Source organism: Lutra lutra, chromosome 2, assembly GCF_902655055.1.
Source record: "Lutra lutra chromosome 2, mLutLut1.2, whole genome shotgun sequence".
NCBI lineage: Eukaryota > Metazoa > Chordata > Mammalia > Carnivora > Mustelidae > Lutra > Lutra lutra.
Genome location: NC_062279.1, coordinates 35,169,533 through 35,230,480, shown reverse-complemented (window position 1 = coordinate 35,230,480; position 60,948 = coordinate 35,169,533). Strand labels below are relative to the sequence as shown.

The window sequence follows — 60,948 nt, the reverse complement described above, 5'->3', positions numbered from 1 at the left end:
GCCACTGGGCCACTGGTAAAGGGTGTGCATCTTTTTTTCTTTTTCCTGATTGTTCTTTTGTCCCTCTTGTTCTGTCTTTGAGTTTTACCTCCTGGGTCTCTTCTTTCATCAAACCAGTAGTGTCTTCAGCTCAAAGACGTTGACAACTGCTTAAGCTCTTTAGCTCTTTTCCAATTAAATGGAATTTGGCAAGTAGTTATGGCCTACCTCATGCCTAGCGCTGTCCTAGGATGTGAGTGTGTGGAAAAGACCCTTCTTGCCATTAAGGAATTTATGGTCCAGTGAAGGGTGATGAGGGGTCCTCGCAGACAGAAGGACTATCTGAGAGACAAAGTGAGGGGTTTAAGAGATTCAGAGCAATGGAAAACTGCAATCAAATGGGGTAAAAAAAAGGAGACCTGGGAATTTGTGAGGGGGAGATAGGCTTTTTAGGAGGAAGGAACAACACCCGCATGCCAGAGCTGGACGTCTAGGAAACAGTGAGTTGTCATGTTTGGCTCCTGTGAAGGTTCCGGCAGGGGCAGGTGGAAAGGTGTTGGGGCCATTTTGTGGAGGACTGGATTGCTAGGTTAAAGGTTTGGCCTCAGTTAGACAGTGGGGAGCCAATGAAGGACTGTGGGTTTCCAAAGGTGAGAAACATTCTCCTGTATTTCATTAAAATATCTTTCTGGAAGAGAGAAAGCCGGGTCTCCCACAAGGTTCACTCTTGGGCAAGAATCTTGTAATTATATGTTAATTTGTGTCATCGTTAGTTCAATGGCTGTCTCCATCAGCAGCTGCCCATATCACAGTTCCAGGAGTTAGAGAACCTCAAAACTTGGTGCCAGAGCATCCCTGAAACTCCAGGGAGAGGTTCCATCAGCCCCAGACCAGTCTCCAGTCTCCCTCTTGCTTGTTGGAATGGATGTTGGTGCCCTGGACTGTGGAGTGACCGATGGTCAGTGCTCTCCCTTGCTTCCCTTTTCTTCCCAGCTCCTCTCCCTTCTGGTTCTTCCCAGGGCTTGGGCTGAGTTACTGAGTTTTTGTTGTTCCATGGAAGCATGGCTACAAGGGAAAGCACCTCCACCAGACAAGTGCATTTAGAGCATGTGCCTGATGTCCAGGTGTGGGTTTCCCCAGCCTGAGATGCTCTTCCTTCTTTACCTGGCTGACCCTACTCAGTCTTCAGGTCTCAGCTTCATGGTCACGATCCCATAGAGGCTCTCTCTAATCTTAGTTCTAAACAAGGATTCCTTGCTACACCCTCTCTGGGTGTGCTGTAAAAAATGCTCCGCATTTCCTTCATTGCTACTACCACAATTATAATCCTACATTGATCTGTCTTTTTTTTTTTTCCCTTTTCTTATTATGAGTCTGTAAGCTTCATGGAGGCAGGGGCTGTGTGTCTTTTTACACATTACTGCATGCTCAGAGTGGAGCCCAGTGCCTGGCACATAGTAGATGCTCAATAGATGATACTGAATGAAGGCACTGATGGTGCTGGTCCATCTGGGGGCTGGAGCACCTGGCCCCTGACCGGGCCATTGGTAAAAGCTGGGTTGGGGCATGTACACATGTCCAGTGGCCTGAGGGGTGGGTAAACTATGGCCTTTCCCCCCTCTCTTCTTCAGAAGGAAAGGGAGAGAAAAAAACGTGGAATGAGGAGAGTAGGTATGGCTTGATATTCTTGGAAACACTTTCTCTCATGGCCTGGCTCCATGGAATCTGCTCCACGGAATCTGCTCCACAAGAGATCGTGGGTGATGCCATTGGCTACAGGGACCCCGCTTCTCCTCTGATGGAGTCCTCGGACCTTGGAGCCGAGCCTGAAAAAGGAATCTATGGGTGTCCCCAAAAGAAACAGCACATTCCTGACCCCAACTCCCTGGCACTGGCCTGTTCCTGAAGGATTCTGAGCTTGGAAAGCCCAGAGAAGTTTTGGGCACCCTTCTTTCACCCTAAGGGTGGTTGAGCTGTAATCTGCTGGGGGAAATAGGAACGCAGAAGAGGAAAGGAAGAACAGAGCACTTCAAGCAGGGCTGGTTTGAGGCAAGCTATTGGGGTGGGTGGGAGAACACTCTTCTTTCCTTCTGTCCCCTCCTTCAAGGTGCTCTCCCCACTGAGTGAGCTTGAGGGTTGTGAAAGCCGGAGGAGGTGGAGCGGAGGGCAAGGTCCTCAAGACAGGAGGGAGGGAGGGAGCAGGGACACTCTTTATCCTTATGGCGGTTCTCAGGCAGGGCTGGGAGTTACAGGCGATGGCTGTGGTTGTCTCCATGACTGGGGGTTGCTCCAAATGAGTAGTGTCTTGAGACCAAGGATGCTATGTCTTCTGTCCCACACCAGAGGGTCCTGCTTGGTAAAGAATTGTCTTGCTCCAATGTCAGTGGCACCCCCTCTGAGAAACAGAGCGAGATGAGTGAGGAAAAGCAAGGACTTTAAGGCTTTGTCTTGCTGGGGCCTTAGACACCCCGTGGTTTCTGTCCCCCGGGCTCCTGAGGTCCATGGAGAAAAGGCAGGACATGCCTACCCTGTCCACTGGAACGTGTGACATGGCGTTCAAGGAGAACCTGGGTGACTGTCCTGTCTGGTGCCCTCTCAGCCCTCCCTCTGTGCCCCTCAAACGTGCTAAGCTGTCCAGCGGGCTCCATTCACTCATGCCAGGCCTTGCTCAGCTGTGATGGTTAAGTTTTTCCATACACCGGGGCTGCTCCTGCATCTGAAAGTGAGGGAGGATGGGTGAGAGGTGCGTGGCCGGAGTGGCCGTGAGGATGTCCGAGAGCTGGTGGGAGAGGTTGTTTGGGGGGCGTCACTGAGAGGGGGAAGTGCGGGGGGGAAGTCAACGGCAACGCGTTCTAGCCTGTTGGGAGGACGGCTGTTGGCACCAGGAGAAATCCATCCAGCGGAGCCAACCCTCATTAATCATCCGGGCGGCTGAACTGCCAGCTCCTTTCAAGATCTTTCAAGAAGGGTTTTCACCCAAAATAGAGTTGAAAATGTGCTGGGCCCTACTCAGAATCTCATCAGTCTGGGCATTATGGGAAGTGTCAGGCAGGCTGTGACAGACAAGGCCCACTCTGTTCAAGGGGTCCTGACTCCCACGGCCTGTCATATCAAGCGCCTGATCAAATTTGACAGCTTCATTTGTACCTACAGAATAGATAAAAGGGGCTGTTCATTGAAACAAATGGAGGGGAAGGGGTGGGGGGGGAAGGGAGGTGAGAGGGAGTGTGTGTGTGTGTGTGTGTTGGGGGGAGGAACGGCATTGGGGGTGGGACAGAGAGGATAGTGATGTGAGGAGCAAAGGGTGCAAAGGAGGTTGCCTCTGAGAACATTTCTCCAACCCTCCCCGAGAAGGGGATGGGGGTCAGGGAAGACAGGTGGGTATCAGGAAGGGGATGGATGTGAAGGCCCCACCTGTCACTGCGACCACCTCTGTGCTCTGGTCCCTGATGCTGTCACTGGGGCCAGGAAGGTGGGCCCTGGGAATAGGGGCACCCAGGGCGGGTGGTTGTAGTTGGATGAGCAGGACCAGCATATGGGATGAATATTTCCATTTCCAGCCTTGAACTGGATTGTTCTGAGTCTCCTTTCCCTCCACCGCAGCCCCTTCACTGTGCTTACCCGTGTTCTGTCCGTGCTGAGGCTGTTGTCCCTCCTTTGCGGGGGTTGGGGTTGCTGGGCTCCACCCCTGTGCTGCTGGCGGTCCCAGAAGCTCCGACTTCCTTAAGCCAAACTTGCCTTCGTGCTCCCTGCTGATGGAAGCCCATGGAAGCCCGCAGGTGTGAGTTGGGAGGACATCCTCCCGCACAGGCCAGCTTTGGGCTTTGCTCAGTCCGCCCCACTGGCCTCAAAGACCTCTCCCCTTCTTTCTCTGGGTGCCTGGTGAATGGATGAATCCTTCCAGCTCCCAGGGTGCTCGGGTCGCCTAGCCCTTCTGTGAGTCGTCTTCACGGGTTGATGTCAGACCTTGTTTCACATTATCCGTACGTGTTTGTACAGCTTTCCCTACTAGACGGTAAACACTTTGATGGGAGGGGCCCTGTCTTACCCTTCTTCCGACCTTTGGTAGCGCTTAGCACAGGTAACAGGTTCTCAGGAAATATTTCCCCAAGCACGAGCGCACTGCAAAGTTCAGGTGTGACTGTCAGGAGGTGAGCCTGGGATCAGGGGATTTAAGGTTCTTTTCCAACCTGTAGTCTTTAGAGGAGGGGGCCTGAAGTTGGCAAGGCTCGGCCTACCCTGCCCCCACCCACATGGAGCCTCTGGGAGATTTAGAGAGAGTCCCCCTTCGATGCTGATGCAGCCAGGCCAGGTGTCAAGACCTTGCTTGCTCCCTAGGCCAGATGCTCTCGTGCAGAGCACCAGCCTCACAAGGGTACATGGAGGCCCTTGTGGCTGGAGTACAGGTTTTGGGAGTCGGAAAGACTTGGTAGGGCTCTTGCTTCTAGGGCTTATTGGCTTTGTGAACTTGGGCAAAGTGTGTTCAAAAATAGACTCACCGAGGAGAATTGCTGTCACAAGTAAATGTAGAAGGTGCTTAGCACAGTGTCTGGCGCACAGTGAGCACTCCATCAGTGACGGAGAAGGAGAGGGCCGTGTCGGGTCCCTGTGGCAGAGACTGTTTTCCTTTCAACAGAGAGCACGTACAGCTCATCAAACAGCACTGGTTTGCCAGGGACCATTGATCATTATCACGTTCAGTCAATCCTTACCTTTCTTAAGTTTCCCAGATGAAAGCATTCCTGGAGTCCAACACATGGGAGGTCCCTGCCCTTCTCTTAACGAGGGCTTGTTCATACGCTGCCTCAGTGCTCTACTAGGTGGTTCTTTGCAAGCCACCTGGTGGAGATCTCAGGACTATGAAGTAGGCAGAAGGTCACAAACCTCTTTGAACTTCAAGGTCTCATAGCTCTGAGATGCCCGTCCTACCTGGGGCAAGGCCACATTGTCCAGCAGGAGCACTCCATCCCTGGAGGCACCTTTTTCCTGTGGGTTCAAGTGCACACTTTCTCCAGGTCAACAGGGCTCAGTGGGTTTGAAAGGAGTTTCTGTTTGTTGAGGCCCAAGGAAGCAGGGTGGAGGTGAGCTGGAGGGAGGAAGGGAGAGGAGAGTTGGGCCTTACTCATGTGTGGCCACGGGCAGTCGTGCATGCTTCCATCTCAAGCACAGACTTAGTTTCCCCCTATGTAAAATAGGCATGGGGAGGGCAGGATGGGAGCTGGTTGGTGCTCCCAGGCAGCATCCGTGTGGCACCCCCCCTCCAGCTCTCCTCTCCTTCCAGGCACAAGGGGGTGGTCAATGTCCTCCTGTCCTTGCATTTAGGAGGGACTGGGTGATTGGTTCTAGCCAGAGGAATATGAACAGATAAACAGAAGGAACATATGCCAACTGGACCTGAAACATGTAATTGTACAAGATTCTTCAGCTCTTCCCCTGATGTGGCTGAGGACGTTCCTTCATTAGTCATTGGGCCCCATTAATTATGTGCGACCCTGTGATGATTTCTATGTCACCTTGGTTAGACGGTCCCTGGTTATCTAACAAAATACGAATCTCAGTGCTTCTGTGAAGGAATTTTGCAGATACAATGGCAGATCCTAATCAGTCGACTTTAAGTACATCAAAAGGGAGGTTGTCTGTGGGGGTGGGGGGTGGGCCTGACCTAATCAGGCAAGCCCCTTAGCAGAGGGGCTAGGCTTTCCCTGAATTTAGAGACTCCAAAGAGCTCGTGTCAGTAGTTTCAGCCTTGAGTTTCCCCTGCCTGCCTGACAGACTTCCAGCTTGCTGAGTTAGCCACCCCAGTTGCATAAGCCAGTGCTTCATGGTAAATGTCTTCCTATACTACTGGTTCTGCTCCTCTCCTCAAACCCTGATTGATACAGAGATCTTTGGCAATGATGGAGGTGAAGGAGAAAGGAGAACTACGCCTTTGTTGTGCTATACGCCCCTGAGATTTTGGCCTTTGTTACTTCAGCATAATTTGGCCTATACCGACCATCACAACAATATTAATAGAGCTAGCTCTTGGTCCGTCTTATATTTTAGCTGACACATCTGTCTCCTCCCGGAATGAAGGATCCTTGAGGCAAGGCCCATGTCTCTTTCATCTTTCTAGACCCCAGAGAAGACCACAGTTCCTAGAATGCAGTGGGGACTCTGTAATGTTTCCCCAGTGAGTCACACCCCAACACTGAGCAGCATCTCGGCCTGGAAGGGCACCCAGCACAGTCCCAACCCATGCAGGCACACTGGCCCAAATGTTCTGATGGGACAGATCCCCATCGTCTATCCACCTGTAGCATCTAGCCTCCCTTTGAAACAGTCTGAAGCTATTGGCTTAGTGCAAAGTGTTATAATCAGAACTGTGTTTGAATCCTGGTTCCACAGCTCTTGAACTGTGAGACTGTTGGCTATTTGTTTAACCTCTCCAAATCTTGTTTTTCTCAACAAAGGGAACTGGGGGTTCCCTTTGTGAGTATTAAATGCCCAGCATATATGGGGTGCCTGAGTGGCTTAGTGGGCTAAGCCTCTGCCTTCAGCTCAGGTCATGATCTCGGCGTCCTGGGATCAAGCCCTGCATTGGGCTCTCTGCTCAGCAGGGACCCTGCTTCCCCCTGCCCTCCTGCCTGCCTCTCTGCCTACTTGTGATCCCTGTCTGTCAAATGAATAAATAAAATCTTAAAAAAAAATGCCCAGCATATATCATTATATTTAACCGTGCTATGGTGCACTCAAAATGGTGATTCTTGAGAAACCCTAGGTGGGCCTGGCCTATTGCTTCTGCATATTTGTTTAGCGGTCCTTATAATTAAAATGGTCAAAGATAAAAAGGAAGAGCGTAATCACACCCTTTCCTTATGGACTGGGTAAAAACCTGTAACTCTCACTACGCACAGGCACACATTTATAGGTACACAGACCCAGGAGTGCAAACAGGACACAGGGAATGGGCACTGACGTTTTCCAAATTACTGTTCTCATTCCAAAACCTGGCTCTGATTTAAACTCGGGAAGGATCATTTTATCTTATGTTCCAAAGAGCTGTGGCCATACCAAGTGCCCACTCAGAGTGAAAGCTTCCTCACCCCTCCGAGGTTGGACTTTTATCTACTTATCAGTTACTCTCTTGCCAGTTCCACCTTCCAAAAGCTCTGTTGTAGGTTATGAAACATGCGATTCTTTTCATAGACCTTGGTTTAACCTCAGAGGATTCTTCACATTATTTTGAATAATAATTTCTGATCCACTTAAGCACCCAGGCAACCTTTGAATTACCTGCATCACCAGAACCTCAGCATCTCCTCAAAGGAAAACAAACAAACAAACATATTTTCAGAATTCATTTTGTTGGAGTCCCTTCTCTGGGTGAAAAGTTCACATGACAATATTTTTCTTCTGTACAGGCCACCTGCCCCTCCTCCCCCCATCTGTGAGGTAAAGTCCCAAAGTTTCTTTTCCTGGATCTTCCACACTCCCTGTCCTGATAGGAACTTTAGAATTGTATTTGACTGGGGATCAGGGACCGAGAAACTCATGGAATATTCTAGTTAGAAATGGCTTCAAGATTATGGGGCCTGACAGCTTCACTTCAGAAATAGAAAAACAGACACAGATTAAATGACTTGCTCAAAGTCACATAGCAATTAAGTTTCAGAGCTAGAAGAAAACAGAAGACACTCCCATGTCTATGGTCTTTCTACCAGATATGCAAGGACTAGACTTTCTGAAGTTTCCTGGACAGCCCTAAATAAAGTTCACCAAATTCTTCTTCTACCGTTTGGCTCTATTTTGAAGTTTATAAAATACTGTCAGAAATAAAATTTCTTTCAGCCAATAGGTTCGACTTCTTTCCTCCTCCCCCTCCTTCTTCTCCCCCTCCCTCTTCTTTCTTCTTCCTTCCCCTTCTCCTCCTCCTCCTCCTTCTATTTTTAAAGATTTTATTTATTTATTTAAGAGAGGGGAGAGAGAAAGAGAGAGAGAGAGGGAGAGGGAGAAGCAGGCTCTGTACTCAGCGCAGGGCTTGATCCAGGACCCTGAGATCACGACCCAAGCTGAAATCAAGAGTTGGATGCTTAACAGAGGGGGCCACGCAGGCACCCCTCACTTCTTTTTTTCTTAAGAGAAAGTTTCCCCAGTTCATCTGTGATCCAAATCCACTGACAGCTTTTCCTGTTCTAGGAAGTGTTAATAATGGTGATATATCACCACCCTGGGAAAACTTGGAAAGGCACTTCATTTAGGAAGATGTACAAACCCTTTCCATGCTTGGAATGCTCTGTGGGAGATGCAAGTCGAGGAGGGAGAAAGCGGGTGGAAGGAAATTCAGATGTGCTGTATACAGTGTGAGCGAAGCCTATTCCTTGGTTGGCTTTAGAAATGGAAATTACCAGCTCAGGGGCTCAAGTTCCAGCTCTTCTAGCCTATGGACTGGTGGCTTCATCCATCTTCCAGTCTTCAAAAAAGGAAGGGCCTCAAAGAATTGGGGAGCCTCCCAACCTATGGGAGCGCCCATGGCAGGGCCCCCCTACATCAGCCCCAGTGGTCTTCCTCTCCAGCTCCTGCAGCCTGCCCAACTGATCTTCCTAATTAGCACCCGTTTACATCCTGTCCTATCCTCCGATGCCTGCCTGCACGGTCCGACTCCACCTTAATTAGATCAGCATAAATGCGGTTATATGTAATGCTATCTTGTTCCCTGTCTCATGGGTGTGTTCTGTCTCCCCCAACTAAATCAGATGAGAATTTCGTCTGAATTTTCTCTTGTGTCTCATGGCATCCAGCATTGTGCTGGGCACATAACAGGAATCCTGCAAATTCTGTGGCCTTTGATGACCCACTGCTCGGAAGTATAAATCCTCAAATACTGGGATTCTAGTGCCAAGCTGCCATTTCTCTATTTTGTCATCAGATACATCATTTGTCAAAATAGTAATGCACAGGTGGAAAGAAGTAGATATCACTCGATGTCTTTTGAAAAGCTGAAATCAACCTCTGGGCTCTGTCAGTTTCCCACAAAGCCGCCCCCCCCCCCACTCCCACCCTGGGACCTGGGCACAGGTGTGTGTGCAGGCAGGGGAGAGGGGAGGGCTTTGCCTCCTTTCTCTGTTTTAGGCCTGGCTGCACCCCTCCTCTCTGCAGCACCCCCCCCTTTCCTGCGCTCAGACCCAGTGGCCGACAGCTGGTCTGGGGGGCACTGGAGGAGGAAATGTGGGCATGCTGAGTGTCACAATAGGACAGGCTTTGTCCAGGGGCCATGGCACGTCTCCACTGACCTTGGAACCCAGTGACTGGGGACAACTGAGGGAAGGCCGCTTCCTTCCCTCTCCAGGCTGCAGGTTTTTAATGTCTCCTTTGTTGGCTTGGGCCCCTGGAGACTGCCCTGAAGGGAGAGACTCGAGGCTGTTCCCTCCCTCCTGGACAAAATGGTGCATGCTTTTCCTGTTTGAACAGGGCCCGGTTGTGGAGAGCCCTGACTCCGCACACACCGAGGCCCGGCAACGGCTGCAATAAATCAATAGGAAAATAGAAGCTGCCAGTTAGACTAAACAAGCGCATTTGCAGAGACGGCTAGCCCTCATTAATCACTCTGACAGTCCTAAAAACACATTTCCCCTTTAATGACTGTATTTGGATAATCAGTGCTTTTTCCTCCTCAGTCAGAGTTTGAGTAACAGACAGCTGGTGTTATTACAGCCATTGGGGAGGGAGGGCTGGGATTAGGGTCTACGCAGAGCCGTCCACTGGAGGTCTCCTCCAACCGGGTTGGCTGCAAAGCCGTTGTTACACAATAATGAGGGGGAGCTCTGTGCTCCCATTGAATGCTCCCGGGCAGCCATGTGCGAGTTCCCCCCAAACCTTGACACCCACCTGCATTATGTGAACACAAAAGTCTCATGTTGGGTTTTATGAGCTTTGGCAGATTGAACCCGGGCTGGGCGGCAGGCAGGGCTTTCTCCGATGGCGACAGCGAGGTAAGAAGATGGGTCCGTGTGATTTGGCTTTGTTTCCTTTAGGTGACTTTGGCTTTCTGGAGAAAGTTTGAAACCCAGCACATTCCTCTTTATAAATGATGTAACACATTAATGCAGAGCACATTATGAAAATGGTAATTCAAACCCATAGTGCTCCAAATTAAACCATACATTATCGGATGCACTCAACCATCTATTTTGCAGAAAGACAGGATGAATGAAATCAAATCAAACAGAAAACTGGAGAGCAGCTTCCCCTACAAAATGATTAATAAAGTGCAGAGCCTCAGGATTATTGCAAGACGAATTCCACAGTCACCCAGACATACATCAGGCAGGAGTTAGCTCTGAGAGACACGTCACAGTGTGCTGGGGAGGGCCCGGGGCAGTTACGGCAGCCCCACGCCTCCTCCTTGGGCTACAGATTTCTCAAGAGGTGGGTTTGTGGGGGGCTGGGGGGGGCAACTGGTAAGTTAAAAACCCAGTATCATGCTGTTTTGTTTGTGTCAAACCTGGATCCGAGAGTGAGCCCTTCCCCTCCCTCTCTTCCTCCCTTCCTTCCACTGCTGCTCACGGGGCCACAAAAATAACCGGGCGAGAGGTGTAAAAATCTGACCTGGAGCCAGGAAAGTCCAGTGTCTCAAGTTGCAGCTCTGAGCTTCCACCCTTCCTGGTGCCTTGGGAACACAGGCCCTGTTTCTGGCGCCTGGGAGAGATTAGGAGGAAAGGGGAGGGGGAGGGCTAGGAAGAGAAGGAGGTGGTGAAATAGAAGGTGGAGGTGATTCTCGAAGAAAAGAGCTGCTGGATGAATTAATTATGCAAATAAGCAGTTGGTGGGGAGTATTATCTCTATTAAAACAGCAACTTTGTTTAATGAGAATTTAGCTATTGAAAGTAACCAACTGCCCACCAGCTAATTAAACGTTTCTTAGGAACTGGCACCCATTTCTGGTGAGGAGGGCTGACATTTCAGGGTGAGAACTGGGACACTCCAAACTCCCTCGCTTGCCCTTTGATGTCACAATGGTAGCTGGGGACAGCCCATCCTAACTAGGCAAAGGGCCTCCTTCCCAGTCTGCAAAGGCCACCAATACACTTTCGGGGGGAACTCAATAGCCTGAGGGGTTTCTAAGCTGCGGGTGAGCCAAGCAGCTCTATAAACGTGACTTTTGCTATACAGAGAGTTCAATCTTGGAGACAGCGAATCTATTCCTTTCTCTATCCCAACAAGAGGAGCTCAGCTAGGGAGGTCTGAAGACAGCCAAGTTTAAGACAGAGAAAAGTTTAAGTTTTCCTGCAGAGGGAGCAATTTCCAGCAGTTTTAGCAAGGATTAAAAAAAAAAAAAAAAAAAGGAAAGAGAAGGACTTGAGAGGAAAGCAGGATGGGAAATAACCAAAAGCAAATAAAAACAATAGAAGAGAAGAAGAAGAAGAAAAAAACAAAAAACAAAAAACAAACCAAAGCAACTCGTAACATTTCAGGCCTTTTAAACATTCAGGCCAATTTGAACCCGAAGAACACGGAAAATGATGATTCCCCAGGAAGACCCTGACATGGTCCCAGGGCTGCTTCTCCAGCCCATTCTCCTGCCCTTCTCCCTGACTCCCTCTGTGGCCCCCACGTGCCCAAAGACACCAGCAGCCCAGGTCCCAACCCTGGGACACACGGAAGTTCTTATGGCGGTCAGCACTGATATTTTCTGCAGAAGCCGCCTGAGGTTCTCTTGACTAATGACGGAATTTTGGCCAGAAACAAAGATATAGTGGCAAAACTTCAAAAAAAACCTAATCCAACTCCCCTACAAAAGCATCTAACGTTGAGGTTTTGTCAAGTCCCCAGACCCTCCCTGATTCCCCAGGGGAGTGCGGTGTGGCCTCAAACCACCCGGCAGGGCGGAGAGCGCGTCCCTCCCACGCCGCCCTTCCGCACTTGACCTCGGATCTACGCACGTTTCAGAGGCGCGAGGTTCGCGGAGCACCAATTGCTCTGTAAGTCGCTATCCTCACAGAAAAAGCCAAGTAAAACTGCAGTACAATAACAGATCCCGAAGCGGCACGGGGCGGACAGCGAGGAGAGCCGCCAGGAGGGGGCGAGGGAGCCCACTGTGAAGTGCACCCAACAGGTGGCCTGGAGTGTCCCAGGCGCTGGAGGCCGAGAGCCCCTGCGGCCTGGCCCGGTGCGCCCCGGAGCCACATCCTCAGGAGGGTGGAGGCCCGAGGATGCCCAAGCTGGGTCAGCCGTGTGAGCTCAAGACACAGGGCACGAGAGTGGCTTCAAAGTCCCGAGTAATCACCGCGCCTTCTCAGCAAAACCCAAACCCTGTCCAGAGAAGTCTCTGGAGGCGCAAATGGCCGGGGTCGACAACCCAGCGCTGGCCTTGGGGAGCTCCCAAGCCTTGCGAAGCACCAGTCTCAGCAGGGGCATTTACTCTTTGGTGTCAAGGTGTACGAAAGGCAGTTGAGAAAAGGAAATTACTCGCCTTTCAAGTGGGAAGCGCAGAAGGCGTCGTCGGGGCTGGCGCCCGTCACTCGTCTTTCTGCCACTAGGTGGCGCCAGAGGCACGTCGACTTTGCATACCTGCGGGGCTCTGGGGACGGTGCTGCCGGCAGTAGGAGCCCTGCGCCCTGGTTTCTTTCTCAGACCCTAGTACCTCTAGGCCCAGGGGAAAAACCGCATTTACACACTCCCTCCACCCTGTCCCCAGGAAATGTCAAGGACTTTGAAGGGAGCCCAGGAGCTAAATAACCGAGTGGGGGAAAAAAAAACCATAAAGGCGGTTTTATGTTATTTGTAATTCGTTGGCAGAAGTTTCATGTTTTTTTCCTACCCCCATCCCCACCCCCCCTTCTTGAGGAAGGCATTAAACTCGACCTTGAACGGAAATCTCAGAAGGAAACCATAAGGTATTTAAACAAGAATAAAAGAAGGACATCTGCTCAGGTGTCTGGAAGTGGGACAGTGGGTAGGCAAGAGAGAAAGACACCACGGTGTGAATATAGCCAAGTATTCCATTTATTAACAAAATAAGTCTTACCAAGGGAGAGCTCTATCCATCCCAAACAGGCCCCACAGCCCCCCCCCCCCCCAACTGCTGCACAAGACCAGGAGGGAGGGAAGGTGTGGGGAGAAGACCCAGAGGTCGGAGTCTTCAATCCCAGTCACTGAGGGAGCCCACGGAAGCCCACGGCCAACTTTGGGGATTCTGTTGGGTCAGGCCTGGGAGGGGGTGATGGGGCTACTGTGATCCATGTACTCCCCAGCTCCCCAACTGTCCCCCAGTGGAGCTACCGAGGTTGTACTGCCCTCTGATATTGCCACTGGTCTGCTTTGGAGGGATCTAGCAAGAATCACTGACCATACCCTTACCATCAGGGGACCACTGCCCCCCAAATGGAGAATAAAACAGGACTACCAATGCACTTTGCAAAATATTAAGAGCAAAGTTTCACCAGCAGGGCCTCCTAGGACTTTTAACTGAATAAGAGAAGCCCTACAGGTCCCCCACCAGCAGGCAGTGTGACTACCGGGTGTTTGGGGCCATGAGAAGTCTGGAAGGTAGAAAGGCTGTCAGAGGCCGCTTGGGTCTCTCACAGGGGAGCCTGCTGGTGGGGTCAGGGCTCTTAGTGCTTAGAGCAAGACAGAGGAGCAAGGCTCTACTTTTGGGGGCCAGGGTGCAGACCAAGGACCCCAGAAGAAGAGGGTTGCAGGGGACGAGTCACAGAGCAGAGTTCTGGGTCAACAGAACACAAGACCTCTTGCCACCAAGGCGGATCCCTGCATCCCCTCAAACGAGTTACAAAAAATATCTCCTCTCTGTTACTTGTACAAAGGATAAAACAGAATCTCAAATGTAAGGAAACAAGAAGAAATGAAGGGGAAAGAGGGGGAAAAGAGAAGGGGGAAATGTAGTCTTAACAGTTAGGAAGCATGCAAGAAACTCCCCAGGAAGGGAAACAAATAGAAGAACCCAGAACCCCAATTCTCCCTCCTCCCCCTAAAACCAAACAAATCAAAAAAGAAAAAAAAAGAGGAAAAAGAAAAAGGAAAAAAAGAACCTTACATCTAAGAAAAAGAAAAAAAAAATAAAGGAAGAGGGGTGAGGAACATGTAGTTACTTGTGTGATTAATATTATTATTTGGGGAACACAGACTTTTTGCATACCATTGACTCGTGTGGGCCGTTAATGCACTTATATTCCCAGCTTGTAAGCTAACATTATAGTAAATAAATACACAGTCCGGTGGGGAGGGTTTGGGCCGGGGGGGATCCTGGCAGGGACAAGCAGAAATGGAGGTTGCGGCGGCAGTAAGGGGGGAACAGGGTTGGGGGGGAGGGAGAAAGGAGAAGAGGGTTGGGTAGGAGCAAGAGCTGTAGTTACTGGTATCCCAGTGCGGAGGCTGAGGCTAGTCTCTGTCCGTACAGCGCGTACGGTGAGTAGTAGGGTCCGGCTGTGGGGAGGGAGGGCACGGCCAGGCCCCCGGCTGTGGATAAGTGGCTCTTGCCATAGGGGTGGTACCGGCTTAGCCCCAAAGTGTGTGGACTCCGCAATGACAGCGACCCGGGGCTTCCCGGGGCGGTGGGCGGGGGTAGGTGCAGGTGGCAGGAGGCTGCCGCTGCGGCGGCTGCGGCGGCGCTTCCCAGGCCCGAAGCCCCGGGGTAGGCGGCCAGAAGTTTCTCCGCGCCCGGCAGGGCCGTGTGAGTCCGTAGGTGGCTGAGCAGCTCCTCCGAGGTGGCGAAGCGCTTGTCACACGGCCCGCTGGCCGCCACCCAGTTGCAGCTGTGCGGCAGTGGTTCGTTCTGCAGCATGAAGCCGTAGGTGTAGAGCGGGTGGCCGGGAAGCGCGGCCTGGGCGGCGCTGGACGAGAGCGCAGCGGGCTGCAGCGGGTGCCCGGGGTATACCAGCGGGTAGCCCCCCGCCTTCAGGCTGGGCCCCGCGGGGTCATGCGCGCTGCAAGTGGAGCAGCTGGAGCCGCCGAGGTGCGAGGCGCTGTGGTAACCTCCCAGGCAGTAGGGGTCGCGGCATAATCCCTGCAGGAACGAGGGCGGGGAGGCCCCGGTGAGCGGGCTGGAGCTGGGGGGCTTGCCCGGTGGCAGGCCCAGGCCCCCCCGACAGCTGGCCTCCCACGAGGCCGGACTTGCTAGGATCCAGGCCAGGCACGAACTGGGACGGGTAGCCGGCGTAAGCGCCCACGATGGAGCCGTGGTAGCCGATGCTGGAGGGTGGCAGCGGGAACACGGAGTGGCCCGGTTTGTAGGGGGACACCGGCGCCACGTGGCCGGCCCCCACCAGCGCCGAGGGCTCGGACTTGCGCCCGGAGGCCCCAGCCTCCGTGCCACCCCCATGGGCGCTGGGCTCCCCACCGCTGCCGCGGCTCCCCACCGCAGCCTCCGGGCTGGGCTTGGGCTCCTGGTCTTTCTTGTCCAGCTCCCCGCCGCCACCCCCACCGCCGTTCTTGCAGTCAGAGTGGTGCGGGGAGCCGCCCCGGGAGCCACCAGGCGAGGACGACGACGACGACGACGCAGAGACCGGCGCTCCATGCGGGGGAAAGGGCGTGCAGGCGGCGCTGGGGACCCTGAAGCCCGCCTTGTCTCCCGGAGACAGGGAGGATGAGGAAGAGGTGGAGGACACGGAGGAGGATCCGCTGTCTTTGCGGGAGTCGCTGCCGCCGGTGCCCTTGGAGTAGGGCTTGAAGCTGGACTTGTCCTCTGCAGGGGAGTCCCCCAGCTGCTTGAGGGCCGCAGACGCGGAGGCGGCTCCCGTGGCGGTGCGGCCAGGGTCCTTTTCGGCTCCCAGCCCGTTGGCCGCCGCTGCTACCGAGTTGAGCTTGGACGAGGGCGGCGGGTCTGGCTTGCCGATCTGCGAGCAAGTCTGGGCTAGCAGCGCCAATGGACTCTTCTTGGCGTCCAGCTGTGGGAGACAGCGGCAACGGAAGGGAGAAGGGGGTGAGACCACCAAACCGACGGAGCAAGCGGGGTGTCTGGGGAGCTGGGTGGGCACAGGGACCCCCGGCGGCGGTGCGACGGGGCGGGAAGGCCTGGGGGACAGGGTCTGAGAGCAAGGCCCGGGAGGGGCGGCGCAGTCGTGTGGAACTGCGCTCGCAGAGCCCGAGTGGGATCCCTCGTTCCACTGGGTCCCAGAGTGCGGCACAGGCCTGGGCAAACGGGGCAGTGGAAACGGTCCACCAGAGGCCGCCGCGGGAGCAGGTGACTGGTCTGGAGTAGGGGCTGGGGGAGGGGCTGTGATTCGCCCCCTACCCTCTAATCTCCCCCTCCCCTGTGTCCAGGAGAAAACTTATTACTTCAGTTTGGGGAACTTCGCTTGGGACGGGTTTCTAGCGGTGGCGCCGCGAGGTAGGAGCCGGGAGAAGCGCATTCGAAAGCCAGGGCGGCCGCTGGCGCTCTCCTAGTGGCCCCTTCCTACCGGGGAGGGCACCCAGGGCGGTGGGAGGAAGAAAGACCTGGGATCGGGAGTGCCGGGGCGTAGAGCACTCTAACCGGATGGGACAGAGGCGAAGTGGGGCTGGGGCGATCCGGCCTCAGAGAGCCCAAACCGGTGTGGGTGTTGGGGGCGGGGGCAGGAAAGGCCCAGGAGAGATCTTCTCTCGTCTGGAAACTGGGTGCCAGAGGAAAAGTAAAGGACCTAGTGGAGACTCCCAAGAGCAAACCCAATCCAAGAGAAAACACGTAGTTCCGAAAGGCGAGTGTGGAAGGCGAACCTTCCACGGAAAAGCCTGAGGAGAACCCGTGGTCTCCGATCCCTGTTCCCACGGTCCCTCCTCAACCCGTCCACGGGCGCGGCCAGACCTGGGCGTCGCACCGAGCCCCGGGACGCAGGGAGTGGGGCCGCGGGCCCGGCAGTGGTGGGCGGAATGGGGCCGGCGCTGGGCGGGCAGCGACCAGGAGACTGACCTCAATGGGGCTGACGGGAGTGGAGGACAGCGGCTGCAGGTACTCCGGGTGCAGGAGGTGGCCGGTGTGAGCGCTCAGCATCTTCAGGACCCTGATAGGGAGCCGGTTCGCCTGGCGCAGGGGGTCCGCCGGGGGCAAGAGGGACACCGCCGCCGGCACCGCCGGCCTCTTCCCGCCGCCGCCGCTGCCGCTGCCGCTGCTTTCGGGTGTCCTTGGGTTAGATCCAGCGGGCGAATCGCTCATTTGGAGGAGGCAGCGCCACTGGGGGGGCGGGGAGGGAGGGGGAGCACCGGGGAGACGAGCTCCCGGGGCGGGTGGGCTCGCTCCGCAGCGTCGAGCGCGGTGCAGCAGTCGCTGCGCCTCCACCCCTCCTCCACCGACGCCGCCGCCGCCGCCGCCGCTAGTCCCGGCGAGCAACACAAAAACCTTCGCCTTCTCCGAGCCGCACGTCAAATAGCCGCGATCGGCAGCCACACTTCAAAGGGATCGCCGCGCCCGCCCAATCGCAGCTCTCGCCGGGACCCCGGGGCGGGGAGAGCGGCGGGCGGAGGCCGGCGCCGCCGGTGGGAGGGGAGAGCCTTAAAGGGGCCTCACCCGCGAGCTGGAGCCGCCTCGGCCTCCACCACCCGCCGTACTCCTCCCCTCCCCCCAGCCGGGCCGCCCTGGCCCCGGGGTCCCATAGAAGACCGGACTTGTCCCGGACCCTGGGCTCCGCGCCCTATCCCCCGCTGGCTTTCTTCTCTCCCCTCTCATTTCACGCCGCCGGGAGTGGTGCTGGCCGGGTCAGTCACCCGCCAGCCGAGTGTGTCTGGGGTGGGGCGAATTGGGGGTGGGAAGGGGCGCAAGGCGCTGGCTCTGCTGCTGCGGAGTCCCAGCCTCTCCTGGAGGCCGCCTGGGGGCGGGCCACGCCTCCAGAGCGCCAGCCTAGCTCGGGCCCTGCTCCGGCTCTGCTCCCGCGCAGCTACAGCTCTGCTCCCATCCAGCTCTCTTTCCCTAATTGGCTTCGCCCTGGTGTGCTCACTTGGAAGCGCCCGAGCCTTGGAGGCGTCCACGGCTCTCGGGACGCGGCGTCGCCACTCCAACTATTTTGAGCCTGTCCTGTCCGAAGCCTGTAAGTTTGAGGACTCCCTTCCGGGGTGAGATGGTCGCGACGTAGCGCGGTGTCCCTAGGCTGTGCTCACCGCCCGGATGCGCCTGGCGCGCGCTGCCTGCGCATTGATTTATAGGTTCGGTCTTGGGTGTGTTTCAGGTTTCTTACAGTGTCTATTTAGAGGCGCGCGGTTGCCCCCCTGCAGCTCGCCTTTGGGGGGGGGGGGCGTAGCCAGGATCACTGGAGAGGCCAGTATACCGGGGCGCGGGGGTGGGGGGGGAATCTCTACGTGCTGCGCGTGGATACAAACTCCAGAGTTGCGCCTTTCCATTCCCGTCTTTTCTTCTCGTGGGGGATTGAAATGCACTAGCTTTTCCCAGGGAAATTTTGGAATAAAAACTGTTTGTTAAAAATAACAATACCCCCCCCCCCCACACCTTTTAGATTAAGTGTGTATTGCCGGCTGCGCGCTTGACAGAGATTTTACATAGTCATAAGTACTGACATTAAAGTTCCCAGTTGGCGGATCGTCAGAAGGTGAAGCTGGTCCTTTGTGCGCCGGCCTCTAGGGACACCACTTTCCCGTGCTCTCATCGGCCAGTGGAGGCGCGCTGGTGTCACTGCCTGCCTCCCAGTACCACTTTCCCAGACCCAATCCATCACACTGATTGTCAGGCCTGTCACTTGGGGCATATTGCTCTGGGACTACCCATCCCTGACTCTGCCGCGTTGATCTACGCCTTGAAACAACATGAGAACCCGAGATGGGGATAGGTGATTTCAAAGGGGTTCTCCAAACGGAAAGAAATAACCATCACGGAAATAACAAATAGCAATCCCGTACATTTATCATGCTCACTAAAGGAGACAGCAGGCACCATTCCCAGGCCATATCAATCATACACTGAACTAAAGGTACTCCCTGCATCCTTGCTGTTTTTTTGGGGCACTATGCATAGACCTCTTGGAAATTACACAGACTCTGCCTACCCCAGTTTTAATCCTGGTAAAGCCAGGTTGAAACCAATGCTAAGATATGCGGGGGCTGGGAGGTGTCTTCCATACTGCAGCAAAAGGGGTACAAGAGAGGGGGTAATCCCATCTATGTGGTGGTCTCTAGGCCCCTCCTTCTCGTGCCAGCCTCTGTGCTTTCTGACTTTGCTGCTACTGCCAGCACCACATTTGAAAGTCCATTGCAGGGCTCCTGCCCTCTAGAAGCCTATTTGGCCTTGGGGAAATTGCTACCTAGAGGGAGAACAGAAGAAAGCCTTACAGACTGGAAAAGGGTGGGCCTCTATAGGCACCCTGGAGAAGGACTAGCCGGGAAGAGAGGAGACCCAGGAGGCAGAGAGAGATGAAAGACTCCTTCTTGGTTATTGTAACCAGCCCAGCTGTGAGAGTCAACCAAAAAAATCCTTCCAGGACCCAAGCAGATGTGTGTTAGGGATGATTAATGGGAAATCAGTTGGGAACAAAGAGGAGGGGAGAGAGAAGAGTTTGGAAGGAAAAGAGGGGTAGGAGGCAACAGAGAGGAGAGAGGGGAGATGAATAGAGGATGACAGAATATTTAGAGGAAAAGAGAAGAAAAAGGTAATAAATGATTGAAAGAAAAGGAGAAAGGAGGGATGATGGTAGAATGGGCAGGCTCCGGGTAGAAGGTGAGCAGTTTGCCTCGTAGTATTATATTGTCCTTACACACCCACCCACCCACCCCACCCATGTTCTTAGCTCACAGCAGTGATCACCGATGGGAACAGCGGATGCCTTGACTGCGCTGAGGCCAGAACAGGCCTCTTTCCCTCTCCCGGAAAGCGCTAGCAAGGGAATGGGACACCTTTCCTTTTAGGGTGCTGGTGAGAGCAGCAGCGCTCTTCTGGCTGAATCCATCCAGTGGCCTTAGGAGAAAGATGGGATACCAGACTTAGCCAGGCCAGAGGCCTGATTAAACCACGACTAGACGACAGTTACAATTGCTATCGACATTCCCTTAGCTGAAGCGCTAACCTATAGAGTCCTAACTGGGGCCCCCCAGTGGCATACAGCAGGGGCGGTGTTCAGAGGAATGGCTTGCCACCTGGGAGAGAATAAGGCTCAGTATTCAGCTGGGCCTTATTTACTGCAGGTCAGTGGTGCGCAGAGCATGGCGCTATAGGGATGAGGTTGAAAAGCCCATGCAAGATGTTGTACAGGGCATACGGCCCATGTCCTGGCCTTGCAGAAAAGTGGCAGATATGGGGCGACCGGGTGTCTCAGCTGGTTAAGCATCTGCCTTCAGCTCAGGTCACGGTCCCAGGGTCCTGGGATTGAGCCCCGCATCGGGCTCCCTGCTCTGTGGGGAGCCTGCGTCTTCCTCTTCCTTTGCCTGTTGCTCTCCTGCTTGTGCTCTCTCTCTCTGTCAAATAATAATAAATAAAAGAAAAGTGGCAGATGTATGGTTAAGGAGCCTCCCTCTCTCTAGGACCTGCTCAGCTTACTCTGGGAGCAAGCAGCCCCATTAAGACAGGACGGAATGGAGGCTGCTGGAGGATGTCCTGTGCCATTCCATGTGTCAGACACTCCACAAGCCTTAGGTATTATTCTCTCCCATTTCCAGCTGAAGAGAGTGAGGCTGGAGAGGTTAGTCCCTTCCCCAAAGTCCTTGACTAGTGAGTGGCGGAGTGATCACATGGAATCAGGTCTCTCAGAACCAGGCCTTTGAACCATGCTGCTCCGGTGGGTCTGGGCCCAGACAAATCAACCTCCCTTCCCTTTACCCCATGTGTGAGGTATAAGAATGACCTCCAAGGGTCAGGAGGCCGGAAGCAGACAATGTGTGTCCACATATTCAGCCCTTGGCGCAAGGGGAGTCCAGGTCAGTGAGGGCTGTGATATGTGCATCCATGGGGCTGATGCCCCAGAGACCAGTCATGGCAGTAACAGCATCCGGAGCCACTCAGCACTGGGGACCGCCCGCCCACAAGACCCAATCTGTCCCCGGATTCCACCAGAAATGAGAGTATCCCTCCCCAGCCTCCAGTCAAAATGAGTCTCTTTAAAAAAATGCCACCCCCCAATCCCCCAAGCCCTCAGGAAAATCCTTTAGGAAATTCTGAATATTTATAGGTTTTTTTCAATACTTCCATTTACATAAAATTCGCCACCCAGGAGAAAATGCCTGAGTCAGGCTGAGAGCTGGAGGTGGTGGATTTGTTGTGTGGGGTTAATGTGGAGTTTTCAGTCCTCGAAGAAGCAGAATTGCCTGAATGATCGCCTCTCTCTGCATAACACTCAAACCCTAATGGCAACAACATGAAATAATATCTCACTGGGTAACTATTTACATTTTTTTTTTTTTTTTTTTTTTTTTTTTACAAGCTGTAAGAACTCTGAAAAGTCTGCCTCATAGAGAACTTGGTTTTCCTCCCTGGCGCTTAATATCTTTCAGCGGCTGGCAATTACTGCCTTGGCCAGGAGCCCTGATTTAGAGCACCGAGCTCAGGGCCCTGGGAGGCCACTTCCTCTGCCTGCTCCATCCCTATCCCCAGCTTCAGACACAGCCTGGGACAAGAGAGGGCCGGAGGCGCAAGAACAGCTAACCTGGCAGGGAGCCTGCACGACCAGCTCCCTCCTCTGCGCTCTCCCCTTGTACTGTGTCCTATAATTACACTTATCACTCAGTATCTGCCCTCGTTTGTTTACTTGTCCATTGCTCCCATTGGACTGTGACTGCTTCTCATTGTCCTGTTGCCTCTTTGTATTCTTAACTGCTTAGCAATAGCTTCCCGGGAGCCAGGGCCAAGAGCCAAGTACCTCGCTGCAAGCACTTTCCCCTTAATCCTAATCCTTACAGAGGCCTGCAGAGATGGGTCCTCTCTTACCCCATTTCGTGGCCAAGGATGTGGGGGTTCAGTCACTTGCCCAAAGTCCCAGCTCCTGAGCCTTGGGCCTGGGATGTGAATCTAGGCCGTCTGAGTGTCATTAAGTGAATGTTTGTTGCTGAATAAAGGAGAATTTTACCTGTAGGGTGCGGTTTGTTTATGTCTCCTCTCACTGGCGTCCCAAGAAGGTTCAAGGTGGATAACTTGGTGTTTTTCAAAAAACGTCAACTGTATAAACATGTGAAAGGATCGTTCCCCAAATCTGTGTCTCGGTGTTCATCCTTCCTCCAACCCCTCCACCTGCACCCCCCCACCCCCCCTGCACCTCCCCCGCCCCCACAGCAATTCTCTGAGTTATTTTGGGCAGGTGTTTTCATCCCTTTGGACACTGGGAGTTTTATGGGGGAGCCTGAAGTCACAGAGTGAATTGCTGGCAGAGACACCCCCCCCCCCCCCCCCGCCCCGTTCTCCTATCAGGGTCCATTGCAGTGTAGAAGGGAGGTAACTCCTTTTGATAAAAGAAAGAGGAATTAACTACTTTTCCTCCCTCTAGAATTTCCTTTGGAGATGTGGTGGGAAGGAATGGACAAAAGGAAATGTAGGCAGGAGCTTATCTTCAAGCCCTGGTGTTTGATCCTGGTCCTTGAGCAGGGTGCTTTGAAGAAGTGGTTTCATTTATCTCCTATCAGCCCCAGGGAGATAGGCGAGCTGGCCTGGGAGAGCTGTGGGAGTCCCTGTGCTTCTGACGCTCTTCCCCTCTCCTCTGCCCCGCCCCTTACGCCCCTTACATCAGCCTCAGCCCTGGGCATTCCGCCTTGACTACTTTGTTCCTTTGGGCCTTCAAATTCTTTAGGGATTCCTCTTCAATTGCAAATACTGGTGGGAGGAATCCTATGTTAATAGTCAGCCAATGCCTCAGTTATGATTAGCAGACACAGAGTGTGTCATCCAGGGCGATAATAACATTTCCTGATCACTTACTGTGTGCCAGACGCTGTTCTGAGCTCCTTGCATGTGATAACTAATTTAGGTGGGCACCTATCGTGCCTGTGTGAAAGGCGAGGCGCTGAGGCCCAGAGCTGTGAAGTAACTTGTCCAAGGTACACAGCTAGAACGTGCCAGAAGCAGGATTCGAACCCAACTAGTTGTTTCCTGAGCCAGTGGACTGTATGCAGGACTGAGGGAGCTCTAGCTGCGAGAAACTGTAAACAAATGACTTTAATCGTTTTCCAGAGCACTAGTCTTCTCAATCAGGATTTCCCTTTCATCCCTAGGAAGGACAGGATGGTGGAGAGGAAGTGGAGGCAGAGGAAGAAGTGAGGGGAACATTCATTTAATTAATGAAACTGGATTGAACTAATTCATTCAATGACTGTTTTATTGACCACTTGGTAGGCACAGGCCTGAGGTGATCCCAAGGTGGGTGAGGACCAGAGCAAGCCAGCAGGCACATTCCACAGCTGCTGGAAGGCAGGGCAGCCCTTTATTCCTTTGAAGTGAAGGATCTGTGTGCTTCTTTTGCAGATCAAAAAAAAAAAAATGTCAGGAGGGCTAAACTTTAATTCTGCTTAGTGGACTGTAGTATAGTTACCCATTGTTCTTAAGTGCATTTACTCAAAGTCAAATTCAGATCCACTAACATTTACTGAGCATCCTGTCGGTGTCAGTATAAACCATGGGAGGTGTGTTCAGGCTCTGTCTCTCCTTTAGGTATAAAGGGAGTCCTGAAGGAGAGCGAAGGTCCTTGAAAGGGAAGCGGGGACTGTGTCTGCCCCCAGGTCCTGCCCCTATGCGCTGAGCTTCCACCAGCTGGAACCAGTGGGCACCCCAGTCCCTCCAGAAGACCTCCCTTGGTAGGTGGCAGACTGAGAATTAAGTTTCTCTGATCCCCCACTCCTGGCAGGTAAGCCTTTAAACTTGCCAAAAGCACGCACCTCTCTGGGCTGGGCTTGCCACGGGCTGGGTGTGCTGCTTCAGACTCATTTCAACAGGGCTGATTAGAGAAAAAGGGGAGAGCTGCTCCGGCAGTGGCTCAATTATCACTGGTTGTATTTGATGAAACCAAATTCCAAGATGTCAGAACAATTTCAAGGAGTGTTTGTTTCCGTGGCTTTCTGCCAGCCTCCGCTCAGAGAAGGAAACCGAAGAGCCCGGGTCCCCACCGAGTCCTTGGCCAGCCAGAAGTATCCAACTCTAGCTGTCCATTCAGAGTGGGGATTTACGTAATGAACTGCCTCTGAACGTGATTTAAATTACTTTTTATTTTGTTGAAAAATTGTATTCATTTATTTATGACAAAGTGCATTCCCATGGCGCCAAATTCCAAAGCCATGAGAATGTACAGTGAAAATACCTCCCTCCTGCCAGCTCGTTTCTCTCCCCATTGCATTGGGGCTATGAGTTTATGGCCCATCTTTCCAGAGATTTTTTGTGTATATATATTAGCACATACGTGTATATTCTTTCTTTCTTTGATACACAGATGGTGACATATTAAAAAATCGTTCTGCATTTGCTTTAAAAAAACTTAATATATGTTGGAGATTGCCTCATATCTATTTATTTTTTAGTTTCTTGGCTTTGTTACACAGATGTGTCACAGTTTATGTGATTGGTCCCCTCCTGGTGGACATTTGGATGCTTTTTCGTCTTGCTGCTGCTGTGATTTACCAGATACACGTATAGGGGTATATACAGGGTATGTATCATTTTCTGCGTGGGCTAATAGATTATAGGGTGATATTCTTAGGAGCACATGGGGCAAAAACTATATATGTTCAAAACAAACTCCCCTAAGATGGTTGAGAGGAGATACCTGGGGTGAAATGGAAGTTCCCCCAGGAAACATGGGGGACACCTCTAGGACCTTCTGGTCACATTCATTTGCAGAACTTGAAAGGCTCATTTCCATCTTTGGAAGATGGAAATGAAAAACAAAGCAAAAAACAAAACAAATAAACAAAACACGCATGCTTCTCATGACCCTGGCTTCACCCCTTCCCACCTTCTCTCTCATTTAGTAGGAAAAAAGGAGGAGAAGAATATTCAAGTCTGGCCTCAAAGAATCCAAGATATTGGCAGGTACATCTTTTAATAAAGCCAACTTTCCAGTCAGTGAGCCCCAACAAGAACTCTGTAGCATCTAGACCTTTCTGGTTTATGCTCACTGAAAGGCAAAGGTTTGTGTCAAAGACAATGCATGAAATGGTTTTGGGCATAAGTCAAGGTTCATCGCCAGACCCAACCATGAATTTCCAGAAGGAGGCTTGTGAAGGATTGTAAGACATCAAATTATGAAATCAACAATTACTATTAATCATATGCTCACCAAGACAGTTTTCATTTTATTTTTATTTTTGAAGAGGTATTACCTGTAAAACTCAAAGGTACGAAACAGCATGCGTGTGCGATTTCTCAACAAGGCTTGCAGCTTTTCTTTGCCAAGACTCCCAGCAGGAGCTGTACTCTGGTCCTCTCACTTCTGGTCCTAGGCCTGGGCCTCTGAGTCAAAAGCTCACTTTTCCTTCATAACCTTGACCCTGTGGCAATGGGAAGAACCATCGGGACCAGGCAGAGTGTTGATAAGGTCTTGGAATCAGGATGGATTTACATTCCAGGATGTCTAAAGTAAAATTCTAACATCTTGAAGAACTTCCCTCAGGCATCCCGAAGCAACTCTCACATGTCTCCCAGGGCCTGTCATTGATAAGTTCAACACAACCGCTTTCTGCCAGGCTGTGTTCATTTTTCTCATTAATTTCCTTAAATAAAGAAAAAAAATGAACAAATGATTGAATATAACAAAAAGCAAACAAACAACCCAGACAGCCACAACCAGAAAAACCACAGTAGTTCAAAACCGTGAGTAGACGGTGTCCTTTTTCTGTTGTTCATTCCTGTCCTGAGGCAGGCCTGAAAGGGGCTTCAGAGGTCCCTCCCCGCTCTCAAAGCTGGGTGAATTTTTCACCACTGCAGTCAAAATGCATGGTGACAATCATATTTGTGACAGGAGACATGTTTTAAAACAGTTGTTTTAAAACAACTGACAGAGTTGCAAGATGGAAAACGACAAGAAAGTGCGATTTTTTTTGGAGGGGGTGGGGCGGGGGGATAGGATGCTGGCAAAGGAGACCGGTATTTTCCTTATTAAAAGTTGGAATTCATCCTTTATTTCTGGAGCAAGTCAAGAAAAGCCTCAAGGAAAAAAACTGGGGTAAGGACATTGCATAAGGACAGGACTCGGAGGCCTGGACCATTGGGCTTGCTTGGGCTTGCCCTTGACCTGCTTCTTATTAGGCTTTCAAAAGACACAGTGCTGGTGCCGTATGCAAGGGTACAGGCAGTGTAGGGGCCAGGAGAGAGCCAAGCTCTGCTCCCCAGCCCCACCTCTCCCTGTGTGATGTCTCCAATCAACTCAACAGGTGTCTGTGAAGCCCCAAGATCCCCACCGTGGACATGATGTTTGGCGGTCCCAGCAGAGGATCCACGTCGGATACCCTTCAAATGGGGAGAGAACAGTATGGGCTTTTGTACAGATGGCTCTTTTCCTGTGGGTTTAGGGAAGAGAAATAAAATGTTCTCGCCTTTGTTTTAGGAGAAATCTCTTTCCTACGGCCAACGCAGGAAACTGTGATCTCCTTCTTACAGCTGTCCCTCCCTACACGTTTGGAGCAAGAATCACAGAAGCCGAGACCTTACCAGGGTTGATTCTGACCCTACAGGAGAGGAGAAACTGAGAGCAAACATGAAGAGCAAAGAAGGGAAAGTAGGGAGAAGTTCATTCTGACTTGGATGAGAAAGTAATTACTGTCCTCACTGTAAGAGTGAATTTTAAGGAAGTCTCTGGAGCTGGTGGCAGGATCCAGGTCATGGAAAGGAATTGAAATACTCCAGGCACTTCTTTTTAGAAAGCTTTTTTGGGTTTGTTTTTGGTTTTGCTTGGGGCCTACATGAGATGGGGAGCATTGATGAGAAGCAGCTAAGTGTACTGAAGGATCTTTGACTCTTTCCTTCCTTGGTTTTTGGACCTGATCATGTTGACCTGGGATCCACTGGCTTTATTCAACCAGCTTTCTCTTTTTAGACTGGCAGTGATACAGGCCAGAAACCTGCTCATACCCGGTGGTATGGCTGAGCTGCCCCTTGACCCTTCCGTCCAGACCTGGCAGGATGCACAGTTAAAAAAAATTGACCACTTCTTCCTTGGGGACACAGATGCAGACCTTCTTAGAATACACTCACCACCTTAACCACTGTGCAAGCAAAGCAGGATATTGGTTTCTTCAACCCCGATGTGTTTTGCCAAATCAGAGTGTTAATACCCCTTCCTCCCGCACTCTGTATGAATTGGATTACTTAAAGCATCTTTTCAGAGACGTCAGCAGTTTAATAGAAGCAATAAGTCAGGGCTGCCCTTGTGTTTTATTTTTCTGCCAGTATTTAGTTAATTAAAGAATGCAAATTAAAACACCTTAATTTATATAATATCAATACCAACGCCTTAAAACATTTGGCATAACTGCTCTGGCACGTCCCTTACATAAACTCTTCAGAGCAGTGCTAATAAAGATGAAAAAAGGTTGTAAATCAAATTTAATTTATTCATCTTCTGTTTGGTACTAAAGCATATGCCAAACTCGTTATTTATGAGCACGTCATAATAATAGGCATTTTTGTTGGTTGCAAATGACCAAAAAGGTTTCTCCTAGGGATGTGTGTTTTAATTGTCTCTAGGTGCAGCTGTTTTCTGGGCTCTGATCTCTAAGATTTATGATCTTACACCCCTATCTTCAGAAAACTAAAATAGATTTAGATATTGAAAAGCATAACGAGCCTAAAAACATGGCAACATCCGCTCACAAAGACACCTGCCACCGACCGTATGTAGATAGACGTATGCGCCATCCGCCATCATCCGCCCTATGGAGGACGGATCTTCAGGTGAGATAAAAGGTTGGTGATTTATATCCGATTTCTTAAATATTCCATTAAGAGGATTATCTCCCAGGAGGCTCAGATATAGACAGCGTCAGAAGGGATTTGGTACGCAGCTGCTTTCTGGGAAGCCTTGGAGATGAACTACACATACGTGAATGGATCGCTGAACAACCATTTTCGTCTTTCCCCGCCTTTGTTGATATATTCCTTCTTTATCTGGTGGATCTGAGCATAGAATACATTTTATTCAGTCTTGGAGGAAGAACAGTAGGCTCCATTCAGGGGTACTGAAGGATGGCATGTTCTCCCTGCTTCCTGTGGCAAAGCTCCCCATGCCCCGTGCAGGCATCCTTCTCAAACTCCCTTGCTCACCCAGCTTTTGATGTGGGAGAGTTGAGAGAAATTTTGGAAAAGCCCTCTCCACCCGGATCCCATCCTTTAAAATCCAAGCAAATTCACAAATATGACTCTCTAGCCGGCCCCTGGCCTCCCGACTTGGGAAGCAAAACCTCAGCATGATACTATGCCCTATTGTATCCATTATCTTTTAACGGGAGTATTATGAGCTGGACAGAAGAGGTAGAATACTGGGGTTCCTCGTGGGGAAATGGTGGGCACAAGTGGCAAGTGGCATCTTTCTGGGACCTTGACAGCTGTGGATCCCCAGCTGCCATGAAGTTTGTGGGGAGACTGCAAAACCCCAAACAAAATATATCTTGGTGATTCCCTTTCTGATGTTGAAAACAGCAATAAACCCTTTACATTGCTTTGGTTTGTACCTCATGGGATGCTCTCTCTTGCCTCAGACTCAGTGCAATAGTGAGCTGGAAACTTACACTCTTTTACCACCCCCCCGCCCTTTTTGGGGGAGGTGGGTGGAACCAAGGAGAGCCAGAGAATGTCCTAGAAAAGTTCACTGCCTCCAGCCCCCGGAGGTTCCCAAGGTCCTCTACCTTTCCACTGTGTAGTGTCTCGTTGGGTTACGGGGGAAAAAACCAGTCTGGTGTGACGGCTACCCCAGGCGTAGGGGCCTGCTGAGCTCTGACCTGCACTGGGACACCTAGCATCAGATTCTCTCTGGGGTAACCCTGGAGGGAGCGCTGTGGGCAGTCCCTCAGGGTGTCCACATATACATTCCCAGGTGCGATAGTGGCCATATGCCCTCTCACTTTTTCTTGCTGCATGTCATCTTTAAAAGCTGATCTTGACCTTTATATTTATTTATACCCCCCCTGCCGCCATAAAAGATATGAGGTCGCTTACAATTCAAATCGTAGATACAGTAGAACCTGAAGCCATTAACAGAAAAGTAACAAGATCAGAGCCAAGTACAAAGGAGGAGGGGAGGAAGAAGCAGAGTTATTATACCAGAGGGGGAAGAAATTTAGATTAAGGAAAGCTAATGCAATTGAGAACAAAACCCAGCTCCTAACTCCCGGGGAGGGAGCGTGGTGGGCGACCGCCAGCTATTGTAATAACTGTAGATTACTGCACCTCAAAGGCAGGTTTTAAATGCCTGCCATGCCTGCGGAGGGTTCATTGCCCTGAGAGCTCAGTCAAGCTCCTTTAGCAATCCGAATCTCTGTTTCCTCGTCTGTAAAAAAGCGAGGACTAACTCACTCATCATGGGGCTTTTGTGAGAATACATTTCAACAAGAGCAGTAGCTTTCACTTAGATAGCTACTCTTCTAAGTGTTTTTATTTTCATTTAATTTTCTTTATTTGAGAGAAAGAGAGAGAGAGAGAGAGCAAGAGAGAGCACGAGCAAGGAGGAGAGGCAGAGGGAGAAGGGGACTCCCTACTGAGCAAGGAACCCAACGTGGGGGGTGGGGGGGTAGGGGGGTGAGGTAGGGGCTTAATCCCAGGACTCTGGGATCATGACCTAAGTCAAAGGCAGACACTTAACCGACTGAGCCACCCACGCGCCCCTCTAAGGGTTTTATGTAGATATTTTAAACACTTTTAAACATCTCTGACATTGATAAAAAGCACTGTGTCACAGATTGTCTCACAGCCTTTTCTTCTTTCCTTGTGAGATCTAAAACTCCAGTGCATTGTGGATTAGATGACATAGGTTATTAACCCGTTCAGCCTTCACAATAACTTCACCAGGTAGGTGCTCTTTTTGTCCCATTTTACAGATGAGGAAATGGAGGCATACAAAATGGAAATGACCTCTCTGAAGGCTGTGTGGCTGGCAAGCAGTGGGGCTGGGAATGTGATCCCGGGCTATCTGACTTTACCCAGACACTATACTGCCTTTCGACAACCATTTCAGCAATAAGAGTTTCTGCAACATTTCAGCGTTGGGCACGGGGGATGTAAGATGAAAAGATGCATACTTGTCCTGGAGGACTGGACTCCAGGGAGGACACCGACATGTAAACAGACCACATCTTGTGGTATTCAGTCCATCAGTGGAAATCCGTCCAAGGCATAGAAGCCAGGAAGGGAAAGATGATTAGTTTCTCTGAAGACTCTGTCCCAGGGCTCAGCTCTGTAGTAGCAACTACCCCTCCAGCAGGTCAGGAGAAACACGTGTTTTGTTGGCTTTGAGATGGTAGGCAATGGACAACTTCAGGGAATGTGTTTGAATAGAGAACACAATGCACAGGGGCTTCGCCTATGGCCATTTCGTACACAGATGCTGGAGGAGAGCTGGGGCAGCAGGTCTTAAGGGAGCATCATGGTCTCAGGGAGCCTTGGAAGTGGCTTTTGGGGCAGAGACTAAGGGACACGTTTGGCCTCCCAAAGGTAGGTGGGAGGCTCTGTCCTTGGACACCCAGACCAGGAGGGTGGAGGGCCAGGGGAGGGCCTGAAAAGAGAAAACAAGGGAGGGAAACAAGATTAACCACTTACCTGGAGTAAGAAAAAGCAGCTTCAAAAGGAATGGGAGACAATAGTCTCTGGGATGCAGTGATGTGCGGTGAAGGAAGGAGCTGATTTGGAGGGAATTTGGGACACGGTTTATGTCTTATGTCCCTGAATTTGGGATGCGATTTTGCCTCTTGGGAGCACATTATCCTTTGAGTCTCAGTTTTATCATCTATCTAAATGGGCAAAAGGACAACACACTTATTACCTGACACAGTTAAAAGACCAATTAATATAATAGAGGCGAAAGTGTGTTCCAAACTAAATAATGCTATGCAAATATGAGTTATTATTGTTGTCTTTCTAGCCAGGTACTTGCTCTCTCATTTCCTTCCTGGCTATTTGAGCTGGGAAGGTGACTACAGGGGGAAGAAGAAGAAAACACAGGGGAGGGACCTTGCCCACAGTCTTGGGCAGTCACTAAAGAGGCTTGACTTAGAACTTGAAGCTGGAGCCTCCCTCCAGGGGTCTCACAGATCGACCCCGCCCAGGGAGGAAGCTTGGAGGCCCCACCCTTAGAGTTCAGGGACTCCGCCCCCTGGGTGGGTGGGGTCCCAGCCTCCACGACTCCTGGGTCCCCTCTTCCAGGACTCTAGCCCGGCAGCACCAGGTGAGCAGACATCACCGGAGAGTCCTGGGCACGTCCTCCTCCCCGCCCAAGTAAAGTTCAGCAGCCAGGAAATCAGAACTTAACTACGCAAAGCAAACAAACAAAACCAATACAAATCCATTCTGACAGAACTTTCCTCATAAAGGACATCTCCTAATATTCCAAGCAGAGTAAAGCCTGTGTTATGAAAGCCTCTTCTGGACCAAAGGAGAACGGGCTGGAAGTCCCGCTGGACCTTAGTCACGGAGGTCTGTGGCCCCTGCTCCTTCCCTGGAGGCCTGGCCTCCCAGGCCGAGGGTGCCCCGATCTGAAGGCGCGACAGGGGTAGGGTGGCTGTCCGGGGACAGGAGGGGACTGGGTTCACAGGCCACTCCAGGGACCGCAGGCACCGACTCCACCTTTTTTGGCCTTTCCCGAGAGGGGGCGAGGAAGGAGGAAGTGGGCGGAGGAAGGAGGGGGGTGGGAGGAGGCGGGAAGGGCAGAGCGGAGCGCGGGTTTGGGAAGAGGGAGGAAGTGAGGCGAGGGCGGAGGAGGTGGGAGCCGGCCGGCCCGGCGAGGGGCGGGGAGAGCCGGGCGGCCACCCGCGGCTCCCGGCCCTCGCCCTCCCGCGAGCCGCGCGGCCTGCCGAGCCGGGCCTGCCCCCCTTGGCAGCAGACAAAAGGCCATTTCTGAGTTACACCGAAACTGTGTTACTTTGCCAGAGGGCCGGGCCGGGTCCGCCGGGCCCAATCGCGGGCCGAGCCGAGCGTCAGCGGAGGGGGCTGTCAGTCACCGGGAACCCTCGGTGAAAGGGGCCCCTTGTCAACTTCCCCTGCCTTTGAAGTGACTGGGATGGAGGTGCTCAATTAAAAGCCCATCAGTCTGTAAGTAAATCAACGCCTATCAGGCTTGTCACATCAAACAAACGATTATTACCCCAGCCCGCCCACCCCATTAATCTGGCTGCTCCTTCTTGACGGCTCAGGGTCAGGGCCCCGTAAATCCTGTCCTGGATTGCCGCCACCTGGATCGGGATGAAAGCGCTCCGGCATTTCCCCGCCGCCCCGGGAGCGCGGGCGAGGCTGGGCGCTCCCGGCCCCGGGCCCCGCGGGGGGGAAGAGGTCTGCGGCGGGACGGACACACCGAGGTGGACCCACCGAGTGACCACGGCGCTCAGAAGTGGGGAGAGAGACAGCCTGAGAAGACAGGCCAAGATAGAAGTCACTGATGGAGAGGCCCATGTGGTTGAGACAGGTGCCATAAAAACTCACCCAGAATGCTTAGAACGAATAGACGCCTTTAGAAGAGCGGGAGGTGTTCTGGATGGCATTTCTCAGACACTGGGTTCTGAGTCTCAGGGAGTGAGCTGTTTCCCCAGCTCTCCTCCCATTCCCCCTGCTCCCCCACCCGCCCCATGTCACTTAGTCAAGGGATTCGGTGGTGGGGAGGGGAGGCGCAGAAGCTCAGGGGTTTTGCTAAGCGATGCCCTGGATCAGACATCAAAATACGTGCTGGTCAGAACTTGGTCTTTTGCAATAAAAGGATATGAACGAACAAACTGGGCTGGACTCTCTGGTTCTGATCACTCTCCTGAGCGAGTCGCTGAGAAACACTTTATTCCAGAGCATTTCTGCTAGACTCTGTGGGTTGTTTTGTGGATTCTTTCTGCTCTGAGATCAAACTCTGGCTTTCCCCTCACTGCAGACCAGAAGGGGTAGAAGGGGTAGGGAGAAGAGGAGATGAGACCGCTGTGTTGGGGGCTAGAAGGAGGAGCTGGGTAGGAGGTGAAGGGCAGGGGAGGGGTCAGGAAGAAGGTCAAGCTTCCCCCCCAGGAGAACAAGGCCTGCTTTTTCAAGGGCAGGAAAGAACAGTCTTCCCTCAAATGGCTGTTCCAGAGCTGCCCCAAGGCATAGCTCACTCTGAGTGGTGATGTTTCATATTTAAGAAGGGCCATCACAGGCTTTCCCCATTGATAGAATGATACGCCAAAGAAATCAAGAAATGGAAGTGGAGCAGGAAAGATGGAAGAAGAAAATTTCCCCGACCCTATCATGGAGCTTGACGCCCAGCCTAGGCAATTTCTAACTAGACAAAGAAAATTCTGGAGAACGAAACAGGACCTCAACGGACACCATATACAAAAATCAAGTAAATGGATTAAAGATTGAAGACCTGCAACCTTAAAGCTCCTAGAAGAGAATATATGGAGTATGCTCCATGACCTACTTTTTTTTTTTATTTGACACCAAAGTTAAGGCAATAAAAACTAAAATAAGCAAATGGGACTACATCAAACTAAAAAGCTTCTGCACAGCAAAGGGAAACCACTAGTGAAACGAAAGGGCTCCTTACTGAATGGGAGAATATTTGCAAATCATTTATCTGATAAGAGGTTAATATCCAAAATGTATAAAGAATTCAGACAGCTTTATCACACACACACACACACACACACACACACACACACACACACACACTAAACCAAACCAACAACAACAATAAAAAAACCCAAACTATCCAATTAAAAAATTGGCAGAGGAACTGAATAGATATTTTTCCAAAGAAGACAAACAAATGGACAAAGAGTACATGAAAAGATGCTCAACATCACTAATCATCAGGGAAATACAAATCAAAACCACCATGAGAGATAACACCACACTCTTGTTAGAATGGCCATCATCAAAAAAGACAAGAGATAACAAGCACTGGCGAGGATGTAGAGAAAAGGGAGGTCTTGTGCACTGTTGGTGGGAATGTAAATTGGTGCAGCAAGTGTGGAAAACACTCTGGAGGTTCCTCAAAAATTAAAAATAGAACTGCCAGGGGATCCAGCAATGCCACTTTTGGGCATGTATCCAATGGAAATAAAAACAGGATCTCCAAGAAATGCCTGTACTCTCCTGTTTATTGCAGTATTATTTGCAGTAACCAAGATGTGGAAACAACTTAAGGGACCATCAGTGGATGAATGGATAAAGATGTAATTGATATGTGTGTGTGTGTGTGTGTGTATGTATATAGTGAAATATGATTTAACCATGAGAAAGAAGGAAATCCTGCCATTTGGGACACCATGAATGGATCTTGGGGGCATTATGCTAGGTGAAAAAAATGACCGAGAAGACAAATATTGTATGATGTCATGTATATGCAGAATCTAAAAAAAACTGAATTAATAAAAACAGACTAGAATGGTGATTACCAGGGGCTGGTAGAGTTGGGGAATTGGAGAGATAGTTGACCAATGTTGGTCAAAGAGTATAAACTTCTGGTTATAAGATGATTATAAAATGAGTAAGTTCTAAGGATCTAATTTATAGCATATTAAAATGCTATTAGTGGGCGCCTGGGTGGCTCAGTGGGTTAAGCCTCTGCCTTCGGCTCGGGTCATGATCTCAGGGTCCTGGGATCGAGGCCCATGTCGGGCTCTCTGCTCAGTGGGGAGCCTGCTTTCTCCTCTCTCTCTCTATGCCTGCCTCTCTGCATACTTGTGATCTCTCTCTCTGTGTTTCAAATAAAAAAAAAAAAATAAAATGCTATTAGTTAACTATTGTTAATACAGTTAGTTAAAACACTATATTGTATGTCTGAAGTTTGCTAAGAGAGTTGATCTTAAATGTTCTTGCCCCAGAAGAAATGGCTGTGCTAGGGCAAGATGGAGGAGTCAGCTTTCAATATGGTGATATTGCAATTTTGCAATAGAGGCAATGTTGCATTTTGCAATAGATGAGTCTATCACCTTAAACTTAAACAACGTTGTATGTTAATTATATCTCAACCAAGCGGGGAAACAAAAAATTCTGAAAGACATTCAAGCCATGTACATTCATCGTCATCGTCTCTAGGATGGTGCGATAAGAATAGTTTGCTTCAATTCCTGCACAGGCCACCACCACCACTGCCGCGTGGTTGGGCCAGTGTGAAGGGTTTTCTCTCAAGCCAGCTACCCATCACTCCATTATAAACTCATTCATCCCATCATCAAGACCCAGCAGCGTGTATTCCTTATTCCTCTGAGCTGATGGACATGTCGACCCATCCAGAGTGGGAGACCTTTCACAGAGATGAGGAATGGTCTACAGCTACTTTACAATGTGGGGGAATGATTTATCCTTCATATTTTCATTCATTCAACCAACATTTACAGATATTTAATATTTACAACTTAGAGGTTCTTTAAGCCCTGGGGATACAGCGACAAATATGATGGGCAAGGTCTTTTTAAAGATTTTATTTATTTATTTGACAGAGAGAGAGCACAATCAGGGGAAGCAGAGGCAGAAGGAGAGGGAGAAGCAGATTCTCCACTGAATGGGGATTCTGATGTGGGGCTCAATCCCAGGACACTGAGATCACGACCTGTGCTGAAGGCAGACATTTAACCGACTGAGCCACCCAGGTGCCCCTTTTCTTTATTTTTTTAAAAGATTTTATTTATTTATTTGACAGAGATTACAAGTAGGCAGAGAGGCAGGCAGGCAGAGAGAGAGGAGGAAGCAGGCTCCCTGCTGAGCAGAGAGCCCGATGTGGGGCTTGATCCCAGGACCCTGGGATCATGACCTGAGCTGAAGGCAGAGGCTTTAACCCACTGAGCCACCCAGGCTCCCCTATGTGGAAGCTTTTATAAAGAACTGGGGTGTTTGACCTAATTTTTATTTATTTGTCATGCGTTCACTGATTACAGGGATATTTGCTAAGCACCTCTATGTCTAAGTTATGGGAGGCAAGGAAGAATCAGAAATGAATCCTATCATCCTAGAGGAGAGGTAAGATACACATCATGAATAAATCACATGCATCATTTAAAGTGGTAGGGGTCATAAGGCAGAAAAGGACAGGAGAGAGTTCACAGAGAAAAGGTAATTTATCCCGGTTACTTCTTTCTTAGTGAAGGTCTGAAATTAGGAAACATGGTAACAGTTCAATCATGGCAACTTTTAAATCTATTCTGTAATGTAGTGCCATGTGGGCTTAATGTTTATTGTTATTGTTATTGGTGGTAATGACACTGTAATTCATTGTCGTTGTAATTATGGACACATCACAACACCCCTCTCTCGGAGGCAGGTATTATAAAACTCTGGAACTCGATTTCAGGCCTTGTCAGGAGTTGGGTATGGTTGAGAACTTCCAGAAATCAGGGATGTGCCTCTTATAAGAAGAGGCAGAGCAGTGCAGTGGTGAAACAAACATGCTCTAAACCAGACGGCAATTCAAAACCAGCCTTCAGGGGTGCCTGGGTGGCTCAGTGGGTTAAGCCGCTGCCTTCGGCTCGGGTCATGATCTCGGGGTCCTGGAATCGAGTCCCGCATCGGGCTCTCTGCTCAGCGGAGATCCTGCTTCCCTCTCTCTGCCTGCCTCTCCGTCTACTTGTGATCTCTCTCTGTCAAATAAATAAATAAAATAAAAATCTTAAAAAAAAACACAAAAAACAAACAAACAAACAAAAAAACAAAACCAGCCTTCAGAGGCTGGCTCTCGGGCTTGCCTGCTGTGAGACCATGGGCAAATCACTTGAACTCCCTGTGTGTGTTTCCCCATCTGTTCATTTGGGATGGTAACAGAACTGGCTTCATAGGGTTATGTGACAATTAGATGCATGTAAAGCATTCACAACAGTGCCCAACAGACAGTATATACTCAGTGATGCCCACCATTCTTAGTGCTCTACCCCAGACAGAGGGAGCTCTTGAAAGTACAACCAGCACCATGGGAGGAAGACACTCATTATATTAATGCATCATCTTCCTGTATTTAAATATCACTGAAAATAATTTATATTAATTTTACTTTAAAAATCCTTCCTGAGTTTAGCACATGGGTATAAATTGTTTGAATAATTTGTTTTTACTAAAAGATTTTTTATTCACATTTAATGTGATATTTGATATATACAGAAGGGTATTTTATGCATCATGAATGTAAACTTTAAGTGTCTGTATACTTCTTCCTGATCCCCTTCCATGGGCTCTCCTTCAGAAGTGGCCACTCTCCTGAATTTTGTGTTTATTATCCCTTTGCTTTTTAAAAAACTAAAAAAATTAAAGTGTAACATAAAAAAAGAGTAAAATGCACAAATCTTAAGTGCATAGCTTGACTGATTTTTACAAAAGTATACACTTATGTAACCATACCTAGATCAAGATATGGCATATGATTAGTATTCTAGAAGCTTCCCTTGTGTCCCTTCCTAGTCAATTCTCTCCCTAGTCTCCCTGCAAAGTAACCACCGTTTTGACTTTTATCACCATAGACAAATTTTGGAATTGTTATGTATTCTCATGTCTGCCTTCTTTCAGTCAGCATTATCTTTGCAAGATTCATCCATGATGTTATACGTGTTAGTAGTTAATTTCTTTTTCATGGTTGAGTGGTATTACATCATATTTACTCATTTGTTCTAGTGTGTGTGTGTGTGTGTGTGTGTGTGTGTGTGTTGGCTGGGTACAGTATACTTTATTGATGGTACAAGATAAGACAGGGCTCCCCAAACACTTCCCCTTCTTTAGGGGGTCTGGGATGGGAATTGTGTAGAGGTTGGGAAATACTCAGTGTGTTGGAGGATGAGTTGGGGCAAGGGCTCCCCAGCAGCTGAGGGTCTCTCTCTTCCTTTTGCTCTAACTAGGGCTGGTGGTCCAGGGCGTCTCTTACTCCTTGGAGGCCATGAAGACCATAAGGTCTACCACTGAACTGCTGTAGTCAAATTCATTGTCATACCAGGAAAAGAGCTTACAATTGAGGACAATGCAAGCCCTGGCATCAAAGGTGGAAGAGTGGGTATCACTGTTACAGTTGCAGGAGATGACCCGGTTCTCAGTGTGGCCCAGGATCCCTGCTTTCCCACCTTCTTGATGTCATCATATCTGGCAACTCTCTCCAGGCATCAGGTCAGATCCATAACTGACACTTTGGGGGCAGGGACACAGAAGATCATGCCGGTGAGCTTCCAGTTCAGCTTGGGGTTAACTTAGCCTTGATTGCACCAGTAGAAGCAGGGATGGTGTTCTGGGCATCCCCTTGGCTATCACACCACGCTTTTCCAGAGGGTCTTCTGGGTGGCAGTTATGGCATGGACTGTGGTCACGAGTTCCTCCACAATTCCTAAGTTTTCATGGATGACCTTGGCCAGAAGGCTAAGCAGTTGGTGGTATAGGAGGCATTGCTGACTATTTTGAGGGAGTTGTCATACTTCTCATGGTTCATGCCCATCACAAACATGGGATATCAGCAGAAGGTCAGAGATGATGTCTTCTTGATCCCATCTTCAAGTGAGCCCTAGACTTCTCCATGGTGGTGAAGACCCCAGGAGACTCCACAACATACTCAGCATTAGCATCACTCCCTTTGGTGTTGGTGGGGTCTTGTTCCTGGATGATGAAGATGGGCTTTCCATTGATGGAGATGGGCTTTCCATTGATGACAAATTTCCTGACAATACTACTGAATTTGCTGTGGGTGGAATCCTACCAACACAGGTAGATCATGTAGTTTGGGTCAATGAAGGGGTCATTGATGGTGTCAATATCCAGTTTTCCAGAGTTAAAAGCATCCCTGGTGACCTAATATGGCCAAATCCGTTTACTCGGACCTTCACCATTGTGTATCGGGGGATGTGGCTGGCACTACACCAGAAGTGGCTGTTTACCACATGGGGAGAGGCAGAGAGACCCTTCATTCTACTGTTAATGGACATTTGTGTTGGGTATAATAGGAGTGTAATTGTTGTGTCTTAGGGTATGTACATGTTATAATAAATACTTCTAAAGAATTTTCCAAAGTGGTTGTACCAATTCACATGTCCACCAACAGTGTGTAAGAATTCTAGTTCCTCCATATCTATCCTTGACAACACTTAATATTGTTAGTTAAAAATTTTTCAGGCATTCTGGTGGGTATAGTGGGTTGTTTCTCTATATCTATTTTATTGAATCCAACCATTTTTTATGTTATTTTTATTTCCATTCATTTAAGGGTATTTTCTAATCTCCATATGTATCGCAAATACCTATTCCATTCTATGATTTGCCTTTTTTCTTTATTAATGGTATTTTGTTGTTGTTGACTAGAAGCTTGATATTTTAACGTAGGTTTTTTTTTTTTTTTTTTACATTGACTTATGGGTCAATTAGAAAAGTATATTCTTTAATTTCTTTTTTTTTTTAAGATTTTATTTATTTATTTGACAGAGAGAGATCACAAGTAGATGGAGAGGCAGGCAGAGAGAGAGAGAGAGAGAGGGAAGCAGGCTCCCTGCTGAGCAAAGAGCCCAATGCGGGACTTGATCCCAGGACCCTGAGATCATGACCTGAGCCGAAGGCAGTGGCTTAACCCACTGAGCCACCCAGGCGCCCCTATTCTTTAATTTCTAAACATCTAGAGATTTTCTAGTTATCTCTCTATTTTGGATCTCTTGTTTGATTTCAGTTTTATTAGAGAATATACTCTGAATGATGTCGATCCTTCAAAATATACTCCAAGACCATGTTAAAATCTCCAACCATACTTGTAAATATGTATGTTTTTCCCCTTAGATCTGTCAGTTTTTGCTTTATATATTTTGCTTTATATATTTTGAAGCTATGTTGTTATGTGTGCACAAATTTTTTTTAAAGATTTTATTTATTTATTTGACAGACAGAGATTACAAGTAGGCAGAGAGGCAGGCAGAGAGAGAGAGGAGGAAGCAGGTTCCCTGCTCAGCAGATAGCCTGATATGGGGCTTGATCCCAGGACCCGGGGATCAGGGCCTGAGCTGAAGGCAGAGGCTTTAACCCACTGAGCCACCCAGGTGCCCCATGTGTGCACAAATTTAATACTGCTATATTTTTCTGTTGAACTAACCACTTTAGTATTAGGAAATGTAAATTAATAAAATTGCTTGCCTTAAAGTTTACTTTGTCTGATAGTTGTCTAGATACAACATTTTTCTTTTGAATAATCTCTGCTTGGTGTATCTTTTTCCATCCATCCTTTTAGTTTTAACATTTTCCAGTTATCTGTTACTGTATAACAAAACACCCCAAAACAGTGGCATAAACCAACAACTCAGAGGTGTTATGGGTCAGGAATTTGCACAGAGCTTAGCAGAGATGCCTTATCTCTGTTCTACAATGTCTGGAATTGTGATTGGAAAGACTTAAATGGTTGGGAGCTAGAGTCATTTGGAGATTTTTCTCACACACACACACACACGCGCGCGCGCGCGCACACACACACATATCTTGTACTTGGACCAGGCTAACTGGAGATTGAGCTCAGCTAGGAGTGTTGCTGGAGTGTCCGCCCATGCCCCTTCTATGTAGCTCAGGCTTTTTTATAGCACATAAGGCTCAGAGTAGTCAGATTCTTACAAAGAGGCTCAGAGCTCCAAGAGCAAATGCTTCATCGTACAAGGCATAAGTTGCATAGCCTTTATGACATACCCTTGAAAACAAGTGTTATTTCTGCCATATACTATTGGCTGAAGGAGTCAAAAACCTGTCCAAATCAGGGAGGGGAGTTAAACTCCCACCTTTAATGAGGAGAATCAAAGGATTTGTGGCTATGTTTTAAACCTTCCACCTAGCTTTTCATTTTGTAATCTTATGTTTAAGATGTATTGCTGTACAAGAATTACCTCATTTCATTACTCTTCGCTTTATTGCATTTGAAGATATTACATTTTTTATAGATTGAAGGTTTGTGGCAACCCTGTTTGATAGGCAAGCCAATCAGTGACATTTTTTTCCAACAGCATTTGCTCACTTTGTGTTTTATGTCACATTTTGGTAATTCTCAAAATATTTTAAACTTTATCATTATCATTATATTTTTTATAGTGATCTATGACCCCTGAAAGCCCAGATGATGGTAAGCATTTTTTGCAATAAAGCATTTTTAAAAATTATGCACTTTTTAAAAGATAATGCTATTGTATATTTAACAGACTACAGCATAGTGTAGACAACTTTTATATGTACTGGGAAAGCCAAAAATTCATTTGACTTGTTTTATTGAAATATTTGCTTTAATGTGGTGGTCTGGAACCAAATCCTCAATGTCTCTGAGGTATGCCTGTGACATACAGTTGGATTTTATTTATTTTTATCCAGTCTCACAATCCTTGCTTTTAATTGGGGAATTTGGTCCATTTATATTTAAAGTAACTACTGGCAGTAAGGTTTAAACCTATCATTTTACTATTTACCTTGTATTTGTTCCATTGTTTGTTAATTTTGTTCTCTTTTCTTTCCTTTGGCTTAATCAGGTATTTAAAAAAATCATTTCCCTACTCTATTAGATTGTTATTTGTACATTCTTTTATTATTCATTAGTGATTACCCCAGAGATTGCATTATGTATGATTGTTTTGTTATAACCTATCTTAAATGAATACGTCTATCACTTCTATCACTTCCTGGACAGTGCAATAACCTTATAACACTTTATTGTTTATTTTATTATTTTTAAAAGATTTTATTTACTTATTTGGCAGAGAGAGACACAGCAAGAAAGGGAACACAAGCAGGGGGAGTGGGAGAGGGAGAAGCAGGCTTCCCACCAAGCAGGGAGCCCAATGTGGGCCTTGATGCAGGGCTTGATTCCCAGGACCCTAGGATCATGACCTGGGCCAAAGGCAGATGCTTAATGACTGAGCCACCCAGGCACCCCAACTTTATAACACTTTAACTCTATTTACTCTCCTTTTGCTTTTTGTGGTATTGTTAACACATATTTAATTCCCCATATACTTTGAGCTCCACAGAATATTAGTATTATTGTTTTATACAGTAAATATTAATTTAGATTTATCCATAAATTTTACCAAAGTTGCTGTTCTCCCTTCTTGTGTTACTGTGTTTCCATCTGGAAGCATTTATCTTCTGCCTGAAAAAATCCTTTTAGTGTTTCTTTTAATGCAGATATGCTAATGATAAATTCTCTCAGTTTTTGTTTATCTAAAATTTTTTTATTTTGTCCTTTATTATGTCCTCACATGTGAAGGATATTTACACTGAGTATAGAGTTTTAGGTTAGCAATTGCTTTCCTGCAGTACTTTAAACATTTCCTTTAACTGTCTTATGGTTTCCATTTTTTCTATTGCTTAGTTGTCAGTTTATTTTTGTTCTTTAAAAAAAAAATTGTGTCCTCTCCCCCTCCCTGGCTACTTTTAATATTTTTCTCTTTAGCTTTGTTTTTTAGCAGTTTTTCTGTGACTATCTAAACATGGTTTTCCTTGTATTAATCTTGCCTCAGTTTTGTAGAAGTTCTTTACTCGGTGGCTTGATGTTTTCATCATTTTTTGAAAATCCTCAGCCAGTATTTCTTTGAAAACTGCTTCTATCCCATTATCTCTCTCCTCTCAGCTGGGATTCCAGTGATAAATATACTGGATGTATTTACCATGTGCCTAGACCTCTTATGCTCTCCCCTCACCCCTCATTTTTCATTCCTTTTCCTCTATGCCTTATTATCCTCTCTTTGGCTATATCTAATCTGCTCTTGAACCCCTCTGTTAATTCTTAATTCCAATAATTTTATTGTTTTACTTCTAGGATTTTCATTTGACTCTTCCCTTAACAGTTTCAGTTCTTTGGTAAAATTTGCTATCTTTTCCTTTACTTTCTTGAATATATTAATCATAGTTTCTTTAAAGTCACTATCTGATAACTCTAATTAATATGGATCACTGTTTTTTTCTATTTGTTTTTTTTCCCCTCTGGATTTTGAGTCACTTGACCCTATTTCTTGGCATCCTTGGTAATTGTATGTCTAAGATTCATCCATGTTGTTGCAAGTAGCTGTAATTCATGTATTTTTACTAATTTATAATATTATAGTGTGAATTGACCACAGAATTGACCATTGTCTTGTTGATGGTCATGTGCTTAGTAGAGTAATTAAAAAATATCACTCATTCTAAACTTCTGGAAACCATTTAAAATAATTAATTCTGTAGTTACTTTGAGCCGTAGAGAGCAAGCCAGTACAATGTGTTTGGATCACACTGGCAATGGACTATTTCAATGATGCAAGTACTAGAATGTGCTGTGAATATGATTTTTCTATTATGGTCTTACTCTGTATCCCCAAAGAAGTCCATTAATTTTTCAGAGCTGTTTGTTTGCAGTTGCTTTGGCCATGTGGGTGGGTAGTTGGCTTCACAATGGGGACACAAAAATCTGGAGCTGGACTGGATCAGTTCATTCTCAGTGGAGCGAAATGGAGGGAGCATGATAAGACCACATTTATTTAGTCATTCTCTTGAAGAAGTCATGAATGGAATTGGAATAAAAACTCAGCAAGCTGGTGCCTGTTCATGATTCCAGTCTCATGGGAAAACATTCCAGCTCCAAAATGCATGTTCGTCATCTGAAGTCCTTGAGATAATTATTCAGAGTGTCTGGATGCCCCTGGGAGTTTTGTTGGAGCTTGGGCATATATAGTGGAAGCAGTGTGAGGAAATGGAAAGAATGGAAACTGCATTCACACTGACTTAGGTTTGAATCTTGGTTTTGACACCTACTAGATTTTTACAAAAACATCTATTTAACATCTTCATCTTTAATTTTCTCATCTGTAAGGTGGACAGGACATGCTAGTACCTTCCTAACTGTATTCTAGGAAAGGCTACATGCCAACTTGTATGAAAGATGCCCAACATAATATCTGGTGATATCAGGTGTTCAATCAAAGATAGCTTTGTGGGCACCTGGGTGGATCAGTGGGTTAAGCTTCTGCCTTCGGCCCAGGTCATGATCTCAGGGTCCTGGGATCCAGTCCCGCATCGGGCTCTCTGCTCGGCAGGGAGCCTGCTTCCTCCCCTCTCTCTCTCTGCCTGCCTCTCTGCCTACTTGTGATTTCTGTCAAATAAATAAAATCTTTAAAAAAAAAGATAGCTTTGTGTCATTGGCATCACTGTCATCCTCATTATTATTACCACCACCATAATGAGGAAAGCTTTGGAAATGAGCATGGCTCTGGGCCTCACAGGAAGTCCTAAAATCTTTGCTGTTATGCTCTTCAGTGTGGCAGGTTTGTGCCCCTGTGTAAGTTCCTAAGTTTTTGCTGTTTTCCAGGCACTGGCCATTACATCGGACCTTTTCTTCAAAGAGGGAAGGAGAAATGTTCTAACTAATTAGAAATGGGGTAGTCGGATTTAGGGCAAGACCTACTATAATGATTAGTCAAAAGTCTATGGAGTGACAATCAATTTGAAGGGGAAGACAGGTTATATAGCAATCTGCACCAGGGAAATCCACACATAGCAAAAGATTTTCATCAGTGCTACAGGGCTTAAAGCTGTCACTGAATTCAGCTGACTTTTAAATACCCTGACAGTTGATGTACACATAGGCTAAGAAGAGAACAAGTTTAGGAGCCAATCAGGTCCTGGGGAGATAAGCTAATGATGTGCCATCAGCTTGGTTTTGTGTTCCAGTTGAAGTTAGAGGTCCACAGAGCAAGGTCTGATCAATCAGATTTTAACATAGCTTTTGTTCATTTGTTGGGTTGTTTATTTATGAAACATTATTTATGAATATCTCCCATGGGCCCAGAACACTATGTTAGGTGCTCTGGGGGATATAGAAAAGTGTCTGTCTGTCTATCTATCTATCTATCTATCATCATCTATCTATCATTTACATATCTATCTATGTACCTATGTATCTATGTATCATCTATTCTGCTGCAAAGGAGCTTTGAGTTTGGCGAGTTCCTTTATATGATTTATATATGTGGAGGTAGCTTTAAAACACAGATTAAAGTGGTGAGGTCACAAGGTCATAAGAGATGTGCCAGTTAATTTAGGGGAGTTCAGAAGAGGAAGAGAACACTACCAGTAGGTAGATGGTGTAAATCCTCTTGGCTATTCCTGCTGCTCTAATCTCTAACTTCTCCATGTCATTGCCACCCTAGTAATTCTAAAACACTACTTTCAGCCTGTTCAGCTTTTTCTCAAAACCCTTAAATGATTTTCTATTTTCCACTGAGCCAATTTCAAAGTTCCTTTCAGATTGTTCTATTATCTCTAGTTCTGCAGATGTAATTTCTTCCCTCTTTTTTTGGGATGGGTTTGGCAGTGTGGGGTTTGTAGATTGCTTGCCCTGTTTTTGGCTTTCCTCCTATATTCTGTGATTTTGGTCCGAGTGCATCTTTCCTTGGGGATGTTGTTGGTGAGAATTTTTTTCCTTTTGGTGTCTTGGGTTGTGTGATCATCCTGTGCTTGCCTCTGCCTGGAGCCCATGAGTTTCTGTACTGAGCTATGAATGAATTAGGGTTTTTACTTCAAGAAGCAAAGGACTTCCTCACATGGCCTTGGAACTATATTCTAAGCTGATAAACATTCTAATTTCTGGTTATGGCTAGCCTAAGCTTTATTGGTTCCTGGCTTCATGTAGAGAGCCAAGCTCATGCCAGTGAGGTTATGGGGCCTTTGATCTTGACTTAACATCAAGATCCCAGCCCCCATGGCTTGTGCTTTATTGAAGTGCTACAAGCTTTATGTGGATCACTTTCTAAATCTGTATCTTTAGCCCTAACTTGACCCTTGACCAAACTCCAGAGCTATAGGCTCCTATACCCAACTGCCCATTTGTCAACTCTATTTGGTTATCTTATGGCCATTTAATCTCAGATTTAACGTGGTCAAAACGGGACTATGGATTTGTTAATATACATATATGTTAAACATATCACCGTGGGATATATATGAATAAATACGTATTAAATGCCTGTTATATACAGTCACTTTAGTGGCTGTTATCTCGTTTATGTCATTGTCTGTATGCATTATAGGTAAATGTATGACACAACATATATATATATATATAGAGAGAGAGAGCATGGTTATCTTGATTAACTGAGATATGCTTTGCAACATTTTCAAGATTTATAAGAATGTGCTTTTTAGATAACAGCAGTCCTACCACTAAGTGCCTCCCTTTTCATGAGTGCACAGTTCTGCTTTTCTTACTGAGATGGGGAGCAGCTCTCAGGTTTCCTTCCTGCTTGAGTTTGAAACAGTGTGGTCCACCCACTAACTATGTACATCAGGATTGCTGGAATTCTTGTTAGAAAGATTGCTTTTTGGACTCTCTGAAGCTAAACTTTCTGGGGATAGGGCTCAGAAAAACATACTTTTAACAAGTTCTACTTATTCTTAAGTGCACTGTGGTTTGAGAACCACAGCCCAACTCCCTTTTCTCCTTTGGCAATTCGTCTAAAATATTTCTAGAAGAGACTGTTCCAGGGAGCCCAGAAAAGAGGGAGCTGACTCACAGCCATTCCTTTCCACACAGAAGATGCCATGAAAGCCAGGGGGACTTGGTTTGGCCACATTTACTGCCAGGTACATCTTGCTGAGTGGTGGCATTGGACTCTCCACTTGAACTTTCCAGAACTACAATCACTACTTTAGAAAAGTTCTCAGCACTTTTCATCTTATTGGTCAAAACACATAAATGTGAACAGAGGATGACACCTAGATACCATTATGGCTTGACCAACTGTCCTGGTTTACCTGAGACTGAGAGGTTTGATGGGATCCACGAGTTTTAGTGGATGAGTTGGTCACCCTCACAAATATGTCTTCTAGGTCAGTTTATGAGTGGAAACTAAATGCATCAGGAAACAATAGACTTGACAAGTATGGGATGAAATATATTTGGGGATTAGTCAGACTAGTGGTGCAGGATTGAATGGTTCATGATGTTGAAGAATGGGCAGTTTCTCTCAACCTTCAATAAAGGCTTTGTGTCCACCATGTTGTATGGCGTGGGCACGCTTCTTCCAATTCATGTTGAGATTGAGAACAGTGGTGGCAATACAGTTGGAGTGAGGAAATTTGTTTCTTAGCTCTGAAAGCAGGCTGCCCTTTCTGACCTAACAATGGGTTGTTTGGTGCCTTGTTGTATGCCCCTAAGTTGTTGTGAGAGCAAATAAAGTGAACAATTTGTTAGGGGGAGGGGGACGTGGTGGGTATCGCTTCCCATTCTCTGATCAGAAGTTGTGATCAGATCTGGTGGCTGCTGTCTCTGCTGTTCCTTTTAACATGCTCTCCAGTTGGGATGACTTACCATTAAGCAAGGAGATCAGTGCCCAGTGTCTACATACTTTTAAAGATTTTTTTGAAATGATGAGAAAAAATTTTTTCAGTTGAAGAAAATGTTTTTATATATAATATAAATACATTGGTTTTTATAGCAATGTAGTCATAATATATAATTTTTTAAAAAGATTTTATTTATTTATTTGACAGAGAGAGATCACAAGTAGACAGAGAGGCAGGCAGAGAGAGAGAGAGAGAGAGAGAGGGAAGCAGGCTCCCTGCTGAGCAGAGAGCCCGATGTGGGGCTTGATCCCAGGACTCTGAGATCATGACCTGAGCCGAAGGCAGCGGCTCAACCCACTGAGCCACCCAGGCGCCCATAATATATAATTTTAATATAAACATCCAAATATTCATTTTACTATACTAACATATACAATTAATATATTAATATATAATAATACATAACAATATATTAATATATAATAATCAAGACATTAATTTATAGCAATGTAGCAATAAAATATAACTAAATTATATAAAATAATTTATATATTCTATATTATATTATTAATTAATAATAATTATAAACATATTTATAATTATACAATATAATATGTTTAAAATTATAATCATTATATATTATATTTATGACATAAATATAATTTATATTTATAATATACAAATATTATTATAGAATATATCATATATTTAAAATTATAATTCTAAAATAATTACTAATTATATTAATGATATATACTATTATATAAAATTCATAAAATAAAAATTTAAATATAAACATTTAAATGTACATTTTAATAGTTTTTAAAAAAGATTTTATTTATTTATTTGACAGAGAGAGAGATCACAAGTAGGCAGAGAGGCAGGCAGAGAGAGAGGGGGGAAGCAGGATCCCTGCTGAGCAGAGAGCCCAATGTGGGGCTTGATCCCAGGACCCTGAGATCATGACCTGAGCTGAAGGCAGAGGCTTAACCACTGAGCCACCCAGGCGCCCCTAACTTTTTTTTAATAGAGGAAAGGGCCCATGAAGGCAAAGCATGTTGGTTACACAAAAGCCATAATGTGGCCCCACTCCTCAGGGCGGCAGCTATTTGCCACTGTCTCCTGGGCAAAGGAAAAAGCCTTGGGTGTCGCCAACCTCTGAAACAGGGCTGGGCTGAGAGAAGCATGGAGGGCGTTTCCAGATGTGGATCTGTGGGAGAAGAATAGGTGAGTGTGGGGGACACGAGACATGGGAACTGTCTATAAAATGAAGGGTTTCGCCTGGGTGGCTCAGTGGGTTAAAGCCTCTGCCTTCAGCTCGGGTCATGATCCCAGGGTCCTGGGATCCAGCCCCCCATTGGGTGCTCTGCTCCACGGAGGGCCTGCTTCCTCCTCTCTCTCTGCCTGCCTCCCTGCCTACTTGTGATCTCTGTCTCTGTCAAATGAATAAATAAAATCTTAAAAAAAAAAAAAGAAAGAAAATGAAGGGTTTGCAGAAGGGAATGCTGGTTGGGTTCACTTCTAGATAAACTAGATGAGGGAAGTGAGTTCTGAGTGGAGGCTCCCTGATGCGGTTTCCTAGTGTACTGTGGCAGGCGTTCACCAGTATCCCCCATTCTCCTCCTCCTTTGGCAGTAATTCCCTGTGCTGTGCTGGGTGGTATGCTCCAGATAGAGACATCCCAGTCCTAACTCCTGGTGCCTGTGAATGTGCCCCTATTTCCAAATAGCATCTTAGCAGTATGATCTCACATTAAGATAACTGGTGTCTCTATACACCAGAAAGGAAAGGAAGGTTTGCACCCTAAAACACAAAGGCCGTGTGACTGTGGTGTCAGAAATTGGGGAGATGCAGTCAAAGGCAAGAACACTAAGGGTTGTCAGCTGCCACTGGAAGCTGGGGGAGCAGGACGGGGGTGTTTCTCCCTCAGAACCTCCAGAACCAGTTCTGCCAACACCTGGATTTTGGACTTGTAGCTTCTTGAACCATAAAAGAATAAATCTTTGTTGTTTAAATCACTCAGTTTGTGGTACTGTATGATGGCAGCCCTAGGAAACCAATATATCCCCCAAACTGTGCTACCCACATGGCCACTCACAGTAAGACTACATCTCCCAGCCTCCCTTGCAGCTAGGTGTTACTGTTCCTTATGACTTGGTTCTAGTCATTGGGATGTGAACTCCAGTAATACGCACAGCTTTCTAGTTGTACCTTTAAACACCAGGGAAATCTGGTGCTTTGCCTTGGTCTTTCCCCTTTCTTCTGGCTGGAATGTACTCAGAATGGAAGAGCCACAGTAGTCAGCTGAAATTACAAAATGGAAACCACATGTTGAGTCTGTGAGGACCATGTGCTTGAAGGAACCTGGAGTCCTGATATGACGGCTCTGCCTTACTGTCCCGGATTATTTACACTTCACTCCTTAGGTGTGGAGGAAATGAGCCATCATGTGTGAGCCACCATTAGTTTGACTTTTACTATAGCCGTTGAATGTTTTCTCTGAGAAATACAGTTCTCTCTAGTCCAGAATCCTGCTTTTTTGAGGCCCCTGTCAGATACCGATATTTGAAAAGGACATCTGGCCTTATTGTCAATAGGACCAATGTTTTGAGGGTTTTTTTTTTTTTTTCCTTCCTTCCTTCCTGATTATGGGAACAGATTGCATTTAGTTGCTTCTCCCAACCCCCAGACATAGCTCCTCCATCCAGTGGGACACATGTATGTGTGGGTCGGGCCAGGAGGAAGATTGTTGCCAGGATAAATCTCCTTATGGGGCTTGAATATGCAGCCTTGACCTCATCATCGGAGGTCTGGCTTTCCCTCAGCAGATTCCTAGCCAGATTTGGGGGCTCTGGTGCCCCCTAATCCCGGTTCCTATCAGAAACTGGCCAGGCAGGAGAATAAGGTGACCCTTTGCTGCTTCCAGTAACCAGGTCTTCTTTCCTGGGAGCAGAAATACCCATTACCATGCTAATCTTGGTGTGTCTGTTTGGGTTTCTTAAGAATGGTTCCTTTCTATTTCTGCATGGGAAGTGCTGGCAAAGCTTCTCAGGGTAAGACCTGTGCCATGTGTGCGTGCACGTAGGGTGGTGAACAGCAGATGCGTTCACCCTTTCCTGGGTGGTTTCTTTGTGGCAATGGCACTCTTTTATTCCCAAAACAATCCTGAGAAGTAAGAATTATTCTCCATATCTTACCCATGCCTAAGCCGGTACATGCATAGCTTGAGCACCTGCGAGCAGCAGAGTTCAAACCTAGTTTCTACATTTGCTTTAGATGAACTTTTCCATATATACGAATCCCACCATTTGTTATGACTGTAAATCACAATGGGAGAGTAGAAATTCTGTCAATGTTTGCCTAATCTGATTATGGAACTGGCCACTCTGGAAATACAAGCAGAAGAATTATCTTTGGGGACCTGTGTTACTTCGGTTTTCCTTCGCACAGTTTACTTCTGCCTCCTTGCTCTTCCTCATCTTCTTGCACACTTAACAGTGACAATAGCAACCACGTACCCTGGTTATGTTAGAGAAGGTAGATTTCCAGACTGATGAAGCTGGTGAAAGTTTTTGTTTCAACCCACTGACTGTGTTTATCATTTGTTTTCTTGTTTTCCAGTATGTCCATTCTTTCATTAGTAGCGCTGATTTTGAAACACTCTAGACTTTTATTTTTTAATTAATTGGTTAATTAAAAATAATATCCATCAGTTGTTAATTAGATTTCTGGAGCTTCCTGCTGGAAAGAGTCTGAGACCAGACACAGGCTAGGAGAGGAAAGAGTGACTTGATCCACTCTTTTTTTTTTTTTTAAAGATTTTATTTATTTATTTGCTATAGAGAGAGAGAGCACAAGCAAGGGGAGCAGCTGGCAGAGGGGAGAGAGAAACAGGCTCCCCACTGAGCTGGAAGCCAGATGTGGGACTCAATCCTAGGACTCCAGGATCACGACCTGAGCTGAAGATAGACGCTTAAACAACTGAGCCACCCAGGCATCCCTCTAGGCTCTTTTCATCCGGAAAAATCGTATTTGCATCAGCATGAATTTCATTACACAAAAACTTGGATTTGCATGTGGACCAAGTAAAAAAGGGATTTTTTTTTTTAAGTAACATTAGCTTTCAAGTTAAAAATTAACAAAGAATAGTATTGGAGTGTACTGCCATCTTCTTGTTTCCCTATAATTAAAAATATGTAATATAATTGTGATGAAATTTTGGATTTTATGTCATATAAGCACATGAGTGTGTTTGTATAGATGGGTTTACTGTGGGCTCCCACATACATACCCACATTTACACACATTCACCTTCGGCTCCCCTCTTTTCCTCTGATCACTTTATGGTGGAGGAGACTCCTCTCTTCTTCCTTCTTCAGGTTGCTAATTGGCAGTGGGAGAGTGAGGAGAAGCACTATCCTTCTCTCTGGGGCTGACTTCACTTTGCACCAGTGTTCTGATGTCCCAAGGGGAGCTTGAGAAACAGCACCTGGGAGTTTCAAAGGGCAATGTTGCCCTTCAAGTTCCCATTGAATGAAGAGCAACTCTGACTCCGCCATATGTCTTCTTGATGCCTCATGACATGGCAGCCCCCAAAGCCTTTAGTTCTTCCTTCTGGGTATCATTAGGTACTAGAGGGGACAATCTGATCTTTTTTATTTTGCCTCCCTCACCCTGGCAACCCCTCCCTGCTCACGTTCAGAATTTCAGAACAAAGTGAATAAAGCTCTTTGGGAAATATATTTTGTGTTGGGAAGAATGACTAACACTTTCTTTTTTTTAAAAAACAAGAGTTATGGAGGCACAATTTACATACCATAAAATTTATCCATTTTTAAGCGTATAGTTGAACGAGTTCAGCAAACTTATATAGTTGTACAACCATCCCTATGCTCAGTTTTAGAACAGTTTCATCACACAAAGTCTCCTGGTGCCCAGCTAAAGTCAGCCTCCTCAGTCACCTGTAGTCCAATTCAATCCACTGATCTACTTTGTTTCTACAGATTTTTCCTCATTAGAAATATCAGGTAAATGGGATCACATAACGTTTACTCTGGCTTCTTTAATTTAGCCTAATTTTTTTGAGATTCACCCATATTGTTTCAGGTAACAGTGCTTTGTTCCTTTTCATTGCTGAATAAAACTATTCCATTGTACAGCTATACTACATGGCATTTATCCTTTCATTGGTCGATGGCTGGTTGGTACATGAGTATACCAATGTCTGTTCGAGTCCCTGCTTTCACTTGTTTTGGGTATATACCTAGAAGTGGAAATGCTGGATCACATTATAATTATGAGTTTAATTTTTTTGAGGAACTGTCATATCATTTTCTATAGCAGTGCACCATTTTACATTCCCACCAGCGATGCACAGAGGTTCCAATTTCCCTCTGTCCATGTCAACACTTGCTATTTCTGTTTTTTAAAAAACTTGTATTTTATAATAGCCATCAAATGGGTGTAGAGCAGTATCTCATTGTGTTTGATTTGCTTATTAGTGATGTTGGGCATCTTTTCATGTGCTTATTGACCATTTGTAGATCTTCTTTGGAGAAATGACTATTCAAGTCCTTTGCCCAGTTTTGAATTGGGTTTGTTGTTTGTTGAGTCGTAGGAGCTCTTTCTATATATTCTGAATATCAATCTCTTATCAAATGTATGATTTGGTAATATTTTCTCCATTCTGTAAGTTCTCGTTTCACTCTGTTGGTAGTGTCTATTGATGCAAAAAGGTTTTAATTATGAATGAATTAAATTTATCTATTTTTCCTTTTGTTGCTTGTGTTTTTGGTGCCATAGTCAAGGAAATGTTGCCAGATCCAATGCCATGAAGATTTCCCTCTATATTTTCTTCTAAGAGTTTTATAGATTTAGCCCTTTTGTTTAGGTTGTTGATCTGTTCTGAGTTAATTTTTGTATATGGCATAAGGTCTAACTGCATTAGTTTGCATATGGATATCCAGATTTCCCATCAACATTTGGTGGACAGTTGAATGGTTTTGGCATCTTTGTCAAAAATTGTTGACCATATATGGTAGGGTTTATTTCTGGGCTCTGCATCCTGTTCTATTGGTCTGTATGTCTACTTTTATGTTAGTGTCACCCTGTTTTGATTGCCATAACTTTGTAGTATGTGACAAAATCAGAATGTGTGAGAGACCTCTTCCAACATTGTTCTTCTTTTTCAAAATTGTTTTGGTTATTTTGGGTCCCCTGAGGTGCCATATGAATTTTAGGATAGATTTTTCTATTCCTGCAAAAACGTTGTTGGGATTTTGATAGAGATTGTGCTGAATCTGTAGAACACTTTGAGCAGTATTGTTATCTTACTATGTCTTCTAGTCCACGAACAGGGATGTCTTTACATTTTTGTGCCTTCTTTTTTTTTTAATTAAAAAATTTTTTAAAGTAATCTCTACACTCAACATGGGACTTGAACTCATAACCCTGAGATCAAGAGTTGCATGCTCTACTGAGTGAGCCAGCCAGGTGCCCCTATATTTTCTTTAATTTCTTTAAGAATGTTCTATAGTTTTCAGTATACAAGTCCTTTGCCTCCTTGGTTAAATTTATTCCTAAGTATTTTACTCTTTTTAATGTTGTTGTAAACAAAATTGTTTTCTTAGTTTCTTATTTGGATTGTTCATTGTTAATGTATGGATGTGCAACTGAGTTTTTTGTTCACCTTGTAATTTTAAGGTCTTGATCCACTATCATTTGACATCTAAAATTTCTTTTGAGAAGTCAGACACATTCTGATTCCCATTTCTTTATATGCACTTGCTCCCTTCACTTCCCACCCTGACCCATGGAATTTTTATGGATTATTTCTTTATTTTGGATGTTCTGAAATTTCACAATGGTGTTCCTTGATGTGGATCTCCCCGCTCCCCCATTCACTATGCTAGTCACTCAGAATATCCTCATGTCCTTTGGTTCTGGGAAATTTTATTTAATTTTTCCACGAATAATTTTCTTCCTATAAATGTTAAATTCTTTATTATTTGGATTTTCATCTAGATATTCATATGTTTTCCATCTCTCTTTTGTACTCTATTGTCATTTAGTTTTAATTTATAGGAGATTTCCTTAACTTTTAATTTTAGTTCTTTTGAATAATGTTATTTTGGTTCTCAATTTTAATTTCCAAGGGTTCTTTCTTATTTTCAAGCTGGGCCTTTCAAATAGCATTTTACTTTTGCTTTACAGTTGGAAAATCATCTCTCTTGAGGATATTATTGTTTGGTCTACTTTTTTTCCAGATTCTTTCACTCATGTTTGTGTTTGATTGTATCTTCTTTGAGAAGGATTTCCTTAAGGCTCTGATGATCCTTGGCTCTGTTCACACTTAAGTGGAGGCTGTTTGTGCAGAGGGGGTGGGGCTTCACTGGGGAGGGTACAGATCAGGTTGCCGTGACCCTTTGCACCACATCGCTCCCGTGTTGGTATGCGGGGTTTTTTTTTTTCCCCGTACTGGAGAAGTGTCATCCAGTCTCCTGCTTCAGAGTTCTGTTGGTGTGTGTCAGGGTGTCCTTGATGGCTTACCTTGTAGGAACTGCAGCAAAAGGTGGAGGGTCTTTTGTCTCACCAGGTAAGAAGTAGACCTTCACCTAATGCTCCTATTTTTACTCTGTCCCTAGCCCCTGTCCTTTGATGAACCCATCTGCCTGAATTCAGACCACTTTGGTGAAATTTTTCTTTTTTTAGAGAAAAAAAATCCCGGTTTTCTTGAGTATAGGGAAACTAGATGCTTGACTGCTTGTGCTGGCGAGGACTCGTGGGACGTCCATTGGCTCCTAATACAGACTGCCAATGGCTTCTCTTCTTCCTGCCTTGGTTCTCATATCCATGGGTTTGTTGGGTGAAAGTTTGCACATGCCACCTCATCTGGAACATCTTGGCTTTGTATTTCATATCTGGTGAGGCAAGTCTTCTCCCACCCTTCTGAATTTACTTGGCTCTTTTCAGACATTCATTTTTTTTATAGAGATATTTTTTAAAAAATCACCAAGTATTTCTATGGAATTGTACAAATCCATGCCTATTTTAGGATAATTTAATTTAGTTTCTCAAATAATCCTGTTGGGATTCTAATTGAATTCCTATTCATTCCTGCATCTCTAGTGCCCTCGTACAGGGCCTGGATCGTGTTATGCTTTCAAAAAACCTCTGTTAAATAGAAATAAACCTCTGATCCCTGTGCCTACGCGCTCCCTATTACACCCTCTGTCTGATTTGTGTTCAGATCGCAGAGCCAGCTGGTAGCAGCAGCAGAAGAACTCAGGTGTCGTAACTCACCACTCTGTACTTTTTATACCATACTTGTCCCTGTAAAACAATTCTTAGCAGTTATACACAGTTGGGCATAAGGGCCATGCCAGTGTGAATGAAAGATGATAAAGTCATGGAAGTCAAAGTGTTTTAAAATCCCAAAGAAATATCTCTGCCTGGGTCAATCTGTCCTACTCCTAGAACAAGCTCCCGTGTGGGAGGGCAGGACAGGCAGGTGACACCTCTGGGTCAGACGGGTACAGTTGTGGTGGGGCAGAGGGAATATTATCTAGCTTATTTATGTTTTCCCATAGGAAGAACCATATTTCAATGGCATGAATATGAGTGCAAAAGTAGGATGGTTTATCTGCCACGTCTGATCCATGTGGAGTTCCAGTAATAAAGTTTATTAGTGCCCCTGATTTAATATGACACATTTCCAGTGCAAATTACTCTGAGATCATCATGTTCATAAAATATGACAGAAATCTTTTAAGTGTGAGCATAAGTTCTGAATTAATTTAATAACCCAGTCTGGAAAAAGGCATGTGGTTTAAAGCATAACATTATGCACTGAGCTCTTATGTTTCCCTTCCACTTCCCCCATGCCACTTTTGAGAAGCCTTTGTTCATGTCTCAGGTCATCTGGCCTCTTGTCAGATCTCAGGGTTTTACCTTTTCAAGGAGGTTTGAAAAAGGACGTGTTAGTATGGTCAAAGCAAGGGGGTCCATTCCTCCCTACGTTGGGGGCTCTCGAGCACAGCTGCCCCCAGGGGGTGGACAGGGACCAATGTGAAAGCGGTGCTTCGTCTCTATGATTTACGCCCTTAAGTGGGCTGGGAGGTGGGTGGGAGAGTGAGCATGGCACAGACGTGACACTGGAGAGCCACAGTGGCAGGGAGCATGAACACACTCCCCGTCTTTCCAGATGGGAAAAAAATCACAGCAAGAGGGCTCATGCCCCAACCCTCAAATGCTCATAAAAACACTGCAGGTTGTGAAACATGAGTCATGGTTCTATTTATCTTGTGGCAGGGTACAAAACCAAATGAACAGACATAATTTTCATCAAGATAGAAAATAGAAATGAAGACAAAGTAAGAGCTCTTCGGTGTAACTTAACCAACATGCGGCCTTCCATCTTGGGCACAGTCCTGGGACCACCATGCCAAAGAAATCTGGAAGCCACCCTCCCTACTTCTGCTCAAATATTTTAGGGCTTGGGATGGACTCCTTGCTCACCAACTAACTCACTTCTTGGGTGATCCTACCTTTTTGTGGGATTTTAGGGTCCCCCTTTGTCCTGTCCAGATAGGCTGAGACACAGGACCAAAGGTACCCTGAGTCATCCTTAGACATGCCCTGGCATAGTCCTCTTGTTTGTTTCCTACTTTGGCATCCAGGTGGTGACTGGAAGGGCTACCTGAGTGCCTGGTGATCAGGCCTCTTTCTGACCGTGGTGCTTCCAGCACTGAAACAGAGCAACACGCTCCAAGCAGATTAGCCTCTTAGAGGTGGCTTCCCCGCAGCTCAGAAGAGAGGCTGTCCCGCCATCTGAATTTTTCCCAAGAGGCTCCACGGAAGGTAAGTGTTCTTATTTAAGGTTCTCCTCATCACCTGCAGAAATTGCCAACAGCAGGAGTTCTAAGTGGGTTTAGCATGAGACCTCTCATCATTCCTACCGGGGAGAAGCTGGAAGAATGACAGTAGCCCCCTTCCACAGGACAGAGATGTTGGACGGACTTCCCTGGCCGAGGAAACCACGCTCCACCACCTATGCAGCTGAAAGGCCATGGTGCTGAGCCACAGCACACTCTATGCCTCGGTCCCCGTAAATCCCCTGCTTGGCTGCTTTCTGCCTATTTCCAAAGAGTTCCCTCCTTCAGAGAGTAGTTGAAGTGCCACCTGCCCCATAAACATTTCCCGAGAAAGCAGCCAGCGAGAATGCCTTTCATTGGTCTCCCAGCACAGTTATTAACTTAACATATGGCATTTGGCCCTCGGTGATATTCCAATTAGCTCTTATCCTGTGTGTTGTTTTGTTCTTACTATTTCCTGCCGTTAAGTCCTGTCTGACCAGCCAGGCTCTAAATGCCAAGCCCCATTGGGGGGCTCACAGTCCTGGGGAGGGAGTGAATTCACGGGAGATGATCAGGGTCTGGTTGTGGGGTGAGAGTTGGGGCGAGGGAAGTGCCAGTCTTCTTGAGGAATGGGGTGTCCCTTCATCTGAGGAGCCTGGAAACAAGAAAGTGCTCTCCTGTGGTTCCCCACGCATGCCTTTGCGCCCTCCACCCTGGGGGAGAAACTGACGAGCTCACATTCCTTTCTCTTCTCAGGACCTCTGGCTTCCGGCTTTTCTCCTGGCTTCCTTCTGCAACAGCACTTGGATCCCCCATGTCCTTTGTGTCAAAAACCTAAATCCTTCAAAAATCAGTGCCAATGGCATTTTTTCCCTGATGCCAAAAGCTCCTTAAAGTTGCTCCATAAGCAACTCGTAGTTGAAGTTGGACTGCGAGCTGGAGAGGAGTGGGGTATCATCTCTACCTTTAGGAGGTTTGGGACCTGGTGGGCGAGGCAGACACAGAAGCAGTGACAATACAACGTGACAAGCAGGACAGTGGAAATGAGTGCAGGGGGCAGAGGTGGTCCAGAAGAGGGGTAGTTGACTCTTTCTGGAGTCAGTGGGGGCGGGGACTGGTCAGGGAAGACCTCACAAGGAAGTGGCCGATGTTTAGGTTCTGAAGAACAGCCCAGGTTCACCAGGGAGATGGCCAGGTGTGGAGGAAAAAGGTACTCCAGGGGAGGAGGAGGGGGCACGGGGTTGGGAGGAGTATCCTGTGTGGTTCAGGGCTACTGTAGCATCGGGTATGGGGAGAAGTGGCAAGTGAGGGACAGATGAGTCTGGAGAAGCTGGCGGGAGCTGGATCACAAGAGGTTTTATACCAACAAGCGTGGGGTCTATAACTGTAGGACATGGGGAGGTCTTTGAGGGCTTAAGGAGAATTATGGCAGGAAGGTTGTGGAAAACTGTAAGGGAGTAGGGACACACCAGAGAAGAAAGGGAAGAATTTCAAAAAGGAGTCATGGCAGCAGCGAACATTCAAAGAAGGTCAGGTAACCCAAGGAACCAGGGTCCTGTCTGTGGGTGTGACAGCGAGGAGATTCTGGTGTTCTCCAGGGGAGCAGTTTCCATGGACAGGTAGGGGCTGAGGCAGCTGGTGGTGGGGTAGCTGAGGCAGAGGGGTGATTGGGGGGCAGCGCAGGGAGGGGACCTGGTAAAACCAACTTGAGCTACGGGGTGGTAGCTAGAGACCGCCATGGTGCTGGGAAAGTTTCATGGGCTGGGTCTCTATCTGCTCCCCCTCTGGAGGTCACGTGCTGCGCCCCAGTACCTGTCACAGCATCAGACGCATAAGAGATACTCAGTGATGGTGGGAAGAATGATGAAACGCCCCCCTGTGCACATTTCCTGGAAGAGGCTCACGGATTTGCTCACCGAGGGTTCTTCGCTGTCTAGGGGCGTTTCTGGGAAGCCGTTGAAGTCATGAGTTCTGTTCCCAATCACATGCTTTCCTGAAGCACGGAAGGCAGACAGCCAGGGTGTCAGCACCTCGGGTCACACCACATAGTGCAAAGCCTACTATGACTTTCAGGCTGATGTCAACGTTTTGTTACCTTGCTGAAAAGCCCAGCCGGAAGACCACATTAATTCCCATTTGCCTGTGCTCCAGCCGTGCAGTCCGGCTCACAGCCTCTGAGCAGACCTTGAGGGAGGCATTTCCGGGATGGAGGAAACCCCCTTCCTGGTATGCAGGAGTCTGGGTGCGCTCTCAGGGCTGCCTGGGAGAAGTTCCTCCAGCTCACCTTGTAGAGTAAACCCATTCAGAATCAGAGACCCAACCGTGAAAGGAAGAGCCTCCTTCCACCTGCCTTTCTCTCATCGTGAGGTGATGGCATAGTGATGAGGACAGCATGGTTGTGGGCTCCCCCGTTTAAGGACCGCCCCTTCTCAGAGTTAAGATCATTTTCCATATAGAGGTGGACACATTCGCCCAGACCAGCATGTGGGGGCACAGGATTCCTGCCAAGCTGGTCTCAGGGAGAGCTCACTGGGCTTAGTCGCTGGGACACCAACCTTGGTCCAGGGACATGGAAGAGCCCTCCTGAGAAGGCGTGCACGTTTCTAGCCCTTGGCTCCCCGCCTGTGAACTTCGCATGGACCTGGGTGACAGGGAAGGATGTGGAGTCAACAGGCATGCTGTCGCCCTGCCCGCCCCTCTCTCCAGCGTCCCCACCTTGGTTTTGATGGCTGCCCTCCCTCTCCCTGTCCCTCGAACACTGTCCTCCTGGCTTTGTCTCTTCTCCCCTGCTTCTCTTCCTGCTCTGTCCTGCCAGCGGCACGGATAGCTTCTTTTGTGTCTCCTGGCCTAGCTTTATTATTTTTATTCCCATCATTTTTTTATGCATCTGCCTCTATCCCTGAGCTGTGAGTTCCTCCCAGCGAGGCTCTGGATCCTATTAACTCAGCAGCCTCTGTGTCCAGCAGCGTGCCTGGGGCCCAGCATGCTCGCTGACTAGACGGATGGATTTATAAACATTCCACTGCTACCATTCTTCAAGGACCATCTCACTTTTTTTTTTAAACTTTGTTTTAGGGGCGCCTGCGTGGCTCAGTGGGTTAAAGTCTCTGCCTTCGGCTCAGGTCATGATCCCAGGGTCCTGGAATCGAGCCCCATATCGGGCTCTCTGCTTAGTGGGGAGCCTGCTTCTTCCTCTCTCTCTGCCTACTTGTGATCTCTGTCTGTCAAAAAAAAAAAAAACAACAAAAAACCAAAACTTTGTTTTATTTTTTCAGTGTTTTTAAGATTCATTTATTTATTTTAGAAAAACAGAGAGAGTGCGAGTTGGGGGGAAGGGCAGAGGGTGAGAGAGAATCTCAAGCAGATTCCCACTGAGCACAGAGCTGGACATGGGGCTTGATCTCACGACCCTGAGATCATGTTCTGAGCTGAAACCAAGAGTCCCTCACTTAACCGACTGAGCCACGAGGCACCCCATGGCCCACCTCACTTTCTGTGGCCTCTTGGACAATTTCCTCCAGACCAGTGATCTCTCCATTCTTACCATTTATTCAACAAACATTTATTGAGCATCTAATATCATATTTGGTGCTGTGAATAAATTTGACTAGATTTCTGCCCTCAAGAAATTTTATGAATAGTTGAGAATAGAGGCAGGTTAATCAGCAGTTAAGTGAGATAGATGCTGTTACAGAGAAACAGTCGCAGAATAATAAAGGCCGTTTTTAATAACCTTTGAAAATTTATTTTAGTGAAGGTTTTATCACTTTGGTGCTAGAATAAAATTTTAATGGAGCTGAATGTAAAACCCTGAATTTGCTATTCTGTTGCATCGTAGATTAAACGTAT

General features: G+C 47.3%; 1 protein-coding gene and 1 long non-coding RNA gene across 2 annotated transcripts; one reads left to right on the top strand and one right to left on the bottom strand.

The window, feature by feature from the left end:
- Positions 1-12,941: 12,941 nt before the first annotated feature.
- ZNF703 (zinc finger protein 703) lies at positions 12,942-17,791 on the bottom strand. Its single transcript, XM_047717064.1, is given in 3 exon segments — positions 12,942-15,058; positions 15,060-15,860; positions 16,862-17,791. Coding segments are annotated over 3 exon segments (1,776 nt in total). The 5' UTR covers positions 17,105-17,791; the 3' UTR covers positions 12,942-14,326.
- LOC125092739 (uncharacterized) lies at positions 17,774-29,492 on the top strand. The gene is made up of 3 exons (XR_007125061.1): positions 17,774-17,997; positions 23,519-23,711; positions 26,403-29,492. It is a non-coding gene; the product is annotated as an uncharacterized LOC125092739 (long non-coding RNA).
- Positions 29,493-60,948: the final 31,456 nt, after the last annotated feature.